The following is a 72089-nucleotide window of genomic DNA, read 5'->3' as shown; positions in this document are numbered from 1 at the left end:
GTACCTTATCTAACTTTCCAAATAACCAAAATTATTAGACCAAACTTCATTATAATACTATAACACCCTCATAAATATTAACACCCTCATAATACTAGTCACCATTGAACTTTGGGTCATTACAAAATTATCTCTATTTTTTGGCAAAGTAACAGTATCTTAAAGTTGTGTTAATGGCTCCACGGGTGCCATCTATTTATAGGAAGAGAAAGTAGAATCCTTGTTCAATTGTAGAAGTTTATTTCAACTAGAAAAACAACTTACTACTTAAAGTAGGAGTAAGGTGGATGGCATCCCCTAGAATTCCATTAGTGTTGCCCCCTTCATATTCCATGAGGGGTTTTTTAGTCTCTCTCACATCAGATTTAATTACGAGTACTTCCCAGACTTTTCGACCCAATACTTTGTAATTTTCTCCAACCTAATTCTATTTCCCAAAATAAACTTTAATATTTTATATTAAATAAATTTTTATCCTAATTTTACCCCCGATAAAATTATAACGATTTTAACCTTGGTAAAATTTCCAATAAAATATGTTTAATATTTCACCACTCAACGTGTTTACTATGATCGAATGGTTTATTTTCATTATCGGCCTTTAAAATAGCTCAGAAACATAAACTCATTCTTTCAATCATTTTTTAGTAATTCATGTACATTTGCAAATGTATCATTTTTTATTTTCATTTTCATTTCCATTTCCATTTTGAGAAACCTACATTTATTTCCAAATGATTCCATTTCTCCATTTCAGAGAAAACCATAATCATTCCTGAATGTTTCTCATTTCTCTATTTTCTATTCATTCTGTTCATTTCGATTCAGAAACACAATTCATTTCTAGTTTCAACAAGCTAGCGAAGTGACCAATTGGACATATGCAATTAGGGCTCAAAATGACTTAAAATGAAGTTCTGGCTTTTCGCCTATTAATTATAAACTCATTTAGTCATGAAGTCATTCCACTATAGTAACATGACTGAGTTCTCCCTAAAGTTATACCACTACGAAAGCATCTACTCAATGCTCATCCAATGACCTTGTCTTAAGTGTGTTACCCTTATAGGATACCATTAATCTCTTTGGGATAATATCTACTCTCCCAATATGATCCTATTTTATCTCATAGTAACCATTACATCTTCCTTCATGAAAAGTCAATTATTATCAAATAGTAATCAAGTCATTCATCACAAAGACGAATGACCTGTGGCCACGTTTACTTTTTATCAACTATGTAATGCCAATGAGAGGATATCATTTACCCATGTATCGGGCTATGAATTCTACTATTCTGAATGAGCTACATACTACAAAAGTCGTAGTGGGTGTAAGAAGAAAAAGATTGCAAAGGTTTTACCTTAACCTTGAAAGATATTAATTATATAGAGAGAATTTGAAAAGCCTTAGTGATGGAAAATTAAGGTAGTGGATGTAGATAGTTGGGGCTGAACCATTATCAACTCATTGTGTCAATTTTTTTTCCTTTAGTCCTTTAAAAAATTTTACAAAATCTTAAAATTTCAATTCACCCCCTCTTGGTGTTTTGGGCCTGACTATTTTTGTGCTAGGAGCTATTCCTCTAATATTTTTCATTATTTTCTCGAATTTCTATGAATTGATGTGAGTTGGTATTGAGGTAGTGAGAAGATTGCACCCTATTAGAATTGTGTGACCTAAATTCTTGTGAAAATAAAATATAAGTGGCAAGATAGGGGGATTTACAAGTGACATCCGTATAGAAGTTTACTTCCTCTATTTGATGTTAATTAGAATAATGTATTTTAACCTTACTGTATTACTTCTATTTGAATTTGATTAGAATATGATTTTACAAACCTATAAATAGACGTAGTCGTCTCTCCTCTTGTATTATTCGAATTCGACATAGTGAATTATCTTCTCCTCTACCCGTGGTTTTTACCCGAAAAGGTTTCCACGTAAAATTTTTTGTGTTCTTCTTCTTCTCTTTTCGATTCTTAGCCATTATCAACGGTCTATTTTTACAAACTGGTACCAGAGCTTCCAGATTGTTCATCTCGATCACGATAATGACGTCTTTGAAGTATGAAATTTCGCTATTGGATCGCGACACCAGATTCGCGTTGTGGTAGATAATGATGCAGGCAGTTCTTATGCAAATGGACTTGGAGGATGCCCTGTTAGGGGCAGATAAGATGCCTTCAATATTAATAGAGGAAGAGAAAAGGCGTAAAGATCAAAAGGCATTAACACAGTTACATCTGCATTTGTCTAACGAAATTTTGCAAGATGTGATGAAGGAGAAGACCATTGTTGCATTATGGAAGAGGTTGGAGCAGCTATGTATGTCGAAAACTCCAAGTACCAGGTTGCATTTGAAGCAGCGTCTTTATGCTAATCGTTTGGAGGAAAGTGCTTTTATGCATGAACACTTAACAGTGTTTAAAGAAATTCTCTTAGATATTGAGGCCATAGAGGTTTAGTATGATAAAGAAGATTTGGGGTTAATTCTACTTTGTTCGTTGCCCCCGTCTTATTCAACCTTTAGAGACACAATTTTGTATAGCCGCGAGTCTATCACAGTTCATGAGGTTTATGATTCTTTAACCTCGTATGACAAGATGAAACATATTATGGTTAAACTCGACTCTCAAGCAGAGGGTCTCTTTATTCGTTGAAGACAAGATCAGAATACTGATGATGATCGTGGAAGGACACAGAAACAGATCCTCACAGTAAATCTAAGGGAAGATCGAAGTCTTCAAATAGAGGTAAAACTTGTAACTTCTGTAAGAAAAAGGGGCACATTAAATCTGAGTGTTTTAAACTGCAGAATAAGATCAGAAGAGAGGCTGTGAATCAAAAGGGAAAATAACCGAAAGAATCTGATGAAGCTGATGTTGTAGAAGACTACAGTGATGGTTAACTCCTAGCCACTTCTGTCAACAATTCTAAAGTGAGCAAGGATTGGATGCTTGACTCGGGCTGCACCTTCCACATGAGTCCCAATCGGGATTGGTTTACAACTTACAAAACAATGTCTGAAAGTGTTATTTTGATGGGAAATAATGCTTCATGTAAAATCACAGGTGTTGGAATGATTAAAGTTAAGATGTTTGATGGAGTTTTCAAAACACTTAGTGACGTGCGACATGTTCCAGAATTGAAGAGAAAATTGATTTTGTTAAGTACTCTTGATTCAAAAGGGTACAAATATACAGCTGAAAGTGGGGTTTTGAATTTTTCCAAAGGTTCTCTCGTTCTGATTAAAGGGCAAAGAAAGATTACTAAGTTATATGTTTTACAGGGTTTTACTGTTACTAGTGATACAGCTGTCTCTTCCTTATCCTTGTCAGGTGATGATGTTACTAGACTTTGGCATATGCGTCTAAGACATATGAGTGAAAATGGCATGGCAGAATTGCAAAATAGGACTTCTTGATGGGCAAAGAATTTGAAAACTAAAGTTCTATGAGCACTGATTTTTGGGAAGCAAAAGAGAGTTCGATTCACTAGAAGAATCCATAACATGAAGGGAATATTGGAGTATATTCATTCTGATCTATAGAGGCCATCCAGAGTGCCTTCGAGAGGTGGAGCTAATTACATGCTAACACTTAGTGATGATTTTTTCAGAAAAGTATGGGCATTTTTCTTAAAGTAGAAAAGCGATGTGTTTTCCACATTTAAGTCTTGGAAAATTATGATTGAAAAACATACAGAAAAATAAATAAAACACCTTCACACAGACAATGGCTTAGAGTTTTGTTCTAATAAGTTTAATGAACTATGCAAGTCAGAAATGATCGTGAGACACTTGACAGTTCGTTATACTCCTCAATACAATGGCGTTGCAAAACGAATGAACAGAACGATCATGGAGAAAGTACGATGTATGTTGTCAAATACCAACTTACCGAAGTCATTTTGGGTCGAAGCAGCCTCTACTGCATATTTTTTACCAACCGATCTCCATTTGTTGCCATTGAGGAAAAGACTCCACAAGAGGTATGGTCTAGTAATCCTACTGATTATTCTGATTAGTCGTTATGGAAATGGTGGTTTGAGGTCACCATTTTCAATGAGTAAGCTTATAAATTTTATTATTTAGTATTTACGAGTCAAACATGGTTTTAGAAAGATTTTTTAATTAGTAATTTGTGTTTTATAAGGATTTATTAGGTCAACTGGTTTAGAAAATGAGGTATCAAGACCTCAATTTTATAAACCAAGCTGAAAATATTTTTATAAATATTTACGAAGTTTCATTAAAGTAGTATTAAAGTTTTGTTAGAAAATTTTAACATTTCGATAGTTAATTAATTAAAAAAGACTAAATTAAAAAAATGTAAAACTTGTTAATTATAGGAAAAAAGTGATTAAATGGCTTAATTAGAAAATAAAGGAGGACTTAAAGGGCAAATAAACCTAAATGAGAAGGGTGAGGCGACATAAGCAAAGAAATAATAAAATAAAATGGATGAATGGTAAAATGGTAAATTAGTGGAAATTAAAAAAAATAAAACAAATAGGTAATTAAAAGATTTTCTAGACATTTCTTCTCCAAAATTTCAGCCAAAACAGCCATAGGAGAGCTCCTTAAGCTGGTTTTTCATATTTTTTACTTCAAGTGAGTTCAATTCTTATCTATTTCTTGAAATTTTTATGTTTTTGAGACTTTTACAATTAGGCCCAACTAAATATTACCTTAGTTTTTTATTCTATTAGAAATTTTGAAGGTTACCATTGATGAATACTAGATGTTTTTTATTAATAACATAGATTTAAAGCTTTAATTTTGTTGTATAATGATTTTATAAAGTGATTTTGTTAAATATAGATTTTAAGATCAAATTATGAAAAGGTTAAAATATTAGGGTTTGATATTAAATTTCTATTTTATTAATGGCTGTGTGATAGCCTAAAATATTTAGATAAATTATTAATTGAGAAAAATTAGTTAATTTGATAGATTAATTAGCTAATGGACTAAATTGCAAAAGTTGTAAAAGTTTGGGGTAATTGTGTAAATTTGAAAAATTAAAGGGTATTAATTGTGAAATGAATTGGAACTGAAACATATGCTAATGAATGAGTAATTTTATATTTTAGATTAAGATCCTGTAGATATTCGTGAAAAAGGAAAGTTAGCAGAATAGTCCCTGAACTTATACAATTATTGTAAATCAATCCAAGTAAGTTCGTACGGTTATACTTTAATTATATTGATTTGATGATTGGTATTATGTATTTATTCTATTTTTGAAAATAAATTATTGTTGAAGTTTTAATCTTGAATTGAATATTTGGGAACGCGGAATTTGAGTACATTCGGGAATTGGCGCATTGATGACATTGGAGGAAGATATTGGAAATTACCCAAGTAAATCAGGGTTCAGCATTTGTTGCGAACTCTCGTGTTTACTTTCTGTTCAACTCTTTTGAGCTTCTGTTCGTGTTTACTTTCTGTTCAGCTCTTTTGAGCTTTTGTTTAACCCTTATGGGTTTCTATTCAACTCTTTTGAGCTTCTGTTTAACCCTTATAGGTTTCTGTTCAACTCTTTTCAGCTTCTATTTAACTATTATGGGTTTTCGTTCAACTCTTACGAGCTTCTATTCAACCCTTATGGGTTTCTATTTAGCTCTCATGAGCTTTTGTTCAGCTTTCGGGCTTCTGAAAATGATGTACTCTTATCTTTAAGCCGTCCTTCGATTTGGAAAAGATTCGGTAAGATGATTTATGTATTGAAATTGAAAGACATATTATTTATTATTGATATTGATCTAAAACAAGTGTTTTCATCGATTGAAGTTATGATTGACAGAGAGATTGCATGAATCATTTGTTTAACTAATTTGTTATAGTAGATTTGGTAAGATTTATGTTTAACCCATCAAACTTACTAAGTTTTATTAAGCTTACTCATGTTTTTTAACGTCTTTGTAGATTTTTGAGAGGTCAAAAGATCGGATCAACACTCCAGTCACACTATCCAGCTTATTCCGGTAGTTTTTGAAACATTCAATATGGTTTATATGGCATGTATAGAGTTTGTGTGGATTTAATCAAAGTTTGTCTTGTGTAAATTTTAATAATTGTAATTTTGCATATATATATGTGTTAGGTTGGAAATGAGATATATTGATGATGTTGGTGTGAATGATATATGTGTTTATGTATATTTCAATTATGGTGAACTTAGGTAGAGTTGTTGGATAAATTAAATAGGTAAGTTTGAGTAATTAGGTATATATGATGATATACTATGTTTAAAACATGTATTTGGCTTGTTATGATTGTTTTGTTGTGGTTCATTGATGTGTTTAAATGTTGTGTATAGGTTGATACTAAAATGGGTGAGAAATGTGGACTTGAAATGGCCTATTTTAGTCCACACGGGCGTGTGTCTCAGCCGTGTGTGACACACGGCCAAGTGACACGGCCATGTGTCCCCTATAACTTAGAAATTTTACAAGTCAGTATACTCAAAATTGTCCACACGGCCTGTCACACGGGCGTGTGGTTTGGCCGTGTGTCCCCTACATCTATTAAATTGCAAAATAGAATACATAGGATTTTTCACATGGCCTAGCACACTGGCGTATGGCTTGGCTGTTTGACTCCTACACCTTAATAATACAAGTCAGTATGCTCACATGACCTACCACATAGGCGTGTGTCTTGGTCGTGTGACCTAAGTCAGAGAGCACCCAAGTTTGGACATGGGCTGGGACACGACCGTGTGCCCCTATTCCGAATACTCACACGACCTGAGACACGGGCGTGTCTCTTGACCATGTGAGCCACACCGCCTGGCCACACGAGCGTGTGTCCTCTGCTCATTTGAAATTTTTTGATATTTTTTAAAAAATTCTTTGAGTACCCCGTTTAGTCTCGACTTATTTCTAATTTATATGTTGGGCCTCGAGGGCTCATATAAAGGACAATATGATTGTTTATGATTAGTTTCTAAAATGTATATTATATGATATGAAATGTCTATTTTTTATTTGAGAAGTCTGGTAATACTCTGCAACCCTGTTCCAGCGACGGATAAGGGTTAGGGTGTTACATTGGGTGTCTTGTGTATGCTCATGTTGATAACGGAAAATTAGAATCGAGATTAGTTAAATGTGTTTTTCTTGGTTATAAAGTTTGTGTAAAAGGGTATAAGCTATGGTGTCCTGAAAATAAAAAAGTTGTGATTAGCAGAGATGTAGTTTTTTTATGAAACTGTTATGCTGCCTAATTTATCTCTTAAAGACTCTTCCAATAAAGAACAATAAAGCAAGTGGAGCATCAAATTGATCCAGAATCTACAATAGAGTCGACTCCTCAAGCCAGTACAGAAAGTTAAAATAGAGTTGTTTCTTCACCACAATACTTTATCGCTAAAAGTAGAATTAGAAGATAGATTAAACCTCCAAAGAGGTATGCTGAGGCCGATCTAGTTGCTTATGCTTTAAATGTGGCTGAAGACATAAATGCGAACCAAGAGCCATCTACTTATTCCAAGCCAGTTAGCTATGAAGACTCAGAAAAGTGGATGATTGTCATGCAAGAGGAGATGGAATCACTCCACAAAAACATAACATGGAATCTTGTGAAGCTCCCTAATGGCAAAAAGGTTATTCGTTGTAAATGGATGTGTAAAAAGAAAGAAGGGACTCTAAGAGTTGAAGAACCCAGATATAAATTAAGGCTTGTTTCAAAGGGTTATTGTCAAATTCCAGGTGTGGACTTCACAGATGTGTTCTCCCCATTTGTGAAGCATAGTTCGATTCGAGCTTTACTTGGTATTGTGGCTATGCATGATTTGGAGCTTGTGTAGTTAGATGTAAAAACTACATTTTTGCATGGAGAACTTGAGGATGATATTTACATATAACAACCAGAAGGATTTATAGCCTCAGAAAAATAGGACTATTTTTGCTTGTTGAAAAAGTCCCTTTACGGTTTGAAACAATCAATCAAGATAGTGGTACAAGAGGTTTGATTCCTTTATTATGACTTTTCATGATTTCAAAAGAAGTAGCTTTGACAGTTGTGTTTATTTTAAGAAAAACAGTGATGGTTGTTTTGTGTATCTACTCCTCTATGTTGATGACATGTTGATGACATGTTGATAGCAACAAAAGATAAATGAGAGATAAGAAAGGTCAAAGCCCAGCTTAGTGAAGAATTTGAGATGAAAGATTTGGACTAGCAAAGAAGATACTTGGTATGGAGATTCTCAAAGATAGAATAGCAAGTAAATTGTACCTAAGTCAAAAAGTGTACGTTGAGAAAGTTTTTTGCAAGTTCAATATGCAAAATGCTAAGTCTGTTAGTACTCCTTTAGTAGCCAATTTCAAACTTTCATCGGCTTTGTCTCCACAATAAGATAATGAGATTGAGTACATGTCACATGTTCTATATTCTAGTGCAGTGGGATCCCTCATGTATGCTTTGGTTTGTTCACATCCAGATTTATCATATGCAGTCCGTGAAGTTAGCATATACATGGCGAATCCCGATAAAGAACATTGGAAAGCAGTTCAGTGGATTTTGAGATACTTACGAGGAACTACTGATGTTTGCTTACAGTTTGGAAGAACTAGAGATGGAGTCATTGGGTATGTAGATGCTGATTTTGCTGAAGAACTTGATAGAATAAGATCTCTAACAGGTTATGTCTTTACAATTGGGGGTTGTGCAATCAGTTGGAAAGCCATTTTGCAAACAATTGTTGCTTTGTCTACCACTGAAGCTCAGTACATGGCGATTATTGAGGCTTGTAAAGAAGTTATTTGGTTAAAGGGGCTCTTTAGTGAACTTAATGAAGACTTTCAAATCAATACAGTATTTTTTGACAATCAGAGTGCCATCTTCCTTACAAAGGACGAAATGTATCATTAGAGAACAAAGCACATTGATGTTCGGCATCATTTTGTTGATGATATTATTGCTCGAGTGATATTTTTGTGAGCAAAATTAGTACTCATGATAATCCTGCAGATATGATGACTAAGTCACTTCCTATAACCAAGTTTGAGCATTGCTTAGACTTGGTTGGTGTTCATTGTTGAATATAAACCCTTAAGGGGTTTCATGGAAGAGGTGGAGAACTTGTGTGTTAAGAGTTCATGATGAAGAACTTGTTCGTTAAGAATTCGTGTCAATGTGGAGATTGTTAGAATTGTGTGTCCCAAATTCTTGTGAAAATAAAACATAAGTGGGAAAATAGGGGGATTTACAAGTGGCATGCGTATAGAAGTTTACTTCCTCTATTTGATGTTAATTAGAATAAGGTGTTTTAACCTTACTGTATTACTTATATTTGACTTTGATTAGAATATGGTTTACAAACCTATAAATAGACATAGTCGTCTTTCCTCTTGTATTATTCGAATTCGACATAGTGAATTATCTTGTCCTCTACCCGTGGTTTTTTCCATAAAGGGTTTCCACGTAAAATATCGTGTATTCTTCTTCTCTTTTTGATTCCTAGCCATTATCGACGGTCTATTTTTTACACACTCCCTAAAAGGAGTAAGGGTAGTTCTAGGGAGAAGGATGGTAGGGAATATCTAAGGTGGAGTGACTCATGTTGTTCCCTTTCATTGCACAGATTGTTGATGGATAAAAGTGAGAGGAGGTTGATGTGGTAATTTACTAGAAGGTTGAAAGCTACAAGTGGTGTTTGAGGTGGAAGAATATGATATTGTGGAGAGTTGGAGAGGAGAGGAGACTACATAGAGTGGGAATGTCAGTTGGTGATGTTTAATTTTTGTCTTGTCATAGAGTTCCGAAAGGTATTTATGGGAGACGCTCATAGGCTACTTGTCTTTTCTTAATTTGTGGGCTACCATTCAGCATCAATCTCTCCTTAGGTCAACTATGTGACTAGATATGATAGAATTTCAAGGTATATGAATGATAAGCAACAATAATCTTGTTAGATTGGTTAAGCTTGGCACCACCATATCCTACGGAAGGCATGGTGCTCCACGAAGTAGTCTCCATAGAGGCCTAATGGGGTATATGGAACAAATATAAAGCTAAACACGTCAAAATAAACTAGAACAAAATAACTTTTCCCTTTTCTTCTCTCCTTCCTTCCGGCCTTTATTTCCTTTATTTTATTTTCTTCTTTTTCTTTCATTTTTTTCTTTTCCATTTCTTTTCTTATAGATGGAGTGACTTAACCTCAAGCAACAACAAAATTCAATTATCTAGCTGATTCTTAATCAACGGTTCTAATTTCTCAATTGAAGACAATCCGGGATAGTTTTTATAGTAGTGTATAGATCTGTCAACAATTTATCAAAGGAAAACACAAGATGGTAATTTGCTGCATAAAAAGTTCCACTCAATACATAACTATATCAAGCAGAGAATACGGAGTCTTAAATGTTAAAAAGCATCTTTATAATCCACGTAAGGAAATGCTCATTCCCTTGTTAAATAGATTTGGACAAAGTTAGTATTTCACGAGCTGATATCTCCAAGCTTACTAGGAATTTAAGTGGCTAAATAGATCAAAGCTAAAATTTTGAAATGGCCAACAGCCTCCCGCAGTATACCCTCCATCCACTGAAATAACTTGTCCAGTTATGTATGAAGCAGCAGGAAGGCAAAGGAATGCTACTAATGATGATATCTCCTCCGGTTCTGCCATTCTCGGCATTGCTGTCCCTCCTATTAGCCTAAAAAGTTCCCCAGCTAATGGTGCGTTTATATTCTGAAAATAGTAGTACAAAGAAACTTAGCCCAAACTTGCGTGAAAATTCGATGCAATTCTATTCCGTTCAACAGTCCAAACTAGCTCAATTTAAACTCCAAAATTACCCCAACCATAAATGACTTAATTCAGATGATCTAAGCCTAAAAGCACTCAAATAAATAACTTAAAATTATCCGGCCTGAGTGTCAAAATGACCAACTCGGAAATTTTTATTGGAAAACCTAATAGCCTAAAAATAGAATAAATCGAACCCAAGCTCTAACATGAACTCGAAATGATCTAAACTTAAATTCACATGAAAATTTTAAAAGTTAAAATAAATCAAACCCAAAATGGTTGAATCTCAAAATAACTTGAAATTTTCAATACTTAAATTTGACTCGAGTTCAGAATATCTTTAACCCATGATGGATTGAATTGTAAATGACCCAACTAAAAAAAATTGATTGGCAAACTCGAAAAGTTTGAACTTGAAATATTTACTCATCTCAAATATGAAGTGATCCCAACTCAAAATAGATAATTAAAAATTGATCTTAAAAATTTAAAACTTGAAAATTACTTAAATCTAAAATGATTAGAACTTGAGTCTCAACCCGAAATGATAATATTTGAAATGGTTGAAACTCAAAATAGCTTAACTCAAAAAGCTCTATTGACAAATTCAAATGACCAAAACTCAAAATGATCTTAATTTAAACTCGAAAAAAATAAACCGTACTTGAAATAATTCAAACTCGAAATAAGTCGAAAATGTCTAATCCAAAAGCGCTTAATTGACGCATCTCTCTATAATTCTTCAATAAGATATTGTTAGTGGGTAATTTACTTGTTCTGCCATCTTGGTTTTCACACCCCAGGGTGAAACATTGTTGGTACGAATGTTATCCTTTGCCCACTCGCATGCCAAATTCTTTGTAATTTGGTTGATTTCTCCTGGAAGTGCAGCAACCATGGTTATTTTTGCAGCATTCTGGCTAACATCTACACCCAATATGCAATAGACAAACCTTTAGATGCTGAATAGGCAGATAATCCAGGTAGAGCCATTGAACCAGCTACAGAAGAGATAAACACAATGCTTCCATTTCCTGATGCTTTTAGGAAGGGATATGACAGTTGAGAAAGATGATAAGGAGCCTCAACATTAGTACTCATCACGGTTTTGTAGTCTTCCAGACTTTGTTCCACGCAAGGTTTAATCCTCGTGATTCCTGCATTATTGACCTAAGGAGAAGCAAACTGCTTTCAATCTATTCTTAGCCGAATATGAAAACTAATCAAACTAACTCGATCCAATGTGATTTCATCATAAAATTCAATAACTCAAAATAATCCGAACCCAAGTGATAAAACATGAAATGAATAGATATGTACTATCCTAACTTAAAAAACATGAATTGTCCAACTTGAACTAATTCGAACCTAAAATGATTTAAACTTGAAATGACTTAAAAATCTTAGAACACGAATTGATATAACTTAGTTTGACCAAATATGAATTCAGTCCAATTTGTCCAATTCGAAGGTCTAAATTAAATCCAATCATTTTAAGTTAGGTTAGGTTTAGATTGTTTCAAATTCAAGTCATTTTGAGCTTTTACTTTAGGTTCAAGTCATTAGGGTTTTTTTAAGTTCAGCTCATTTTGAGTTTTTCATTTAAGTTTCGCTTTTGAATCGAAGTCATTTTAGGGTTTGAATTATTTCATGTTCAAGTTAGCTCAAATTTAAATTGAGTAAGTTTAAACAATTGATTTTTTATTATCAAATTGAAATGAATTAAATTTAGATTTAGATTAATCAAAAGAAAATAATCTAGTATAATTCTAGTGCTTCTATTTCCCAAAAAAAAAAGTTACTCAAATTCTAATTGTATTTGACAAATTTAATCAAACCATAATTGACATTAATTCAAGAGAAATAATTTATTCCCAGAATCGGAAAACAAATTTGTTAGAATTAAAACTACTTACAAGGATGTTGAGCTTTCCGTTGAAAACTGAGGAGACGGTCTCCATAAGCTTCTCTCTTTGCTCTCTAGAAGAGAGATCACACATAGAACCACTCAATTTAAACCCCTTACTCTGCCATTCTTTCAACCTTTCAGTAAGCTCGCTTTGGTTCCTGGAACATGTATGAACTGCTGCCCCAAGTGCAGCTAGTTCTTCCACCACAGCAAATCTGACATTTTACAGTTAAACCATTGAACTCGATAATCTAAAAAAAGAACAAAAAAAAATTTTGCCGACAGTGTTTGTATTTTTACAAAATTTGATATTTAATCATTATATTTTGAAATTATATTTTTTTATTTAATAATTTTAGTTCTATCTCTGAAATCTTTAGTTCTTTTTGGGACAGAAATTACTTATTATGGTGCTTAATTACTATATTTATAATGATTTACTTTTAAAATGGGTATGATTGCATGAATGTAAGTATAAAGTCAACTTCATTTAAGGGCAATGACTGACGATAGAATTTGATCAAGAATAAAATATTAGTACCAAAATGAAATAAAGTTGCGTATAATTTTCGTAAACATTTAAAAGAAGAAGAAAAAAAGGAGAGAAAGATGAAGAGTTCGAACCCTATGCCTCTTGTCCCACCAGTTACAAGTGCTGTCATACCCCGACGAGACCATCTTTGATTCTTACAACCAGGTTCAGCTCCGGCCATCTTAGAACTGCAACTTTTATTATTTTTCCTCCGTTTCTGAACGAATATAAAAGCTAACTACCGCCGGCTAGAGGTGCTCATGGGCCGGGCGGCCCGGCCCGGCCCGACGGCCCGCCCAAAATATGGGAGGGTTTGGATAAAAATATAGGCCCGAAATATGGGCTTGGGCAAAAAAACGAGGCCCGATTAAAATATGGGTCGGGCCTCAGGCACCACTTTTTTGGCCCGGGCCCGGCCCGGCCCAGCCCGAATACAATAATTTTTTTATTTTTTTATTTTTTTAAATTTTAAAATACTTTTAAAATACTTTTTTTAAAATTTTTTTAATTTTAAAATATTTTTAAAATACTTTTAATTTTTTTAAAATTTTAAAATATTTTTAAAATAGAATTTTTTATTTTTATTTTAATTTTTAAAATAAATTTTTGGTATTTATTTAAAAAACGGGCCGGGCCGGGCCGGGCCGGGCCCGGGCTTATGAATTTTTTTCCCGGGCCGGGCCTGGGTAAAATTCTAGGCCCATATTTCAGACCGGGCCCGGGCCTAGGACTCGGGCTGAAATTTTTTCCGGACCCGGCCCGGCCCATGAGCACCTCTACCGCCGGCTTTAAAATGTTTAACATAAAACGTGGATAAATAGTTTCTTATATTAAAATATTCATTGGCCGTTGTTAATCCATTGTCACCACAACAAAGAAACCTTGAATCCAGAATAAAGACAGACGAGAAACGTCGAAAACGTCAAGCTGCAAACATTTTTAAATGGCTATTTAACCGCATGTCCTAATATTTTTAATCCACAATATATTAATAATATATCAATTTGGTGATTGCATTAGCCTCAACTCTAGCTTTAAATGTAGCTTGATTATTAAAACAAGTGTTTCATATTTAATACCCATGCTAATGATTAAACTACTACAAATATTTAATTATAATATATTAATATTTTGAAGACTCAATTAATATCTATACTTTTAACATATATGATGAAATTAATCATTTTTAATATTTTTATTAAGTTATTATATTTATTATTCATTTAAAATATGTATACAAAAGTTATTTCTTAGAATATTTTTTTTTGAGAGATACTTTTTTACTCACAAGTAAGGTTGAGCATTCGATCAAATCAAATGCAAAAATTTCGAGTTAATCAAGTTGATGAATCTTATTTTATCATCCTAACTCGATTTAAAATTTTCTCGAATCAAGCCGAGTTAGATGTAATTCAAATCATATCAAATTGAATATATTTATTCGGGTTAAATTGAAAAAATGACCTTGAGTCTTTATAGCCACTACCACCTACCGTAATCAAATTTGTTATTAACTTCCATCCCCTTATAATTTATTTATTAATATTTTATATTTTATATACGGGTTATCTTCTTTGCTTGCTTAATTGTTTCAATTATCTTATGATTCTTGTCATCATGTATTTTGAAATTAAAAAGATATATTAAATGTAAAAATGTTATTTTTTTTAATAAAAATTACTTTAAAGATAAAATATGAAATTGATACAAATAGAAAATTTTAACATGAATATTTTATGGCATTATCAATAATTCAATTTTAACAGAAATTGATAAAGATTCAATATGATTAAACAATTCAAATAAATAAATATTATAAAATGTGAAATTTAATTCAATAATATAAATAGTATACATAAATTTGTAAAAAAAAAGTTTTTCCAATTTAGGAGGAAGTAAAAGTTTTAAAGTGTTTTGGATCTAAAAGGAAATAAAAGTTTTAAGGGAAAGCAAAAGGAAAAAGGTTTTTTTTTAGGCAGGTTTGAGGGAAGTAAAAATTTGTAAGGGGAAAGTAAAGGAAAAAAATTTGGGGGCTTGGGGTGAAGTAATTTTTTTAAGAGGAAGTAAAAGTTTTGAAGGTCTGAAAAGTAAAATTGTTTGGTGAAAAGTAAAAGGGTTTGGGGGTTCGGGGGAAGGAATGTAAAAGAGTTTGATATTTAGTTTATTTGAATTATTCGAGTTAATCGAATTCGAAATTTTAACTCAATTCGAACTCAAAATTCGAAAAAAAATTGATTTGATTTGATTAACTTGATTAATTCCATTCGAATAATTCAAAATTCAAATTTTTTCGATGTTTTTGAGCCGAATCAAATTTTGCACCCGTACTCACAAGTATCAAGTTTAGTGAGAATGTCTTCATCGTCAAGTTATGCAAATCTTGTTAGAATCAGGGTAGTTATTATAAAATGATTACCACACCTTGGCACTTATAGGTGTCAAGTTCCTTGTGACATTTTTAAATTTAAATGGTAACAATATAATTTAATTTTTTAATGGCAGAGAAAAACATTTAATTCTAATACATTAGTGTATAGAATAAATTTTATCGAAGATTTAAATAAACCTAAACATTGTTGGTGTTTGAGTTTCATTTGAAAATCTTAGCATAACCTTAATTTTAAAATCTACAAATATGCAATTTACTTGTTAGTTTTTCACAAAAAACCTCGAGAAAATCAATATTCTACATTATATTGTAGCCTACATACCTAAGGATCTCAAAATTATAATTTCCAAGCTTACCGTAATGGTTGCTTGCTTATTGAGATTCGAACAAAGAAACGCTGTCGAGAACGCAACAACACTATAATATTCTATTGTGGCTCGACTTCGCGATAATATGATCTAGATTTGTCTGGCGACAAACTTATTCCTTAGTCAACGGAAGTTCATTCATGCTAACCGAATCAAGAAAGTGACTTTCATTATGTCATTCATATTCGCTCTAATTGAATGATAGAGACCTAATACTTATATATTTCATCTCACATGCAACAAAGCGGTAATAACATTAGAAGATGTAGCATTAGTGATGAGACTTCCAATAGACAAGCATTCTATAACGATAAATTTTGATTTTAATTTAGCACAAGTCCTTGTTACAGCATTTGAAACCTATATAGACTTTGCATCTGATTTCAAAGGGCTTTGGGGTAGGTTATATTGGTTGAAGAGGTAATTCAGGCATCTCCCACTAAATCCAACACCGAATGATATTGAACGTCAGTATGCATTCTTCACTTTATTGGAGGTGTATTGTGTTGGAAAAACGGATTTAGAAAACGCAAGGGAAAATAGATTTAAGGAAAATTTAGAATTTTAATTTTTTTTCAAAAACAATAACTTAGTTGTAATATCTAAAATAATAAACACTTCATCAAAATTATATCTTTTCGATTTGTTAAGGATGAACACTTTGACCTAGTAGTCTTCTTTGTTATCCTCAAGCTAACATCTGCCTAGTGTGGGCTCGTTTTGAATCAGAAAATTTTTCACAAAAATTACCTGTAAGGCAATTTTGCAATTTCTCTAGACTTTGGGGTTAAGTTGTAAATATGAAAAATATCTCTAGAAATTTTCTGAAATAATGACCATGGCCCTCTTTATATAGGGAGAGTTTAGAGAGTTCAACTATGATTACACTTAATCACTTTAATATTAAATTTAATATTAAATCTATTAAATTAATAGAATACTTATCTACAAGATAAACATTAAATTAAATTTAATATGAAGATAATCACTTTAGTATTAAATTTAATTTAACACTTATCTTAATAGTATTTTATTAATTTAATATTAAAACTATTAAAATAATATTATTTTTAAAAAGTTAATTTGAAATCAAATTATCTGGTAGAGTCCTAGTAGGCGTGTAATTCTTCCACTGCTCAACCACTGAAGAACCACCCGTTGGCCACCAAAATGTCATCATTGCCGCCTTCGGCACCGTTCTGTCTTGTGGTGACATCACATGTGCAACACCCTCATGGCACCCCAAACTAATTCAGCTATTGTCGATTCTGTCCAGGCCTAGTGACAGCCCGACCAATCCAGTCCAGCCACTGATTAGACCCCCGACCTTGTTGTACATACTAGGCTACATTCGACCAATTTTTGGGACACAGTCTTGGTTTTGGGTTCACAGGCCTAATTTTTTTTTATCTCAGGTTCAATTTTAACTTCAATTACCCATAAGACTAATTGTCTGATTTGAAAATTAATTTCCAAAAATATCGTATTCATTTCACTTGATCAAAATTAATTTTCCCAAAAATCACTTAGATTTTCCAATTTAATTTTTCAAGAAAATTCTTTAACCAAATTCTCTAGTTGAACAATTCTCACGACTGCCTAACTTAATTCCACATCGAATAAATCGACTCAATTAAATTATTTCTAAAGTCATAGAATTTCCTTCTGATACAAATGCAGTCCGATCGAGCTTTTGTTGAGCTAGTGGAGGACCAATCAGACGTATAAAATTAGGCTTAAGTAATTGCAATGGTATCCAGAAGCATCGTTCCGATAATTCGCAATTTCTTTAATCATGGAGTCAGTCCACAAGAAATACCATGATTGAAAACTCTATACCATATACTCTTTACGAAAGCAATTCATCCAACTGCTTTGTCCAATGACATCGTCATGTGTGTGTTACCATCATATGATATCATTGTTTCCTTTGAGTTAAATCCATTCACTCAATACAATCATATTTTATCTCATTGTCACCATTGTGTCTTCTTAATGATTAATATGATCACTGTCAACAAATGATTGTAATAAATTGTTTGTTTAAGAACAAGCAACTCGTGGTCACGTTCCATATTTATCAACCCACACAATGCCAATGAGAGAATATCGTTAACTCTTTAATCGAGTTATGAATTTCATTTTTGCTAGCAAAGTCATGCCATACACAAGTAATATACCCAACATACTGGCTATGGGCTCGATCATCTTTAGAGCATAAGCCTCCACTTATATCAAAGCACATAAGTTACATACTTACGGTCAGTGACTAATCAGGATTTAGGTAAATCACACCATGAATGTCATAAATGAATTAATTCACAAACAGATCCACTCCGATGTATCATTTTTCCAATTATTACATCTATGTCTCTACCTGTGAAGTCAACTACTCTAATAGCTAAGACTAGTCATCTCCCCAATTGGAATTGTAGACGACATAATAATCCTTCAAGTATTTGAATCAAATGCTAACTTTGATTCTTTTAGAGGATTACAGGCTCATTTAGATTATCTATTGAAGTAAGGTATCTTTCTCACAATGTAAACGTTCTTACAATGTCACTTATCATCAATTTGAACTTAGACAACCAATGAACTAATATTTGTTTGTCACAATTTTGCTATGTATGCAAAACATGAAAAACAAACACAAAAGATATAACAGTGAAATGTGAAATTAACTTTATTTATTTATTCATCGTTCAAATACATAGAAAATAGTTACATGTTTACTACAATATGAACACATTTCTCAACAATCTCCCACTTGCCTTAGTGAAGTAAAAGTGTCATGTTTCACATTCTCATATCCTTGACGTGTTTGTTAAAACTCCTAGTCACAAGAGTCTTAGTAAAAGGATCCGTAAGGTTATCTTCAGAAGCTACTTTCACCACATCTACAATTTCTTTAGCTACTGCCTCTCGTATCAAGTGATATTTTCGATCAATGTGTTTCTTCCTCTTATGACTTCTCATTTCCTTAGTATTAGCTATTGCAGCACTATTATCACAATACTGTGTTATAGCTTTTTTTATACCAAGAATGACTTTAAGATTAGTTAAGAACTTTCAAAGGCAAATCTCTTCTTTCATTGCCCTAGAAGTACCCACATACTCGGCCTCCATATTAGAGTCAGTAGTGCAAGTTTATTTTACACTTCTCCATACTATGGCTCCACCGCCTAAGACGAATACACTTCTCGATATCAATTTCCTCGAATCTTTACAAGTTTGGAAGTCTGAGTTTGTGTATCCAATAAGAGTAAGGTTCTCCCCAGAATATACAAGCATATAATCCCTGGTTCTTTTAAGATACCTTAATTTATGTTTTACAGCTTGCCAATACCTAAGACCAGGATTTGTCTAATATCGACTAACCATTCCCACTACGACATAGATATCTAGACGTGTGTAAAGCATCACATACATAAGGCTCTAAACTGCCAAAACATATGGAACCTTACTCATATGCTCTTTTTCTTCCTCTATTTGACAGAACCATCCAAAGAAAGATAAAACCCGATGCAATCGGCTAAGCATCTGGCTCAAATTCTTCTTCAATTTTTTTTAATTTTCTTTTCTTGCTCAAATTCTTTTTCGATTTTTTTCCCTTTCATTCTTTTTTTTCATAACTTCTTTTCTCACACACTCTCTTTTTATTTCCTTTTCTTTTTTTTTCTCTCTCAATCTCTTTTATTTTTATTTTTCTTTTATTTTCTTTCATCAATAACTTTTATTTTTATTTTCCCTTATTCTCTCTAATTCTTAAATCTCTCACCAATTGAATTTGATTTTCACAAAATGAAGTTAAGATGTAAGACTTCACATGGTTGGACTTCCTTTGGAATCGAAAGGGGAGATCATCATAGATGACAAATTAACATTTCCCCGTTGACGTGAATGAATATTTCAACACACTCGAGACAGCATTTGTGTAATTAATGTGTGTACCTTTATGTTTGTCACCTTGGGAGGTTTCATACTTGCGATCCACTTTACTTTGGCTTGAATTCCATGATAAATAGGAATCAAGACGTGGCTCTCTCCTAAATGAATCTTTTTGCTCTTTTTGCACAAAGGACTCATTCAATGATCTTCCTTCCACACGATCAATTCTTTTATGCAACTGTTCAAATCCATATCGTACGATTCTATGCATTTCTTTCATCAAATCTTGATGTTCTAAATCTGAAAGCTGTTCTTGAAACATGATTTATTGAAAAGATTGGAAAAAAAAAGAATTTAAAATAGAAGATAAATACCTTACCAATACAAACCTCGTGAATCCACTCAAAAAGAAAAATCACTCTTCTCGTGTTTGTGCACAATTCAGGCTTTTACCACTCAGTTGATCTCACATGCTCTTGCCTTTTTTCGCTCAAAATTCCTCTTAAGCTCTTCAAGAACGTTGGAAATGAACCTAACAAAACATGTAACCTTATTGACGTTGATAGGATGTGACAACTTGAAGGAAATAGAAACAAACAGATGAAAATGACACAAATGACTCAAATACGAAAAATAAAAAAATATATCAAAGGATTTCTTTGTCACAAGAATTCAACTATATATTTTCTTCATTTTCAATCATGACCCTCTATTATAATTTCATTTCAATTTGAATCATTCAAAGCTTTAAAATCATAACACCATTAATTCAATCATAAGCATACACAAATTATATTATACTACATAAACAACAATTAACTCAATTTATATGCTATACAAACTTAACTAAATTGATTCTGCAGCAAATATGACTCTAAGGACTAATCAATAATTTTTCCTTTTTCGCATTTGTCTATCGATTGATTTGTTTCTTGATCTATATAATAATTTAATTTCGTTATCCAATTCAAATCATTTTAAATACTAAAATTCATATAATTGACCCTTTAATCAACATTTTATACTTTTACTCTAAACTTTTACCTTTTATTCAATTTAGTCCCTAAACCCAAAACTTTCAAATCTATGACAATTTCACCAATTTCATGCTAGTCGAATTTTCCCTTATGCCATTAAAGCGGATAATTATTAAAATATCACAATAATTTCATGCCAAGTTTATTATTTTAACAATTTAGTCATTAAACTTAAAACTAACCCAAATCACTATAAAAAATAGTCCTATTTAACTATCAAGCTTAATAATCTATTATCAAACTTTAAAAACATCACAAACTCATCAATGGCATAACTCAAGGCATTTGATAGTTTCACAAACCAGTCCTTGGGTTAGCTAGAATAAGTTACAATGATATTAAAAACATAAAATTTACGAGAAACGAAAAGGAAAATCACTTACATGCATCAATCTAAGCTTGGCTGAATGTTAAGCTTGTCCATGGTGTTTCTATTTCTAAGTTTCAGCGGAAAAATAAGCTAAGGAAGATGATGATACATTTGTTTTTATTTTGTTTATAGATTATTTATTTATTTACAATTTTACCCTTTTATTATTAACATAAAATTTAACTAGATAACTAACCTTAATCGTCCACTAATATTTATAATGGTCTAAATATCATATAATTCCTCCCACATATACCAATTAAGCCATTTAGTTAATAAAATTCAATAGCGATTAAGTTTTTTGTATTTTACGATTTAGTCTTTTTTTTAATTAACAAGCAATTCATTAGAATTACCAGACCAAACTTCAATTCACCTATATAATAGCTCCATACATATCAATAATAGTATTTTTGAGCTCGGTTTATGAAAACGAGGTCTCAATACCTCATTTTTTAAAATCACTTGACTTTAGGGACAAACCACTTATATTTAACTAATCGATCAATTAGCAAAAATTATCAAATCAAAATTTAATAAAACACTATAATTAACTCGTAAATATTAATAAATAATATTTGTAGACCCACTTGTCAGATTTGTAATCCCGAAACCATTGTTCCCGACATCATTAAAAAATGGGTTGTTACATCGTAAGTCTTGTTTAAAGACCTTCTCCTATTCAATATTTTAAAAATATGGAAGCTTTTTATCCCAGATTTCAAGAATGATCATACAATAGTCCTAGTGGTGTTCTTACCTAATCTATATGACATGCTTCCAATATATGCATGACATGCTATGACAATTTTATAATATTCACAAGAATCAATCAATCATAAAAACAAACAATTTTGATTCTCCACATTTTTTCTTTAAAGGAAAAAATAAAAGAAGTGAATGTGAACCATACACCAAGTAGGGTCCCAGGAAAGGGAGGTGAGTTATATTTGATCGCTTAAAAATCAAGCCTTTCCTTTTTAGAGTCAATCCTAGACATGCAACTTTGTCTGTCAGCGCGCGTTCGCGTCAAAACGAATTCTTTTGGAAAAACTATTTTGAAGAGCTGTTTTTAATTGCAAGTGTACAATGTCAGTTGTAATATTTATAGGTCTGATGGAACACAAAGTATTCCAATGGGTCTAACCCAAAGGATTGACAAGTGGGTAAATGTGTTTATCAAGTTAATTACAAGTTAAACAATTATTAATCTAATCGAGTCAGAAACTATTAGTGCAAGTCCAAATAAAATTATTTATAAACTAAAATTAAACTAACTAAGCTAAACTTTGTTCCTACTGTTTTAGATAATGTAATAATTAAACGACAGTCAATTGATTAGTTGAATGCTAATTAGACTAATGAACCTATATCGATTATATTGGTTGTCACTCTTATTTAGGAATCTTCTCTCGGTCTCATCCTAGACTAAAAGATGCCAACTAGGATTACCTCTCTTAATTAGAAAACTCGTACAAGCGTGCGTTCTAACCCTATTAGTATGAAAATCGTATCCTAATTGTTTACTATATTCAAATGGGCATTTTAACTAAATTTGTAACACCCCTAACCCGTATCCAACGCCGGAACAGGATTACGGAGCATTACCGGACTTATGACTTAAACAATCATACATTTCATAATCAAGTATCATACAAATAAAAATCCATTCAAATACATTCATATAGTCCCTGTTACGAGCCTCGAGGCCCCAAATAGACATTAAAAGTGGTTCGAGACTAAACCGAGTATTCAAGAAATTTTTAGAAAAACATTGAATTTTTTTTTCAAAGTGTAAAGGACACACGCCCATGTGGCTAGGCCATGTGTCTCACACGGCCAAAAGACACGTCCGTGTCTCAAGCCGTGTGGGAAATCGAAAAGGGATCACATGGCCGTGTCCTAGCTCGTGTCTGACCCCATGTAACTCACTGACTTGGGTCACACAGCCAGACCACACGCCCGTGTGCCAGGCCGTGTAGCCTTCAAAATGGCCTCACACACCCGTGTGCTAGGCCGTGTGTTAGGCCGTGTGAAAACTGGAGGGTATACTAACTTGTGCTACACGGCCAAACCACATGCCCGTGTGCTAGGCCATGTGAAGCTACTGACTTACTTTCTAAGGAAATTACAGGGGACACACGGTCATGTCACCTAGCCGTATCTCACAACGGCTGAGACATACGCTCGTGTGGACAAAAATAGGCCATTTTCCTAGTCATATTTCTCACCCAAATTGGTGTCAACCTATACACATCAAAATACATAAAACCATGGTATAAATATGCACTCAAGTCCAACCAATATCAAGTTTATAACATGTACATTCACACCATAACATGATATCCATAAACACATTCATTTGACCACATTAAAACATACCAAACATACTTTAAAGGTTACCTAAATGGTCAATTACATATATGAGACATTATGCCTAAAACTTAGCATACATGATCATTTCCATTTCAACCAATTAATGCCAAACACAATTTCACAAGCAAGGCATTCATATAGCAACCATACACCACATATCAAAGGGCCATTTGAACATATATACATATCAAAATATGTGACCGCCTTACAAGCCATCTCAAATGGCCAAAACACAATAAGACATATAGGTCACATTAGCCAAAACACCTATACATGCCATTTAACCAAAATATACAAAGTCCAAAATACCAAAATGAGAGTTTGATAGTGTGACACAATCTCTGACAACTTCCAAACCGAGCGAGCTTCCGAATCACTATAAAACACGAAAATTAAAACAGAGTAAGTAATTAAGCTTAGTAAGTTCGTACGGCTAATAAATACAACTTACCATTCATCCACAATTTAGATAAGCATAATTAAAACATAGGTAAATTTCAATTGGACCAAAGCCTAACACATAATCACAATCATGTTGTCAAGTATGAATACATCAACTATGAATTACTTTCCGTATTTCACACGAATACCTGTACTGGTTCGTATCAACTCTTATAACCTCGTATCATCATCTATGCCCGTTGAACCATTTGGAATACTATCAGATACTCGAGTATCTCGCACACTAAATGCCAATACGTGGTCAAAACCACATCTATCTCATATCTCATATAGATGCTCACTCTCGAGTCATCACTGGGTCTGCTCACACAAGCTGTCAATCAAGATGTAGCTAAACGGTGCTGCTCACACAAGCTGTAAAGTAACTGCAACACATGCCAAAAACTCAGCCACCGGTAGGACGTATGAAACCAGTACCCAAAACATGATAACCCCTAATGGCATGTCATTTGTATCATGTCTATTCTTAAGGTTCAACCGGGATTCATACATTGTTGATACCTCGTCGGGAATTTTCGTGGTGTCGTATCATCACAATTATATCAATTAAGCATTTAAACACATATAATTTAATGCTTATTAAACATACGAACTTACCTCGAATTTGTACGGACTAAATCGACTGATCAATTAACTACTTTATCTTTGCTTCGATCTAATTCCGAACGTGGTTTTTCTTGATCTAAATAATCAAATTTAACTAATTTAATTCTCAATCCATTTAATTTAATCCAAAATTCATATTATGGCAAAATTACCATTTTACCTTTATACATTTGACCTTTTTACAATTTAGTCCCTAAGCTCGTAAAAATGAAATTCATGAAATTTCACTACATCCAAGCCTAGCCAAAAATTATATATGCTCATATCAGCCCATATATTCTATAAATTCACACATCTAACACACAATTTTCACATTTCTCAATTTAGCCCCTATTTGACAATTTCATTACAAATCTCTTAACAAAAGTTATTTAACTAACAACAAAGATTCATTTTCTTTCATTAAACATCAAAAACCTATTATATTCATCAATGTAAAATATCAAACTATTCAATAGTTTTGCAAATTAGTCCTCCATTTAGCTAGATTAAGCTACAACAGTCCCAAAAACATAAAAATCAACAAAAACGGGACAAGAAATCACTTACATGCAAGGAAAAAGGCTTGAACAAAATTTCTCTTCTCTTTTAATGGTTAATTTCGGCTGAAGCATGAATAAGGGAGGAAGATGACATCTTTTCTTTTATTAATTTAGCCTTTATTTACCTAATTACCGTTTTACCCTTACCTAACTTTAAAAATTACTCAATTACCAAGCCATGCACATCCAATATCACATTTAATAGTCTAATACCACATAAGGACCTCCAATTTAAATTTCTATAGCTATTTAACACCTTTAGCTAATAGAACATAACTTTTGCACTTTACGCGATTTAGTCCTTTTTCACAAATTGAGCCTACAAACGATAAAATTTCTTAACGAAATTTTTATACTATCATATATGCTGTAGACCTTAAGATAATATTAAAATAAATTTTACGACCACGGATTTGTGGTCCTGAAACTACTATTCTGATTTCACTAAAAACGGGCCGTTACAGAATTCATCACATAAACAAATCAAAGGAAATTCTATAATACCCATACACATACTGTAAATCCATTAAATTCATTCTGAGATCATATAATTTATTTTTTTCACAACCACTTCACAACTTTCAAATAAGTCGTCATTCACTTTATACTTAATTATAGACAATTTATAAAAAAAAATTCAATACCAAATATTCAACCACATTTCAATATTCGGTCCTAAATTCAACAAGGTAAAGAACTTGTTCTTCATAATTTTTATGGATTCTTGATCACTTAAGCTTGATTTAGATTTTCCAATTGACAAGTCTAATTCAAGTTTCCATGGTTGAATTCTTGGTGGAATGGAAGCTTATATGTCATCTATGATGAGAACTATGTTTAGATTATGTTAAGAATATGTTAGAACATAATGCGAAGTGGTGAATTAAGTTTGAATTTAAGTGAAACTATGTAGTTAATTTTATGGCATTAGGGACCAAAATGAATACAATGAAAGTTATTGCCAAATTCTGTTATAGATTAAAAGCATGAGGTCCTAGTGAATAAATTTGAATTTGAATTTTGATTCGAATGGGAATATCAAAAGATAATAGTATTTCAGACATTAGAGTTTTAATAGACAAAAATGAATGGATTGTTGGATCTAATGCCAAATGTGTAGTATTTTTGTCTATGTACACTTGTATTTTTTTCGAAAAGATTGGTTCAATAAAATTATTCATAGATTACATTAATACCATTTTTATATTGTTCTCAATGGTCTTTGCATGCTATGCAAAATTGAAGCATAATTTAGCTCACTGATTGTCTAATATTTAATTAATTCTAAGAGGTATTACGTGGTCGAATTGTAATACAAAAAGACAACTTATATTAGTAGAAGAACCTAAACATGTCCTTAATCTAATTGAAAATAAAAAAATCGATTGAAAGACTAATATGTCGTCTATCAAGTCCAATTGGGGAGATGTTTTGTCTTGAGCATCAGAATGGGTAACTCCCAGAAGATAAAGGCATAATGTGATTAACTGGACTAACAGTACATCGGAGATGACCCAAGTAAAATAAATCCTGAATTTGTTTATGGATTTATTCACTTGTGACATTTATGTAAGCCTGAAAAATTGGCTTGGGCAAAAATACGGCTAGTTTTTAAAACAGGTCGGGCCCTCGAGTAAGAAATTTTTTAACTAAGCCTGAATTTGCCTATTTTTTCATTGTTGTTTTGTTGTTATTTGTTTCCATTTGATGTTGTTTTGGTGTTATTTTTCTATTATATTACTATTATTTTGTTGTTATTGTTTGGATATTGTATAACTTTTATTTTATTGTTAATTTTACTACTATTTTAGAAGATTTACTTGTTAAGTTGTAACTATTTAATGTTATTTAAGTATAAAGATTTTTTAAATATATTTTTAATTTATTGGAAACATTTATTTTAATGTTTTTAGTATATTTGATTTATTATATTTTTTAAATTTATTTTTATATAAAAATAATATAAAAAATTAATACGGGCAAATCGAGCTAAGCTCGGGTTTAACATTTTTTTATTTAGGTCAAATTTAAACAAAATTTTAAATTTATTTTTTAGGTCAAGCCCGAATCTAGAAAAACAACTGAACCGGCCAAGTATGATTAATGTAGCTGTCCCTAGCAATGCTACGTGGCAACCATTGGGTGGAGGACATTACGGATCATAAGTTATCACCTGCGACGGATACGGCATCTGATTTTTTGCAATTGGACATTTGTCACGGGCGGAGTGAGATTGAATATTGATGTGTGGTGGGATTCGATTTGGAGGAGCAATTCGTATAATATATAATTTTTCCGAACATGTTCCGCGCCTATTAAATATTTAAAAGCAATAATTTATTGAATTATAAATACGTTATTCATGTTCTTTTAGGCGAAATTTGTAGTCAATTTAGGACAAAATTTACAATAGATATTATAACGAACTTTATGCGTTTTCCTTTCTTCTAGTTTTTATTATTTTAATATAATTAAAAGATTTATGATAATATTATAAATTTTATTGTGAAATTCTTTTATTTCATTATCATGATATCAAATAATAATCTTCATTTTATTTGTTCAGAAATAATGAGTGATTTGACCTTTGCCTAAATTCCTTGCATTAAGAAGACGAGGTGGCAAACAGGCATATTGGGCGGGTTTGGATGTGGGTAGTTGCGAGTTAGAGAGGTCCGTTAAAGTATTAGTTAGGCTTGTTCATGGATTAGGTCGGATTCGGTTTAAACCTCAATAAAATTTTAGGCTTAATTGATAAATTTAAGTTTGGCTTAACTCGAAAAATAAACTTTAATTTTTGTCTAAACTCGACTCAAATTATAAGTATTAAATTTGAGTTCAGACCGACTCAACTCTTATTAAAACCTATAGTATGATACTATAATAAATGTATCCATACTTAGCATTCTTTTATCTCATATTGTATATGTTATACATATACATAACTGCAAAAAGAAAGAGGGGAACAAAAGAAGTGTTCTACACTATAAAAATTTCAACTCGATGCAATCTAACCCAAAATAAACAATTATTGAGCAAACCATTGTTGTTGTTAATAGGAGATCAGGGAATTGAGTAAACCAGTGGTGAAATTTGATTATGAAACTTAAATTTTTATGCTTTTTTTAGTCTTTCTATTAAAGAGTGAGCTGCAAAAATATAGTGTCTAACTGCCTATGGAACGATGATGGTGATGGTCGGTGGAGAAATTGGCGGGACAACGACGGCTGAAGACTAGAGCGGGGAAGGCGACGGCAGTGGTGAACGCCAACAATAGATGAAGCAGTGAGACAACGATAGTGTTATGAATCTTGATGGAAGAACGAGCGACCGGTGATAGAGGAAGCAACAGGACGACGACAGTGTCTTGAATCTTGATGGAAGAACAAGCAATCGACGACAGAGGAAGCGGGAGACTGGTGAGTGGACAGGTGGAGGTGGTGACTAGTGAGTGGTGAGTGACGCTGGACAGCGGTGGTGGTGATTGGTGAGCGACGCTGGATAGCGGTGGTGGTGATTGGTGAGCAGCAGGCGACACTGGGAATTTTGTTTTTAGGAACTGATTTGGGATTGAGAATTAGTGGAGGGGAGGGTAACTCGGTGAGGCCGTGAGCTATAGAGTATTAGAATTTTGAATAGACTTGTGTTAATAAAAATTAGGTAAAAAATTTTGGGCTAGGACAAGTCGGGCCTGAGCTGAAAAATGCATGCTTGCCTGAAGAACAACTCATTTAGAAAATAGATCACATTTTTTATATAAATTTATTTTTTGAGTTTATATTTTTGCGTCAAACTTTTAGATAATTTTTAACACCTTCCTAAGTTTTAAGGGTTAAATCGTGAAATAACATCAACTAAAACTTTCAATTCTCTTTAAATCATTTCAAAAATAAAATAGTTAATAAATTCATTTTTAAATTTATTTCATAAATTTTAAATTGACTTGCGAGCCACCATATAAATTAATTACTTTAAATACAATACTCAAACATTAAAAAAATAACATCAAGTCTATTAGTTGAATTAAAAATAAAAAATATGTATATAAAGAAATAAAAATATCATTAATTAAAAATACGTTAATATGCTTATAAAAATAATGAAACCTCATATTTAAGGATATAATCACAATTTTCTAACTATCTAACAAATTGAGCTAATATATTAAAAATATTAATTAAAAAAAACTTGAGGAAGTAAGATGAAATAAAAAAAAATACAAATGTGAATAGTAGAGGAATTAAACTCAAGACTCAAGGATGAAATTGTAAGTATCTAACTATCTAATGAAAGAACTAATATGTTAAAAAAATTAATTAAAAATTTAAAAAGCTTGAAGCAACTTGAAATAAAAAAAATACAATTATGAGTAGGAGAAGAATCAAACCCGAGACTCAAGAATAAAAGCACTAACATTTAACCATCTAACCAAAGCTGAAAAGGCATCCAATTAGAAGTGTTTTCCTGTCCTATCCACTGAAAACGTGTCCAACTGGATGCATTTTTCCATTCTCTTTCCAAAATTGGCCTAATCCGGTAAATTTCGTAAAAAATCAGCCTAATTCAATAATTATAGGTAAAAATCAATATTTCTGAGTAATTTACCAATTTAGCAAACGTGACAAGCTAATAATCCTTAGGGGATTATTTTCAATATAGTGTGTGTATATATAATATAATACAGTATATATATGAAGAGAATTTGAGAAAAAATTTGAAAGTTATTTGTGGAATGGGTAGTTTAAATAGTTTAGTACAAAATCCTCGTACAATAGTATTGAAATTCGTCACAATAATTTTTTTTTATTGATGTTTGTCATTATAACTTGAGAATATAGATAAATTTATCACTCTATTTTATATGATTGAATATTTTTACTAAACATTTAATTTATTAAATATTACCTCTATTTTTTTAATTAATGTATCATTTAATAAATTAAAATATTAAATGCTAAAATATTAAGTATTTGTATTTTAGTACTAAAATTAGTAAGAATTGAATTTATATTTAATACTGTTTAGTGAAAAGTAATAACAATTTTTTTTGATAAATTTGAAGTACAAGTAAAGTAATTTTAAAAATTATAAAATTTTTAAATTATATAATTTCAAAAAATCAAAAATAATAAATTCAATGTCTTAAATAAGTAATTTTTTTTCTTTGAAAATTTTTTTAAATATATATGATTTTAAATTTATATGTTTTAACTTTAAATTTAATCATATTATCAATAAAATTTTTAAAAGATTTAATTTGAATAAATTTATTTTCCTCAACTTATACGGATGTCATGTAAGGAAGGCTTTAAAAACAATCTTTTATATATAATTTATAAATGAGTGTACTCATATGTTGGAATTCGTGATTTCAAAATGGTGATTTCTCAATTGATTTTACCATGTGTTTTATTGGATTTTGATTTAATCGTTGTGGGATGAAATTTTGAAAAGTATACTCTTTTTAGGGCTAATTCTTCCTTGCTTAAAAAAAATATTTTTGACTTCAAAAGTACTTTTGAAGGAAAAACTATGAGGAACAAACTGTTTTTGGCTGAAATTTTTAACTTTTCAAAAGTATTTCTGAAAAGGAGCTAAAAATGAGAAGCTAAAAATTTTAGCTTTTCCTCTCCCAAAAATACTTTTTGTGCTTAATTATTTTTTCACCCCTCCAATAACATGATATTTTTATTTTTTTTCTTGGTGCTTAATTACAATTGTGTTAAAATAATTAATTAAAAATAAAAAAATATTTTTTAAAATACTAATTACAAATATTTAATAGTTATATTTAAATATTTAAAATATAGTTTATATATTCTAATTAAATTTTATAAATAATTAATATTTATTGCTTAAAATATTTAAAATTTATATTTCATAAATTAAAATATTAACAACAAGTTATAATAATTTTTTTATATTCTTACTAAAATATAATAATATTAACTAATTTAAATATTATTTAAATGCATATTTGTTACTTGATAATAACATGTCTAAAATGGACATTTTATTTCTCAAAAGCACTTTTTGACAGTAATGCTAAACACTAAAATTTTAAATCAAACTTCTCAAAAGCACTTCTCAAAAGTACTTTTCCACAACACTTTTCAAAAGCACTTTTCAAAAGTAATGAAGAACTGGCCCTTAGTGCACTGATTTGTTGTTTGAGAAGCATTTTGGATTCATTTTATCGTATTGGTGATCTCAATTTTCCTTGTTCCCGTTGAAAAAAAAGCTCGTCAATAGAGGATTTTTTTTACTATTAATTAGCTTGCCTTAAAGGACTGTTTGAACAGGCCTAGTTCTTAGGGAAGGAAGTGTCTTGGTTGGTGAAGATATGACTTGCAAAATTCGAGGGAGAGATGTTAATATGATACGTAGGCTTATATGCCTTAAGTTAGTGGTTTGAGTCTTCAAGCATGTAGGTAATTTTCATAATTAATTTTACGCACTATACTTACACTTGTAGGTCATATCTCCATCAATTTAGGTGATTGTCAAGTAGATAACACATTAGCCTGTTTGGTAGAATGGTTTCCACAAAGTTAAAGGAGAGTGACAATAGTTTTCTTAACGAGTCTATTTGTATTGGCAAGACAACGGAAAGCAATTTTGCTGACTTGAGACTGATCCATGACATCTGCAAGAGGAATTGGAACATTAGATTACAACATACCAATCGAGAAAATAACAAAGCAGTTGATCACATGGCTTGACTTGATCACAAGATTAAAGAGGATTGTAGTTCATTTCAATATGTATCTGTAACGACTCAAAAGTCAGTGTTGTCAGAAAGTGTGGTTTTGAAACCCTGTTTTTGTAAATCAGACTTATAAATATTTTTATTAAATATTTACGGGGTTACTTTTGAAGTGAATCGAATTTCGATTAAGTAATTTTTGCAAAATAATGTTTGTTCAGAGTACAAGGATTAATTTGTAAAAGGGTCGTTAAATAATTATAATTGGAATTGAATATGTAGGACTAAATAAATAAATAAACCATTACATATATATAGTCATAATGGTGACAAGTTATATTATATATTATACATATTGTAAAATTTAAGTTATAATTATAATAATATTAAATAATAAGGAAAGTGAGATTAAAAGAATGAAAAACACATTCTTTTCCCATTTTTGTTCATGCTTGTAGGGAGGGAGAAGAAACGAAAAAAACGAACCGCCTTAAGGGTTTTAAGCATTTAAGCTTCAATTGGTTAGTCAATTTAGTCCTCTTTCTTGTAATTTTTACGTTTTTGGAATTTTGATACTTAGAACTATTCAACCCATGTTATAATTTTTAGTATAGTTAAAGATTGTGAGTCTTCTCATTAGTGAATAATTAATGTTTGAGGTATTATTTGATAGATTTTTAAGTTAGAAGTGGAAGAAGATTAAATTGTAAAGTCAATTGTTGATTTTGGGTAATAGGAATTAAATTGTGAAAATTTTGAAAGTTAGTGGTAAAAATGAGAAATAGGGAATTAAATTTGGTTTAGAGTGAAATTGGTATTAAAAATTGGGGTTAAATGTGGAAGTTAAACTAATCCCGATTTTAGAGACTAAATTGAATAAAGTGCAAAAGTTACATAAATTAGCAATTGAATGTGAAATTAGTTGTGTGATGAAATGTGTTATTTGTTTTATTTCGTAGCTAACATTGACATGGATTCCTCGAAAAAGAAGGGAAAAAACAAGGTCGTTGATGAATAGCTCGGAGTTTACAATCTGTGTTTCAATAATTCGAACTAATTTATAAATTACTGCATTTTGATTTGTTTGCACATGGTAAGTATTTGAGGTGAGAATTCTTGTTCAATTGGGCTGATTTGAATAATTTGATAATGGAAATGATTCAATTATGTATATTTGAGAAATATATGTATCTTATGAATGTATGAATTGAATATATGTTTTGTGGAAATTGTGGTTGTTATCAAGTTGAATAAATGCACTCATGCTAATAAAATATATGAAATTGAGGCATTGTTCGTATTGAAATATAAAATGAAAACCCTATTAACTGTTCAGGCTAAGTCGGATATAGATGATATGCCATAGGATAGAAAGTGTTCAGGGTTACTTCGACTATGAGTTGATGAGGTACTGGGTGCCAATTTGCTTATGTTTAGCCGATAAGACACTGTGTGTCAACTTATTATAGCGCTGAGCGCAATTATTTGCTTCAGAATTATCCAATGAGACACTGGGTGCCAAACTGGTGTGTTGGTTTGATCCATGTATCTGTCCAAGTCTGAGTCTTGTTAATATGGATATAAACAATGAAATAACGTATATAAATTGATATAGTTCAAAGAAATATGAAAAGAAAAAGAAATAAGAAATGAAGTGAAAGTATGATATATGGATTGAAATGAGAACATTAATATGTTATGTTCTATGAGTTTTGAAATTAGACTTTGATATGGAAATGATTTTATATACATTTTGTTAATAGATTTGATAATCTTACATGTCATTTTTATTCCATAATTATATTTATTAATGCTTTATATTATACTTAATGTTTGGATTATAGAAATACAATTAAGATATGCTTAGTGTGTGGTTTTGTGTTTCGTGTGCAGGTTAGGCATATTTCAGTTTGTTGTCGACTCATCCTGCTACAATCTTGGTCTCAAGTGTGGTGATGCTTCTACTTTGTTATGGTATGTACCTAAGAGGTCTTTTGGTTGATAGTTTGTTTTGGTAATGTGATGACATTTTGAATACTAAGTGTATTTATTCATGTGGTTGATGTTTAAATTATATTTTGGTATTGTTAGTTTAACTTGAAGATTTACATGGGCTTAGTTTTATATTTGGTGACTTAGGTAGTTAGGTCATTAGTTCAATATGAAAATTTAGTATGAATGAATGGTTGAATGGTTTGTTGCATTAATTTGTTTGAATGGTTAATTGAGGTGCCATTTGAGCCATATTGGTTAGATATATAGATGATATTGTTGTGTTTTGTTTGGTTTGGTTTGTGAATTTGATATGAAATAAACTTATAAAGGGATGAGATTTTACCATTTTGATGTTAGGTATCGATACTTTGACATTTAGCATCGATACTTGACTATATGAATAGTTTAAAAACAAACAGAATGCTAAAATGGAATCTATTTTTATTTGAGTATCGATACTTTTTCATAAAATATCTATACCACATAATAAATATCGATACTTATGTTTTGAGGTAATAAATAGAATCATAACTTGGTATCGATTTTTCATAAGGTACCGATATAGTACTGATACCAACTATGAATTATCATACCAATTTTAAGATTTTGAAATTTTATTTTTCAAACCCATATCATGCTTAGACTATTTCAAATAGGTCTTTATTGAATTCAATTTGTTATGTTGCATAGTGTATAATTACAAGAATTATGTGTAAACACATTATCCATGAATTAATTATAATAAACTGATTTTTTAAAAAATTATATATTGTTCGTATTGGATTGTATTTATTTGTAACATTCTATTGTTCGGTTTCTGTGACCGGAACTGGTGAGGGGTGTTTCAATATCTAGGACTTAATTGGATGATTACTAGTTAAGCTTTATAAGTTATTTTATCACCCAATAAAAATATTTATTTAACAATTGGATCATAAATGAAAAAAAATATGTTAGAAATTGGTTAAATTTTATTATTAGTTTTTATAGTAAGTTGTGGATTTAGTATCTATTTGATTCACTAAAAACAGTTTTTGAAAAATGTATTTTAGAAAAAATAGTATGATACTGTGATAATTTTTTACATTTGAATGTTTTTATGTAAAATATTTTTCGTTATTTGATAAATTTCTTTAACTTATTTTTTGGAAGTTGTTTAATTGAAACAAACGCAACATAAATATTTTCATAATTGAAAAAATAATTCTTTTCATAGCTACTCTAGAATATAAAACTTATTTGCTAATTAAATCAATAAACAACGTTAATTCTAAATGCTTTTTTTTTCATAATTTAAATCTATAAATTTAATTAGTGATGAATGCATGGCTTTGGAAACAAAAACATTTTCGTAATGTCTAATAATAAAAATTTTTCTAATTTTTTTATTTAAGAATTTCATTGAAATGTATAAATATAAATTGCAATTTAAATAAATTTAACATTTTTTTCAATGAAGAAGTCTCACGCTAAAAAAATATGAAATTATAAATGCTACCTTAAATTGACTAAATTATCAATAAATGCCAACTTTTTTAAAATTTTACTAAATTAGGCCATTTTTTTAAAGAATTACAAGAATATGCCAATTTTATGAAAAAGCTTCTAGTTGGAAGGTTTTTAGGCTTTCAATTGGAAGCGTTTTTTGAGCTTCACATCAACACTAAAAGTTGCAGCAACAATCATTTTTTTTTAATTTTTTAGTACCACCTATTAATGTAAAAATAAAACTTACAAAACAAATCTTTATATAGACCCCAAGTCTCATTTACCTTTTTTTAAACGATGTGAGATATGGGTATATATAAATTTATAATCCATTTACAGCTTATTCCTAAGCAATGTGAAATTGCTTACTCTTTCAACTAATAAAAGACTACGCTCAATTTTTAAAAATTAAAGGCAATTTTATATAACATTAAATTCTAACAAAATAAAACACTATAAACTATTGTACAAATATTATCGTTATAAAAAAAGTCCAATAAAAAAATTGGTGCTTTCACTTTTAGTGCTGATATGGTAGAAAGCGCTTCTAGTTGAAAGCGTTTTTTGCAAATCACTTGACAACATTTCCACTTGGACTCGTTTTTCTGAATTTCACCTAAAAAGCTTCCAGCTAAAAGCGTTTCGTAAAATTAGCCTATTCTTGTAATTCTTCCAAAATAAGACATAATCTGATAAATTTTAAAAATTTTTGGCATTTATTGATAATTTAGCCCCTTAAATTTGTCAAATATCACCCAATAAATACTTGAATTAAGTTTAAAATAATTTCATTATATGGAGCAGGCAAGCTTAATTTAGTCCATACTTTCATATACATTTCAAGTCAATTATTCTCAATTCAATGAATGAACCATACGATTCAGAGAGAAAAAAATAGAAAACACTCATCGTAGATAGTGAATGACAAACTCTATCAACACAACAAAGATTTTAATATCAATAATAATAAAATATTATGATACGTTAACGATTAACACATTGATAATTCCTTTAAACTTTAAAAATTAATAATAATAATTCAGCAAAAGCAGATTTATATTAACAATCTTGCAAGTAATAACCTCAATAACTCTATGTAAAAAAATTAGGCATATTCTCAAAGCCAAAAATATAATAAATGTCTCCAACATTCTTCCCTCACAAGAATAGAAGTAACTCAACATGTGCATCACAAATAATGGCATATTATGCACTTCATTCTTATTGCTTCAAAACTTCAACAATAATTATTAAATTTATTAAGTTTTGTTACATTTATTTTTCAGTTTATTATTTTCACACATTGCTTATAGAAAGTAAGTTAATATATTAAAGGTTATCTTTTGTATTAAAATTAAAATTTTTAAATTCAAAAAATATAGAGACTAAGAATGATTTAATTGAAGAAAATGAACCAACTTTAAACATAGTATATCACTGATAACAAAATTTAACCAAATAAATTTGATTACTATCATTTAAGTCTGTATTAAAATTTCAAAATTTCAAAATACATAAATTAAAAATAATTAATTCAAAAAACCACAGAAACTAAAATTAATCAAAATAAAATAACTAAAATTTATCTAATTGAAGAATAAAAACTGTGAGTAGCAGAATTTGACCTTGGAAATTAACCTTTTTTAGTTTTTCTCTTTTCCTTTGCAAAATAACATTTTAATTGAAGAAAAGAAAGGAGAGGCATTTTTTGCTACGTCAGCAACAATATCCGGTAGTGGATCACTAATAACTACTGAAACAGAACATCGTTCATTTCGTTGAACTCGATAAGCTCCTCTCCTCTCTCTTTTGCCACCCTATCCTCTCTTTTCTTTTCTTTGAGCTTCTTTCAATGGATTCCAACTTAATCTTCTTGTCTCCAAAATTCCAAACCCCAAATTTCCTACCTTCTTACCCATTCTCCTCTTCCACTACCCGTCCTCTAATCAGCCGACAATTCCTTGGTTTCACTCACTCCCTCTGGCCTCCCGGAGGTGCTTCTTCCCTCCGAAAGAAACGCAAAAACTTGGCCTTTCTGCGCTTCCAACCTCCCCGCTTTGTTTCCAGAGCTTCTATCGACTCCAATTTGGTTTTCGTTGTCATCGGTGTAACCGCTTTATCTGCTTTATCTCTTGCTTTCTATAATCAATTTTTTAGAAAGAGTCAGACTTCAAAAAAGGTGAGTTTACTTAACTGATTGAATTGAAGTCTGGTTTAGCTAAAGTTCTGCTGAATTGTGTTCTTCTTTCAGTAGCTGGTTTTCATTATTCAAGTGTTGGGACTTGGGATTATGGTTATTATGGAAAGAACTATCCGAGAAGGCTTGAAAATTTTGAGTTGTGAATGCGCAGCTAAAAATGAGAAAGTTGGTTTAAACATTCAGAAGAAGTTTTTGAGAATGCACAGCTAAAAATGAGAAAGTTGGTTTAAACATTCAGAAGACGTTTTTGATCATAAATTAATATGCCTTGATGCTTATATTATAATTGTTGCAGAACTAACTTGGGTGCACTGTTTATTTCATGGTAATTCTGATGATTTTCCTTTCTATATTAGGATTCTCTAAATTCTGAAATTTGGGTTGCCTTTGGATTTAGTTGAGTTTTTTTAGACGTGACTAACTTTTTCGATTATGATGCCCATGCACAGGTATCTGGTTCGTCACGTTCTGCCTTACGTCAACAACGACAAGGAAAAGATGTGGTGATCCAGACTGCTGACCATCAGATTTTGGAAACGGGGGATCTTCAAAGGGATACTTTTGCAAAAGAAAATGGCGGTTTGACAGAGCACATGAAGGAAGTGAATGATGCTTCTGAAAGTAAAGAGGTGCTTTTGCAAGAAACTGCTGTGGTGAATGGTGATTCCATGTTGACTAAGGCATCAGAGTCGAATGGTGCTGATTTTCTTGCATTTAATGCTAATGATTCTGATGTTCTTGAAGAATCTGGAACTACTGTTCTACCTCTTCAACCTACTGTGCTGCTTGAATCAGGAGCAGGACAGCCATTTACCTTTGCAACACAAAGGTCAGGACTTCATTTGGAAGAACGAGTAAATGAATTTGAAGCTGATTACCCTAGACTAGCTGTGGAACCCAAGTCTAGTGCTTCTTCTGTACTAGTAGAAGATGCTGTTGTCCTTATCGGAGAAGATAAAGTTAGAAATTATGACATATTCAGAGAATCCGGCAGAGAAGAGCTTCACACCTTCTACGAGGCTGATCACTTGGGGGCAAAATCTTCATCAAACTTGACTCTAAAACCAGTGTCTTCTCATTTTCTCTCTTCAAATAGCAATAAGTTTTCTTCACTGAAGCTGAAGCTGAACAGTGAACTAAACAAAGATGCATTATCAGCGAAGAATTCTCTCCAAACAGCAGGTTATGCCAAAAAAAGACATCTGTCATTATGATCCCATTTTAATGTATGTTGTAGTTAGCATTAACATCTCTCTTTTCTTTATTTTAATCCATATTTCAGCAGTTAGTCCTGCTTTTTGACTTCTCTGGTTACTAACATTGTTTAAAGGGCACTTCTTATCCAGATATGGTTGAAGGAAAAGTAACTCAGGCAAATTTCCAAGGGGGCTTTTCTCACAAAAGAAAAGACTTGGGAAGGGGTAGGGAGTCTCCAAGAGACAAGGGAAAAAAACACTTGATTCAGGAGAAGGATACAAAGTTGGCCCAGTTTCCCTTCCCAAATGGGGAGCTTGCTAATGACAAGCACCATCCCGAAGAGTATTTGAGTTATTACAATCATTTACTAAGATGTGGAAGGTAACTTGCCATTGTCTTCATGTTCAGAAACCTTATTTGCTCCCTTTGGTAAAGACTAATTTAATATCATATCAAAAGCTTGTCTTTAAAATGAAGTAGAACTTAAGCGAAATTCATTATTTTTACTATTAGAGATCGAGAGATTTTAATTTCATGATGGCAGCTCTTGAAACCTTCTTTTATGTTTATTGGCACCTCTTGACATCATCTTTGATCCATATTAGGTTCAGTGACTCTGTTGATTTGCTTGAAGATATGGAACAAAAAGGTTTACTGGATATGGATAAGGTAGGGCCAGTGATTAGATATATTTCTTTGATTTTTCTATAGTAAGGAGGACTGGAATTAATGTTATTCTCTTTTATGAGAGTATCAAATTCTTTGGTTTCAGGTTTATCATGCAAAGTTTTTCAAAATCTGCAGTAAGCAAAAGGCTGTAAAAGAAGCTTTCCGCTTCACAAAGCTGATTGCAAATCCAACATTGAGTACATTTAATATGCTGATGTCTGTATGTGGATGTTCTAAAGATTCTGAGGGTGAGTCCATTATGTTTTGTCGAAGTGTTTGGTGCTTATAAACACTCAATTTGCACAGGATACTTTTGTTCCAATATGCTTTGAATATCTAATTTGTCTTTGCAAAATTTAGGAGCCTTCCAAGTTTTACGGCTTGTCCAGGAAGCTGGGTTCCAAGCTGATTGTATACTATACACTACATTAATATCTACATGTGCCAAAAGTGGAAAGGTTGATACAATGTTTGAGGTATGGCAACTTCTTGTAACTTTTCTTGGTACTGACAGGACTGTTTCTGTTTAGGTCTTGTTGCAACAGTTTGCATTCTCATTTTGCTTTCCCTCTCAAATTGATTTACATGTAACAAAAAGAAATTCATTGTATGATCTTTTTCTGTTTTGGAAATTTAAAATTGAAACTTCTGTACAAATAACTTCCTTTTCTATATTTCTACATGTTTCTTGGAGTGCAAACTGCTAGAAATGGTATCTTCAAATTTCCATTGCATATCACATGATGACCAAATATAACTGATAAACATTTGATGCTTATTGGTTTTTAAATTACATTTACTAGTATCCTGATTGTTAATCTGACACTTAGGTGTTTCATGAGATGGTTAATTCTGGAGTGGAACCTAATGTTAATACATATGGAGCTCTGATTGATGGTTGTGCCAGAGCTGGGCAAGTGCCCAAGGCATTTGGTGCTTATGGAATAATGAGATCTAAGGTATTATTATGAAAAAAGATTCTTTACTCTTATTTATTTATAAGTTATTTTATCACATGTATATTTTTTTTTTGCGCTGATTAAAGCAATATATGCAGTAGAATGTAAAGCCAGACCGGGTTGTATTCAATGCACTTATTACTGCATGTGGTCAATCTGGAGCAGTGGATCGTGCTTTTGATGTGTTGGCAGAAATGATGGCTGAAACACAGCCTATAGATCCTGATCACATAACTGTTGGTGCATTGATAAAGGCATGTTCAAATGCTGGTCAGGTGTGCATACTGATCTCGTCATATTTTCTCATCTTTCCTTTATTTCTGTAATGATTGTCTCAGCATAATGTATTGCTTACAGGTTGAGCGGGCACGGGAAGTATATAAGATGATGCATAAATTCAACATTAGGGGCACTCCCGAAGTTTATACAATTGCCGTTAATTGTTGCAGCCAGACTGGAGATTGGGAGTTTGCTTGCGGTGTCTATAATGACATGAAAAAGAAAGGTGTAGCTCCTGATGAGGTATGATGTGGTTTAAGGGAGAAAACAACAGCATAGTAAGAAAGAAGATGGAAGTCTATAAAACTTAGGGTTACAAAAAAACCTCTAGGTTTCTTTATTAACTTCAAAGATAATAATCAGAAAAGTTGTTTTTTGTAAATCTGCTACAGTTATATATATATAAATAGACTTTCTTGCAAGCAAAGTTATTAAAATTTCTTGCAAATAAAGTTTTATTATTAATCCTAGACTTAACCCCCGAAAAATAATAATACTAGCTGTGTCTAATACTTTGAACTAAATATTATAAAATAAAATTTATCATAAAATTAAGCTCCTGAATCTTCTTGCTTCTCTTCCTTTTGTTTTCTCCTTCTCCCCTTTTGCCCTTTTTTTATCTTTTGGGTCCCCTCTCCTTGTGAAAATGGGGAATAGTGTTTAAGGTTGGGAGGGGAGTGTTTACTGTTGAAATACTCATTCTGGTCCTAGTTTTGAGTTTGCAAGTCTCTTTGTTTGAGAGTTAAATCATGTGTAGCCTTTCAAGTCTAGAGCTTTTCATAATGCTTGTGACACATAAATGCAAATATGTCGCACTCCATAGGAATCGACTTTCTCTCAAAGCCTCTTTAATTCCAGATTTAGTATTTCAGTTATAATTTAAACTAGATTTTGGTCCGCAAAACTGAGCTACAGAATCTAATTGGTCATCACTTGCCTTTATGCATAAAGAAAATGATTGCAATGCCCTTGACTGTATTTGGCACATTTTTGTTCCAAGATAAACTAGCAGCTCCTATGACTAATGTTGTAAGACTTTTAAATGGTCTGAGGTTCACTAAAATTTTGCATGTAGGTTGCCATATCCTTGATTTCAGATCAGTTGTGATTATTGTTTTCTTTGGACATTAATTTTTGTTGTCAACTTTATCTTGATTGCATTCTTTCTTGTTTCTTTTGGTGATAATAAGTTTGCTTTAATGCAGGTATTTATCAGTGCATTAATAGATGTCGCTGGGCATGCGGGAAAGCTGGATGCTGCTTTCGAATTGCTACAGGAAGCAAAGAATCATGGGATAAATAGTGGAATTGTGTCATATAGTTCATTGATGGGGGCCTGCAGCAATGTAAGTCCAGTTAGGCAGTCTTGTCTTCAAAGTTGATTTTCATATTACTGTATGCAATGTACTAATAAGTACATTATTAATGGATGCATTTTTGGACTTGCATGATGTTTAAGGGCTTTTTCCTGTTCCAAAATAGGCACTTGCTGAATCATTTGAATTTTGTATTTCTTAGCTCAGGCATGCGCATGCTGCGTGGGGTTTGTCATTGAAATTGACTTGCATGCAAAATTTTTAATGCCATCTATACTGTCATGACAATAATAGTTTTTTTCTGATTTATTTCAGGCTAGAAACTGGCAAAAGGCGCTGGAGTTGTATGAGAATATAAAGGCTCTTAAACTGAAGTTAACGGTTTCTACGGTTAATGCTTTAATTACTTCCTTGTGTAAGACTCTATCTATTTCTTCTTCTTCTTCTTCTTCTTCTTATTATTATCATTATTTGCGAGCGTAATTTACTATTCAATAATCTGATTGCTTTTTGGATTCCAATGTGCTGTTTGGAAAATATAATTGCATTTCCTCGTCCTAGTGTTCCCTTAACTAGTTTTATGATAATGAAGAGATGCTTCCAGCTGTGAAGAGTACATGAGCTGTCCAGCCTTTTAGGTTCATATTACAGGCTTAAAAAGATGTTTGGAACTTTGGATTGATTATTATGTGTGATGACATGTTATCTGTAGGCGTATGTATCGAACTGACTCACCATCTTGATAACTTGATGAAATGCATCATTTTTATAGGATATTTGTGAGGTTGGGCATGGCTTTATGTGGTCATGTTATATATGTTTGAGACTCAAATATTTTTTAAACACACTTGCAGATATCTTAAAATCTTATTCCAAGTGCTTTTCTGTTTTAAGGTATCCTTAAGGCTGAAACAGAGCAAAAATGATGTAGAAGAATTTCTAGGATTAAACATAATGTTAGAATAAATTACTAGATGAGAGAAGGCAATTTCCATGGCCATCTAGCTGTGAAGGTTCCAATTTCTGTATCAATTGCTTAGATTATTGTGGACTTTTGGCTTTAAAGGTTTTGTACATTATATCCTGGAATGGAAGTCTGTAATGCTGAATTTTAATGAACCTTATAGTTTTAATTTAAAAAAAGTAGAATATGTGAGGAGTGGTGAAAGATGGGTATATACTTTTTGGTCTGTATGGAAAAATTTATATCCTTGTGGTGCAACATATATAATATGGGCACTCTGGTTTTGAGGTAATCCTTTATTTCTGTAACTGTGTACGATATGCCAATGACTTGATAGTTTTCATAACTAGATTATTTTGGTTCATGATTGATTGATTTATTGGTTGTGGGGCTTTTGGGGCTTTTCTCTCTTTGAAACAAATTAGTTGTTAAATTGTATTAGAGGTCAATGAAACTATCTAACCAAGTATAGGGTAAGTGAGTTTTTTAAATTAATAAATAGTGTATATATTATTTTATGCTCTTTTTCTTAAAAGATGCATCTCATTTAACCCTTTAAAGGGTTAGGTTAAAGGCTCAGGGCACTGATAATCTTAAATTATGATATAAACATGCTTTATCTAAACATAATAACTATTGATGATATTGGAGTACAGAATGATACTGTTAGTCTTACATACAGGTGAAGCAAATCAACTGCCTAAGGCCATGGAAGTTTTGTCAGAGATGGAGGAGTCGGGATTGAGCCCAAATATTATCACATACTCCATACTTTTGGTGGCAAGTGAAAGGTAAGTGCAAATTGGAGTCTGGTAGTATCGATGACACATCAACTGTATATCTATGCTTTCATCCTACAACCTCTTAAGTTTAGTGCATTAACTCCTGTTTTCTTTCGTCTTGTCCTCAACAGAAATGGTGATCTTGAAGTAGGCCTCATGCTTCTCTCTAAGGCAAGAGATGACGGGATTGCACCTAACCTTGTTATGTCCAGATGCATAATTGGTAAGCTTAAACTCTGTGCTGCAATAGTGCTATGATATTACTGTCGCAAATTTTTGTATGATGTGCAAATGTACACAATTGCTAGCAAGTAATATAGTAGTGAATACTAGAGGTATTGTCTCCACGGGTACTGATTTTAAAACATAAATTGCAAAATTAACAAATGACACTTGGAAAGGAAAATCAAATTTGATTAAAAACATAAAAAATTTCAAGGCAATTTAAGAACAGTAACACAAATTGAAAATGATGAAATGATAGGCTAGAATAATTAATTCCCCCTAATATGCAACTATTGGTAACGATGCTGCAGTGATGCTATGGCAATATGACAATTTGTTAATCCAGAATCCAACAGTTGATAGGTTTCTCTCGAAATCACTATGTCTCAATCCTTTAATTAAACTAACATATGTTTATGCTAATTTAATGTCAATAGTATATTCTCAACCACCATGCTTACAAGATTATGCAATGTAACAATATGTCTATACCATTACAAATTTAAAATCAAAGAAATTAAACATGCACCATTCAAATTTTAAGTCCATTAATTACAATCTTTTCAGAATTAGTAATAAACTCAATTACCCACTAATGTTGATCAGGCAATAGCTAGCAATAAACATGAAGAACATTTGAATGGATAAACATCATATTGCGTTAAACAGCCCTATCAAAGTACCAATAATCTCATATTAAGATTCCATAATTATCCTAGTTAAATAACTTTTAGCCCATAAATATCAAATTAAAAACAATTAAAATAAATCCAGCCATGGCTCAAGATACAAATAAGAAAAAAACAAAATATAAAGTGAATAGTAAAGAGATTTCAAGTCAAATAATGTGATTCCCCTCAATTGGTTCGTCTCTTTCTTCCTCTTCTTATCTTCTTATTTTCTAGCTTCTATTCTTCTAAAAATGGGTGTTCTCAGCTTGTACCAAGCTGTTCTTTTTTCTTTTTGTTCTGAAATGAGATAGGAGCTAGGTCACCTCCCCTTGGATCTTTTCCTCCTTTACCTTTTCTATTCTTTTGTTTTGTTCTCTTGAGAGTACTTGGGCCATTCAAATTTTACAATGCCTAATTTTTTCTAACTCTCAGTCATCATTAGCTATTGACTAAGAAATGGGTTAAGTCCAAGAGTTGATGTGGTGTTCTTTAAATGTGGGATCTCCAATCTGTTCCTGTCAGACTTGATGCCACGGCTTTGCTACAGCATTGGTGTTTCAGATGTTAAAATTTAACATTTTCTTTTCTCCACATTTTCAATGTTCTACTAGCCACCTTAAAGGACAAAAATTCACATTTTCAGTATCTCATTTGGCAGAAATACATTATTAAAATAAAAGCTTCAAAAATTAACTATTTAACATAAACATAATTAAAATAACTACAAAAACACTTTAAACCACTATTATCTTGGTTGAAATATAAGCTTAAAAAGTAATAAAACAACTCTATATCCTAAAGTTATCAATTACCTTCCATATGACTCTTACCTCTCTATTATGCTTTCCAATACAAGTAGGTCTTATGCTCTTTTTCCTCTCCATCCCCTCTAAGATTAATTTGACTGTCTCCTATAGTAAGTTCATATTTTGGGACTAATACAATCTGGTGGTTTTATTATGAAAAAAATATATTTACCATTCAAATACTGGATTTTAGCTTCATGTCCATGCCATATTATTTGAAAAAGAATTGATTTTATAGATATTTATGCTTTTTGTATTTGAAGATAATTTTATAATGTATACACAGGCACAAGCACATGCGCGCAGTCTTCAATGAGTTTATAGTAACCCTTAAAATATTATCTCTTTGTAGGCATGTGCTTGCGAAGGTTTGTGAAAGCTTGCGCAGTTGGTGAGCCTGTTCTGTCTTTTAATTCAGGACGACCACATATTGAAAACAAATGGTACATGATTCCTTTGACAAGTGAAAGAATTTGTTAATTAAACCCGTCGTGATTGATCTTAATAGAGATTCTGAAGAATTGCCAATTTTTTTTCTTTGTTTGGGAGGGCTTTAGTACTTCTCTTTATCATACATTTAAGGGGATATTATACTTACTACTTTTGCTTGTGTTGGCTTTGAGTTATTTTGTAAGTGATACCTGAATGGTGGAGTTGGGCTAATTTTCCAACTTCATGCTCAATAAGTAAAAAAATTGTTTTGATTGAAAAAGACTGATTTCCTCTTTCTATATTTACTTGAAAGCTACTAAAAACTTTGGTGAAAACTAAAGTTGGTTTCTCACTTGTTTTTTAGGACGTCAGTAGCCCTGACAGTCTACCGTGAAACTATTGATGCTGGTACAGTACCAACCATGGAAGTTGTTTCAAAAATTTTAGGATGTTTGCAGCTCCCTCGTGATGATTCTTTGAGAAGTAGACTTGTCGAGAACCTTGAAGTTATTGCTGATCCATCAAGGAGCTCTAGCCTTGGTTCATTGATAGATGGATTTGGTGAATATGATCCTCGTGCTTTTTCGTTACTTGAGGTAAATAATGCTCAAACTGTAATTTGCCTGTTCTTTGTGCTCAATATTTGGAAATTGTGTTATCCAATGCTTTGTATTACCCTTTTGTAGGAGGCTGCTTCTTTTGGGATTGTTCCATGTGTATCCTTCAAAGAAAGTCCTATTGTCGTAGATGCAAGAGAGTTGCAAATTAATACAGCGGAGGTATGTGAATCTCTCTCCTATGATGCAATGTTATAAAAAATTCCGTGTCATTAAGAAGTTTATCTTTAACTACATTGAGGCTAACTGCTTCCTTTTGAGAGTGCACTGGCAATTGGAAGCATTATATTCCTGTAGTTCATTGAGAATATGAATGCTTGAACTGCTTGGTCTGTATAATTTCCTTTGGTGGTCTATATAGAATTTTGACTTCATAACAACTAGAATTTGATTAACCTAAGTTCCTCTTTTTCTCCCCTTCCTTGCTTATTTTCTCTCTCTTGAATTTTATCATTTTTGTTCCAAATTCCCACATGGTATGTTACCATATAATCATAAAGATGTATTTATTAGTTGCAATGTACAAAAACATGAATAAAATGTGAAAATTTTGTAAAGCTCAACAATTTTTATATCATTTTTGGTTAATTTGAGCAAAGTACATTATGCTTTAGTTAAGAATTTCATATTACTAATTCTTGTGGACAATTTGGTCAGGTTTATCTCTTAACTATATTGAAAGGACTCAAGCATCGGCTTGCTGCTGGTAATATGATCTCCTTTCCTTTTCTTTTATCGTATACTCTGGGATTTGCCTTGACTGAAATAAATCCCTAGTTCATGAGGTTGCCGGAACTCTGAGTCTTTTAGTAGAAGACTGTTAAGTGTTAATATACATGTCTGTTTTAAGATTAGGATGGATTGTTACTTGTGATACTGATAATCAAATGACAGAACAACCTATTTAATTGGATAATTTTTGTATGTAATAGGGTTAATTGCATAGTTGCATTACTAACTTTTGTTGGTATTCTTGGTACACTGATCTTTGTGTAGGTGCAAAATTACCTAGCATATCCATCTTATTGCCCTTGGAGAAGGCACAAATCTTGACATCTGGAGGAGAGAAATCAATTAATGTTGCCGGAAGGTTAGAGGATCTTTTACTTGAATAAACCCTCACACACTCGTACCACATCCCCCAAGTATTTAATAGGAGGCATTACTACAATCAGCGGTAGACATGTTTAGTACTTTATCATTTGTTAATAATTTAATGGTTTAGAAATAGATTTTTGTTAAAATTAAAGAACACAAAAGAATTTCCCAACAGAACAAAAGATATAGACCATTTAATAGTTATTTTTGCAGCAGAAATTAAGGTTATCAGTATATTTCATGCGATGAGAATATATTTGGAAAAATCTCTCTTATTTTAGTCAATTTTGGTTCATGAATGAATGGTGATTTCTTATGTCGATTAATTTTGTTGGACAGGATGGGCCAGGCAATTGCAGCGCTATTGAGAAGGATTAAACTACCATACCAAGGGAATGAATCCTATGGAAAAATCAGAATCAATGGCCTTGCACTAAGAAAATGGTTTCAACCAAAACTCGCTTCTCCGTTCACTGGAAAACCAGGTGAGTGGAACGCTTCCCAAATGAGACTGGGAAAAGGAATCTCCCACCAGCAACGCAACATTCGAACTGGCAATCTGTCTTTGCATTAAGAGTAGAATCTTCAGAACTGATGCCCTTTCAGCAATTTAATCAAGGACTTCTACTTCATGCCCCTGAATTTCTTCTGCTTGCTACTTTGGAATTCAAGAAAAAGTCAGAAAGCTCCCTTCTTCCACTAATTAGAATAGCTGAGTAGTGGATGGGAAGAAATATAGAGAATTTGATCTCATAGTCATTTTGTGTAAAGAGGATGGTAGGTGGGGTTGTATTTTAATTTCCTTTTTGTGAAGCATAACAAGTGATTGGGTGATAAATGCTAGTTGATTCTGAGCCAGCCTTCTCTGTCTATACTGATTTTTGGTTCATAAGAATCTGTATGAGGGTTATTACATTAGGTTATGTATGGCATCGTATACTACTTAAATACTCTACAACATATAATGGGGAAAAACAGAAATACAAAGGGGTGAATATATTTTGAGTAAGTGTGCCCTAATAATAATAGAAATAAAATAAACATTTAGTTCTTGAACTTACAAATTTTTGAGTAAGTGCGCCCTAATTAAAGGGGCGAATATATTGTTGAATTTCTTTTGACTGATCCACCTTAAAACTTTGTAACCTACTCAATCACCTCCCACGCCCATAGGCTTAGTGCTATCTGATTGGTAGCTCTAGCCTTAATCCCTTCACCCACAACTTCACAGAGCCACTTTTTGTTAGATTTGGCAGCCTAAGATTAGTAGTCTAAACTCCAAGCATTTGGAACAGTATTCTTTCCCATAAGCAAAAGTCTAAAGCCGTAAGGGTCTTGCACCTCAACGACAACAACCCCATTGACACTTGTAAACGCCAGTCCTTCATGTGTATCATTGCAATCATTCACCATCGTCAACAAGAAAGGTTTAATCATGTTTTTAGGAGCAAGACTACACCTCAAATCTATTAAATATTTTCCACTAGTTAGTTTATCAATTTCACCTTTGCCATTTTCTTCATAGGTTGGAGAGCATGCCAACTTACATAAATGAATGACATCACCATGAGGTGCCCAACAAGTGTTCTATGATTATTCAACATGAAAGTTGTTGTCAATTGCGGCTAACATACCTAGCTAATAATGGAAAAGTTAGTGTACTTTTGGATGATTTTGAACCATTGGATTAAGTGAAAAAGAGAAATTAAATGTGGACCATTAGATCTAAGTAGATATTTTCATTTGTGTTAGATTAATTTTTAAAAAAAAAAAGAAGAAAGATGTAGAATTTTTTTACTCTTCTTCTCTAACCCACGGCAACAAAGAAGAAAGAAAGAAAAAATTACTCTTTTTCATCTTATTTCATCTTACCCAATCAACCAAACATCCATTTCTTTTTCATGAAATTGTAAGTGAAATTTAGCTTCCAACACAACTATAAGCTTAGTTACATGTTAGAATTCAAAAACCCATGGTTGGAAGTGAGAGAAGGTTGAGCTAGTGAGAGAACTTTAAGGAGACAATACGAGAAATTCATGTTTTCATCATGAATTTATGTTTATTTTAAGTAGAAAGATATGTAATTGTTATTAGATATGTATTTTGATTTTTTTTCTTTATGTCAACATTAGAATTAGATAGTATAGAAATATTATCTAATCGGATCTGATCAACAACTTTAGTCGGAACAGCATGAAACAAAAGCGGCCGAAGCGAAAACTCTTTCATTAGACCTGCCAAAATGTGTGTAATACCCCTAACTCGTCTTCGTCGCTGGAGTAGAGTTACGAAGTATTGCCATACAAATGGAAACATTTAATTACAAATAAAAACAATTAAACAAATTAAATAAACATTCAATAATTCATTTTAGTTAAAGTAAAAAAATAATTTACAGGTCTTAAATCGAGCCTACGGGGCCCTACAAATAGTTTGGGAACATTTAGGGACCATTTTGAAACAAAACAAAAAATTTTGAAAAAACTGTAAAATTTTGAAAACAGCGGTCACACGGCCGTGTGACATAGCCCAAGTTGTGTGGGTATTCGATATATGGGACACACGACTATGTCCCAGCCCGTATGTCCGCCTGTGTGGGTATTTGAAATAAGGTCACATGATTGTGTCGTAGGCCATGTGTGCATTCGAAGTTTAGTCACACGGTCGTGCCACTAGGCCGTGTAACTCTTTGAGACCATGTGGTTCATCCTGCACCTAAAATTTAAAAGACACACAGCTGTGTGGTATGACCGTGTGTGACACATGGTCGTGCGACAGCCCGTGTCTTAGGCCGTGTGCTTCACAAATTACCCATAATGCAAGCCAATTCAAACCCAATTGCTTAGGCACCAAACCAACCCAATTCAAGATACTTTTATATGGTTTAAACACATTGAAAGACATCCTAACATACCAAAAATCAATCAACCTAGGTGCCTAACCAATGTGCCCTCATGGACACCACAATGTATAAACCAAAATGAACCAACTCAACCACTTATAAAGCACCAAACTCATTTGTACCTAGATTCATCATAAGTAAACTAATCACATAGCCAATTTGCCAATCAATCACACCAATTATGTTTACTTTCAAGAATTCATAATTCCAAATCAAACTAAAACCTTAAATATATATACTTAGAACTACACAAACTTCCATTTCATTCCATACACATTTAAACAACTTATACATACATCATCACAAACATTAAGTAAGAGACTTAAAGTATTCACAACTAGTTCACTAGAACAAGGTAACATACAGATCAACATGACCACAAAATGCTACCAAATTAAGTACCTAACACAAACAACATGGAAAATGTCAACCAAAATTCCTAATACACGCCATTCATAACCAACTTCCGAAAAAACTCAAAACATCTACCGAAAGAGATGGATAGTGTGTATGCTCTGACTTGAACTTTTAATTTACTAGGCTTTACAAAATCTACAATAAAAACACATGTAAGCACGATATGCTTAGTAAGTTCAAATACATGTAAACACAAGTTAATTAATAAATTTTCTTTACATAAAACATACATAATCCCAAAACACACTTATGTATTAAAAAATTCTTATTCACATAACAAACCTTAAAACCTTTACATAATGGTCCTTCAATTGGTATCCTTTTCAACATTTCCTTTGTTTCGAGGATGCCATGGTATCTTTCAACCAAGGTCTTACACAATCCTGAAACGTTGTCATAGTGTCTTTCAACCATGATCTTTTCTTTTTCAAATATAATGTCATGATATCTTTCAATCATGGTCTTTTCCTTTTCTCAATTCAAAGAAATTCAATCACCAATTTATAGATAAGTATTAAGAGGTATCAATTTATATCTTGAAATAAAATGAATTATTTTTAATAGAAATAAAAACTTACCACGATTGAAACGGTTACTAAAACCGAGTCGACAACTAGACTGAAACTTTGGCTTTTCCTCGGTTTAAATTTGATTGTGGTGTTTCTTGATCTAATTAATAATTTCATTCAAGTAATACCATTTTAGCACTTAAATAAACAATTTATATGATTAAGCCCTTACAACATTATTTTACATAATTACACCAACATTTTAACTTTTGTACAATTTAGTTCAAACCTGAAACTTGCAAATTCACCATTTTTAAAGAAAAAACTCTACTAGCCGATTTCCTAGGGATTCATTACAGCCCATATCTTTCAACAATTCATCCTAATTTTCATTAAATTTTACTAATTTTCAAATAGGTCCTTAAACATCAAAATCATCAACAAGCACTTAACAAAATACTTATTTTTAACTACCAACCTTAAGAATCTATCAATTACATTCACAAAAACCTCCACTTCATTCATAGCAAGTCCCTAAACATTTAAAATTTTTACAAATTGACCTCTGGGCTAGTTAGATTAAGCTAATACGAGCTCAAAAATATAAAAATAATTAAAAACGAACCAAAATTTCATACCATGCAATTGGATTTTCTATGGTCGAAAATTGCTTCTCCCTTGGCAATGGCTATTTGGTTTCAAAACAAAAGAAAAAGGTAAGAAGATGATGATATTTCTTTTATCATCTTTTGTTTAATTTCTAATTTACCTAATTACAAAATTAATCTTTAAAAACCATTAAAATTACACCAAAACCAAACCAATATCATCCACTAACTAAGAATATGACATTTTTACCCAATAAGTCCATTAAATTACATTTCCATAGCTATTTAACTCACTTAACTAATAGAAACCAAATTTTGCATCTTTTACAATTTAGTCTTTTTATTTAATTAACTATCTAAACATTAATATTTCTTAAGTAAATTTTAATACTACTCAAATAAATACCCATAATTATTAAATAAATAATAAAAAACTAACTCACTCGTCAGAATCGTGGTCCTAAAACACTGTATTGGAAACGTGTTATTACAATGTGGGGGGAAAAATTCACCAAAAATTGTATAGAATGAATTAGTTTTACATCTTAATTTTTTATTATAAGTTAATAATATTTTATTGAAGGCAACTCAAAATTCTTGGCAGTAGCTCTTATTTCAACTTTAGAAAGTTGCCAAAAATTGTAGAAATTTATTTAGAAGAAGAGTTTTGTATAAAAAACGCCCCTTACTCGGTAAGGTTATTAGACCCGAGATACGGGATGCTACTACAGTTACCAAAACATGATCATGTAAGTCACATCATTTAATTCAATTTGAACGCATCATTTTGAACCTATCTATATACATAATAACAATTACAAACAATAAGTGGATTAAATTGAACATATATTCATAGCTTAATTGATTTGAGCATGAATATAGACCAATCTGTAAAACAATAAAACTTTGGACAAGGTATCGATACGAGGAAATAAGTATCGATATTTTTGTGTCAGGTATCAATACTAAATTAAGTATCGATATCATTTTAGCATTATGCCAATGAAAACTGTTCATTCGGTAAAGTACCGATACCTTAGTCCCGAGTATCGATACTTTTACGAGAAAGCTAAAATTTCAAGTTTGAAAACACATTTCATGCTCAATTCAAATTCTAATATAATGACATATATTGGTACTCAACCATCAAACATACCAAAACATGTAATTAGCCATTCACAAGATCATTCATTCATATCAATTATAATTTCTTCTTAAACAAATTAGTAACTTATACATCAAATAACTAAACAAACTAGTCACATTCTTGAATTTAACATTCTCAACTATACTCCAACCATGCCATATATCCATTACCTAATCTTCTAAGCATTATGCCTCAATGGCATCATTTGACAACAATATGATATACATATAACATATTCTATCCTATCAATACATTATCGATGTCCATAAATTTCAAATCATTCATTTCAACCTCAATAAAACATACTAAGTCCCAAAATTCCACTTAACACAAGTGGTCAAAAGAGTTCTCCATCCACCTATGTTTATACATGTCTAAAGTACACATAAACACATATACAAAACCTTAAAAACTAAACAAGAAATCATATGGCTCAAATCACTTCTTTCAAAGACAACACTTATACGTTTAACCTATATAGATTCCATATAACCATTAAAGAACATATCAAAATAGCTACCGAGTCAAATGCTAGATAGTGTGAACTTTAGGGAGATCCGATAGTTGTGTTCTGAAAAATGTCAACTACAAGAAATAGGAAACAAAACTGAGTAAGCTTTACAAAAGTTTAGTAAGTTCATATAATAACATATACATTAACTTACCTTATCAGCCAAAAATATAGTTATATAACTAGATAATCATGGCATTTTCAATCATGAAATTTCATAACACAAGAAACATGTGAGACTTTTATATAATCATGTAACAAGATCATCAATGTATATTTCAATCATTTCAATTCCAATATTCAATACACATTCAAGTCATTAAGTCATTCACTTCTTTTATTTAATCAAGACAACCCGATGAACAATAGTAAAAGAGTTCGGTTACAATATCGAGAAACACATAGGTGTTAAACGGGGCACGAATCGTAATGCAAACAAGAACATGAATATGTTATTAGAAGCACCATAGTGCTAACAAGAGCACGAATGTGCTGTCAAGGGCAGCGTAGTGCTATCTGGAGTACAAAAGTACTATAAGGAGCACCGTAGTGCTATCAAGAGTAGTTATTTAGGATTCAATACATTCATGTTATCAAAACACTTCCAATAACTAAAGCATGTATCAAATTCATCTCAATATCATGCAATACTCTACACAGAGTTTAATTCTCACATACACATCTAATTACCTTTCAATTGAGTCCAAACTCAACTTTTATATCAATGCCTTTTCATTCAAGACTCATTAAGTTTATATAAGTATTTATAACACAATTACTCAACATTTATAAAGATTATAAGCTGTATGAACTTACGTAAGATAATCAACTAACGAACTGAAATGTAAGGACTATTCTGCAGTTTTTCTTTTCCTTGATTTTCAACAACTTGATTCGATCATTGATCTATATAGTATTTAAATTCAATTTATTAATTCCAAACACATTATAACACTCCAATGTATGCATATGACTTTTTAATTTCATTTTACACTTTTTCTTTGAACTTTTACATTTCATTCAATTTAGTCCCTAAAACTGAGATTATCATATCTTTCACAATTGAGCTTCATTTTTCATTCCAATTCCAATGATATCCTTCTAAAGCTCTCTTAACTCTAAATTTACATAAATTTCATGTCAATTTTAACATATTTATAAATTAGTCCTTAAATGCAAAATTAACAAAAAATCACTTAACAAAATAGTCCAAAAATATTTCCAAGCTTCAAAATCTATCATTAATCATTCAAAAAGCTTCAAAAATAACAATGAAAACTTTTAAAATCTTTAGTAGTTTTGTAAACAGAGGTATGAGATAGTTAGATTAAACTGCAATGATTACAAAAACAAAAAAAATATGAAAAATAAACGTAAATTAATCCTCCATAGAAGAATAATTCGACCAAACTTTCAATCTTCTTCAATGGTGTTTTGTTTCAACATTCTGTGGTGAAGTGGGAACGACGATGATTCTTTATTTTTGTTTTGTTTTAACCATTTATTATTATTACTTCAACTTTTATTTAACAAGTAAAACATCATTAATATGAACTAATCGTACCACTATCTTTAAAGTGGTTAATTTGCTGCTTAAACTCTCCAAATTAATTAAACACTTTAACTAATTAGAATCAATACCGATTAACCTTTACAGTTTTTACAATTTAGTCTTTTTACCTTTATTAACTATCCAAATAATAAAATTTTTAGTACAAACTTTAATTCAGTTATACAACAACTCTGTACATATTTAATAGCTGTTTACAGAAACGAGGTCCCGATACCTAATTTTAAAAAAACCATTGACTATCGGCACTAATCACTTGTACTATAATAAATTGTTCTATTAGTAAACTTTGCTAAATTCAGATTTACTATAACATCATATTTGACTCATAAATATTAAAGAATAATATTTATAGACTCAATCGTCAGAATTATGGTCTCAAAATCACTATTTTCGATATGAAAATCATGTCATTAAATTATATTTCTAAAATATTTTTGAACATAGTTTCTGAATAAATTAATGATAAATGCATACAAACTTTACATTAGGAGAAAAATATTTTTAAGTGAAGAAAAGTAGTAAATTTAAAATTTTGTTAGGTTTAAATGATAAGGAATTAAATTTTGGAATTTTTAGCTGAAGGATTATTAAGTCTAGTTTCTAAAGCATTTAGCGGATCTTGATTTTGAATTTTGTGGATTGAGATATAAATATTTTAGTAACTAGTACTCAAGTAGACAACCCTATTTTGAAAGTTGAATTGTTTAAATTGATTCAATTATTGTGAATATGAGAATTTGAAATGGTAATATGATTTGAAACTCTGAAAATTTGTCTATATTTAATTATGATATTGAATGGCCCTAGTAAACAAGGTTTGAACTAGTTAGGTATAGCTGGCATTTCATTAGAAATTCTATTTGCGTGCATCTGAATTAAAGAATATGTATATTGCACTTAATGTGCATATCACACTTGTGTTTCTGGTATATATGAGATATTTCACCTTTGGTACAATTCTATTTATACATTCATTATTTATACAATTTCTTATGTGACTGAATTATTATTTTGCATAGTTCACTAAAATTTACTAGGGGCTAAATTAAAATAGAAATTGGTAAGTTGTTTATAAACTATAATATAAATGTGTGTTATGATTAAATATACTTTTAATGTTAATTTGATTTAGTTAGTTTATAATTATATACTAAATGAAAAGGTAATGAATGAGTTCATATGAATGCGTACTAAGCAACTCAATTGCTTAACAATTTGTTGTTTTCTATGTGTGGGTTGAAGGTTAAGTTCGAAAAAATTAGATTCAGATTTTGTTCGTTTCAGCTCACATCTCATCACCTTGGTGAAGAGTATGATTACCTTTTTTTGTGTTTTTGCATGTTTAAATTATGGTTTTTAGTATGGCATGTACATATGAACTAAAGTTAGGTCTAATGTATTTTAAATAGTTTCTTAGTGTAACACCCCTCACCCGGTTCGATCACCGAACCTGAGCTATATGATGCTACAACTATTAGCGAAACAATAATAAGCAAATCTAAAACCAAAAGTTCAATTAAACATCAAATAGCTACATGCATTCATACAAATATGCTTTGCAAACAAAATTGGGTTTAAATTTAGCTTACAAAAGCTTTAGAATTGACATGGAATAAAAAGTGGATCAAATTTTAACATTTTCAATAGATAAAGGTAATTATACAAAATAGGGGTCACATAGCCGTGTGTCCAAGCCATGTAACTCTCTGAAGTCATGTGGACCAAACTGCAAAATTTCATCAGAAGTTACATGGTCGTGTAACAGACTACGACCGTGTCAAAAAATAAATGACCAAATATACAGTACTCACATGGGTGTGCGGCTAGCCCGTGTGACAATCGAGAACCATGGAAAACCCCAAACCCGGTCTAAACGTTATGATTGAATCTGGCGATGTCACATTGTAACACTCCTTTCCCGTATTCGACGCCGGAATAGGGTATGAGGCATTACTAGAAGGCATACATTTGCATACGTATTAAACCGAGTTACAAAATTTCATCCGAATTAAAACTTTTAAATTATTAACGTGCTTTTATTATTCTTTACAACATATCCTTGAAATATTATATTCATAACAAATAGGTCCTACGAGACCCAATATTTACTCATGTAATTCAAAGTTTCATTTCCATTTCATTCAATTCACAATTTCTCATGTTCACAATTCAAATCAATTTCTCAATCCAATATATATTTCAATAATCTAAGAATATAATTCAAGTTACACGAACTTATCAGGCTAAATTGCAGAAATACCAAAATTTAGGGACATTTTGGTAATTTTCTATTTTCCTCGAATTTTCACCCAATCTTGATATAAATTAATATTTCATTCAATTTATTAATATAAATAATAAAAAATTCATTTCATGCAATTTGGTCACTTTTTGACATCTTTACCAATTTACCTTTAAAATATTACTTTTATTCAATTTAGTCCTTGAACCTAAAACATGCAAATTGGCCATTTTTAATGAGAACTCATGCTAGTTGAAATCATTTATTTTCCTCCTCGTCCTCTCCATTCCACATCCTTAATGTATAATATGCTTATATGTAACATTATCTATAATTCCACCATTTATTTATATATTAATTCAAAGCTGTCCACTTGGGTCATAGTCACTAAATTATTTATATATTGAGCTACGAAACTCAAAATTAAGATCCATTAAATTCATATGAAACTAGACTCACATATATTCTTACCATAATATTTTCAGAATTTTTCGTTTAGCCAATAAGTACAGTTTATTCTTTAAAGATTCCCCTGTTTCACTGTTTGACAGTTCCGACCCCTCTTCACTAAAAATTAATTATCCCTTTGTTCAAAATTTGGATGATATTTACATTTATTTATATTGAAAATATACTCATTAATTATTTTAAACATATAAATTTAAGCCTATAATTATTTTTATTCAATTTTTTATGATTTTCCAAAGTCAGAACAGGGGAACCCGAATTAATTCTGACCTTGTCTCACAAAATTTATTATATCTCATGATTTACAATTTCATTACTTACACCGTTTCTTCTATGAGAAACTAGACTTAATAAGATTTAATTCCATATTTTATTCATACTATAATTTGATTTCCACAATTTATGGTGATTTTTCAAATTTAACCTACTATTGCTATCCAAAACTGTTTTAGTGCAAAATGTTGATTACTTGGTGTATAACTCCCTTATTCCCTTTCTCTATAATATTTCCCATCACTTTCACTTATTTCTCTTCACTAATATATCAAGAACTTAAGACCTTATATTAGAAAACTCTACTATAACATTATTTCCATGCTTTTTCAATAATATCAAACTTAAAAATATATTGAAATCTTGATGTTCTTACCTTGTGCTATTGATTTCAATCTTTAACTTGATTTTCTCTCTCCTCCAGCTTCTATTTCTTGAATTTAACTTGATATTCTAGCTCCTCATTGTCTCCTTATCAATTTCCTCTCTTGGTGGCTATGGAAATTTCTTTGATTTCTAAGTGAAAATGGTAAATTTTTTGTGGGAGGACCAAATTGTAAAGAAAGGAAAACTTCTTTCTTTTCCTCTCTTCTCACGTTGGTTGCATGGAAAGATGATAATTTTTTCATCATCTTTCCTCCCTTTTATATTAATCATTTAATAATAAAATAATACTAAAAATCTTAATAAAATATTAATTAAATAACATTTATCTATTTAATTAATTAAAACTATCACAAACATCATCATTACCTTCTAGAATTCTCTCTCTCTATTAGACCATTTTGCCCTTTATAATCTTGTCAAATTCCATCCTTGAGTCATCACTTAATTTGGTAAAATTGCAACTTAGTCCCTCAAAATTCTTAACTTTTCAATTTGGTCCTAATTCATCCATTTTTCTTAGTTTTTAGATTATTCCACTCTTAAAATATTTACACTATTAGTCCTTCAACTTTTTTGTATTTACACTTTAACCCTTCAAATTTTGAGTATTTACTCTTCGGCAATAAAACTTTTCTCACTTTTGCAATTTAATCCTTTCTTAAATTAATATGTCATAATATACTTCCCAATGTTGACATAACTCAATATTAACCTTTTTATCACTTTATTTCCTTATTTTACTATATCAAGGATATTATCTTACTTTCTTACTATAGTAATTTTCGGGGTATTACAAATCATGTGCTACAATTCTCCCTATTTCTCAGTAGACATTCAGTTATGTGGACAGGCCGTGTGGTAAAAATTATGCCATTTGATGCTTACTTCAAATCAAACCTTAAAAATGTAACCTCAAAATACATTTTAATAACTTAAAAACTTGTTCAAAACATACCAAATCATCCCAGAACATATCATATAACAATCCCTAATCATCTAACCAATATGCCTCAATGGCACCATTTCACAACAAAGTTATATAAGCATTACCAACCATTCAAGTCAATTGATACAATTCTATACCAAGTATAACACACTACTCCAACCTTTTTCACAATAAAATATGACCATTTGAGAGCATCAACTATTGTGAACCATAATACCATTGATAAGTGCTAAAAGTAACATGTTTTAACCTCATTCTTAATGCATTTTTGGTGATTATATGATGTTAATTTTGAATTTTATGCTCATAATCCTTTAAATTCATGTTTTAATGCTTAATAGAGCACTTGGGAGCAAAATGAGCGAAAAATGAGTGAAAATCGAAGTGTCAGAGCAAGTTGTAGGAGCCATATGGGTTGAATCATTCCATACAGCCAGACCACATGGTCGTGTGACCCATATAGACGAGTGATAGGCCATGTCATTTTTACGGGATTGTGCATTGAACTGCAGAAAATAAGAATTTTTAGGTTGTTTGAACATTTTTAGACGTATATATGACAAAAATAAAAAGATGTGTGTAACATCCCAAAAATAGGGGGTTAGTAGAATCAGGTTTGGGAATCGAGAGAGAGTAGTCATGCCTTAATTTTTAAGATTATCTATGCATTTTTAGGAAATATATGAGGTATTTATTTGTTGGTTAAGTGTTAGTGAAACATTCCTTGAAACCCAAGTTCAAATCCTTTCTCTCTCACCATTTTTATTATTTTGCAAATTTTGCCTTAAACCCTAGTATGCGACATGCCTTGTTTTTAAAATAAATATTGCAAAATCATTTCAAGAATGAGGAAAAAGCTTAATGGTTAAAAGAAATATGAGAAACCATGGAAATTAAATGAGGTCCCAAGTTTGAATCCCTTCTCTTGCGAAATAATTAAATTTTGCAAAATCCATTGTTTTTTTAATGTGTGTGCCATCCATACCCTTGAACCTTAAGTATAAATATATCTTTCTATTGTATTTTTTAGCCTTTAATTCATCTTTTACCTACCCAAGCCATTCACCCTCTTCCTCTCCTCTTTTCTCTTCAATTTTCTTTCCTTTCTCCATTGTTGTCGTCGCCTACACCTAGTTTTACCATCTCTTTCTTTTCTTTATGTTTTTCTTTTTGCCACAAGATTTTTTAACATATTCTCCACCATATTGCTATCATTTTCCTCATTAAAATCAGCCCCAAATATGAAATCTTAAACTCCAAGATCGATCTCGAACATTGCCAAGAAAGTGCCATTGTCGTTTCTCTCAACTAGCTTGGGTAAGATCTCTTCTCTCTTCAATTTCTTAATTAATCTTGTACATTCAAAAAATAAATATCTAGATATGGAATTTTGGGGATTTTAAATGATTTCAAACGTATTTTCCAGAATTTAATGAGATCTCAAACCGTTTTAAAATTTAGCACCAATTTTGGCCACCATGGGTGGTGGTGCGTGTGCCTATGTACAAGAAAGGGAGTTGTTTTGTTTCTTGGTTCTTGACTATATTTTTCTAGCACTAATTTGATTTCTTGAACCCTTCTAATCAGATTTTAAACCTATTTCAATTAGGAAAAAATGTTCTTGATCGATTAGCCATTCGGATCCCACAAATCGTGAAGCGTAAGTGCAATTATGGGTAATTAGTTTGTTATTTCGACATAGTTGTTGGGTAAAGGTTATGATTTGATTAAATGAAGGAATTTAATCATTAATTAGCTATTGATTTTCCAATATATTATTGAATTAGGTTCTGACCCAAATGCCCCAAACCATCCGTAAAGGCGAAGAACGATTGTACGTACGGTTTGCATTGATACAGTGTAAGGAATCTAACTAGTTTGGATTCATAAAATAGTTATAATTTCAACGATTGGTTTGAACTCATAAGTGGGTGTTTGGGGGGATGGTTTAGTGGTAAATTGATTGAATTTATACTAAATTTTAGTTTAGGTTCATTTAAGGAATTATTAAGGAAAACTGGAAGATTCGCTAGTGTGCTGTAAGGAAGCGAAAAATAAGGTGTGGGTCCTAAACTCATAAAATTGTTTGAAAATGTTAAATATTATATTTTATTTGATAAATTAGCTTGATAATTTGATTGACATAATTTTGAAATTATTTATTTTATGAGTGGCCAAACTAGGTATGTTTCGAGCCTTAAAAGATTGACATGTTGGCAAAATTCTTAGTTTGATAGTATGAATGTTTGATTGAGTTTGTAATTGCACAATTGAGTTATGAGATATGAGAATGTTTGACTGAATGATATAATGTGTTGAGATACTAAATTTATGTATGATTGAAACGCATGAGATATTTGTTATATTGTGTATTGAAAAGGGTGCTATTTATGCACAATGAAAATCCGTAAAGTATGTGAAATTGAACAATATTGATTGATACCAACATAGTGGTAATTTGAAATATTGGAACACTGTTTCCATTTATTGAGGACATGCTGAGCATGTCAAATGAATGTGAAATGTATTGAGATATGATTATGTGTGAGATTGTGTGACATATTGCATATGCATTGGGCTGGGATTTTGTGGTTGACGGAGGAGTTCCGTGGAGTACCGGTGGCATATTAAGTCTGCATTATTAGTAGTCAGTGTACTGCACCTGGAGTACCAAGTTGATTGGTGATTTTATCGCATATTATATGTTATTGGCGATTGTATCGCACTATTTGATATCCGACAGATTTTCTGCATTATTGATTATTCGGTGGTTTTACCACATCGAGCTATGCTCATAATGTTTTGAGTTTGGCAGGCGGGTTCTGGGGAACTCATGGTATGTAGCGGATGGTATGGGTAGGAACCTTTTTGCATTGCATCATGTGCACGACATATTCTAATGCTATTGATTTATGCTACGTTTTTTTTTTGTATTGAATGGTATCGAAATTAATGATTGTTACTCGAATGAGTGATGACCTATGCTCGTACACCATTTGACATCAAATTGATAATGACTATGTAATGACATGAAATTCCTACGATGGTTCTATTTTCTTTTGTTGATGCTAATATGTTTCATTGTATTTGATATTTTTGCCCATTTAAATAATTATTTGACTCACACTGAGCTTTTCATAAGCTCACCCCAATAGTGTTTAACTTTTCAGGTAAACCTCAAAATTAGGATCAGACTCGGCATTCGGAGAATCACCTTAGACCTTGGATTATTTTTTTAATTAAGTATTATTAAGTCTTTATTGGTTTTGCCTGTAATTTTTAATTATTTCTAGTTTGTGGCTTGATAACTTTTCTTTTGGGGATTTTTGCATGCATGGATTACTCAAGCATAATAACCGGATAATGCATGATATCGGGCTTAATTAAAATTTTATGGTGTTCCCTAGTTTCCACTACATTGCAAAGAAACTATTTTTGAAAAACAAATCGATAAGGCAACTAATTTTCCAAAATGACTTGGAAAATGGTTTTTTCGCTGCATTAGTTTAACTTCGAGTTTTTTTTAAAAGAAGAGTGACAAGCAAATGATTTTTCCAAAACAATGCTGTCAACAATAAAATGAATCCTAAGCATACACGACTTAATGAATGAATTCTTTTAAGCTAACTCAAAGTACAACTACGGTTTTCTCTAAAATGAGTTTATTTAAAGTCTTAAAAAGTAACGCAAGTTAGCTTAGCCATTTCGGTGGCTAATGTAGCCTTCGCAATCTAGCCATAATGTCTAGGCCGAGTTTGGGAGGTTACAATGTGAGTGAGTCGTTAGAGAATATTTAAGAAAACAACTTGAAAAATCCCATTGAAGCAGATACTGAAGTAGATTTCTGTCAAGATTGAAGATTCTCATTTTATTTCTTAGGAATTATCATATGTTTCTTTATTTCTTTTGGTTATAATGTGTCTTTGATGTTTTCATTTTCAAGCATAAACTAAATTTTTAAATACCTAGGGGAGATGAACCCTAGGATGGATTATGTCGTTTCATTTTTATTTTATGCAATAAATACTTATTTTCTCATTCTCAATTATTTTTGCTTAAGCATTGGTTTGATATTTCTAGATTATTAATCAATATTTGATGTACTTAAATCGATGGTTGAATAGACCCTGTTTAAAAGTATATCTTGCTTAATGAGTGGAGTTGTATGCAATCCTAGAAATATGACGACATAAATCTACTAGATTAGAGTCAAATCTAATAGGGGAATCCATAGCATGAGTTAATGTGATAATAGGAGTTTTAATTAGAAAGAAATTTCAATTAATCAACTTAGAGTCAATTGCTCTTATATGTGAAATAGATACTAGCAGAATTTAGGGATTGCTATGGATCATGGTAGACCTATTCATGGGCCGGGCCACCCAGCCTGACCCGAAGGCCTACCCGAAAAGTGGGAGAGTTTGGAATAAAATATAGGCCCAAAAAATGGGCTTGGGCAAAAAAATAAGGCCTCAGGTAAGACATTTTTGGCCCGAGCCCAGCCAGCCTAAATTCACTAAATGCCAAAAAATATGCTATTTTTTGTTATTTTAATGATATTTTCTTGTTGTTTTCTCCCTATTTTGCTACCATTTCACTATTATATTGCTACTATTTTGTTGTTATTGTTTGAATATTGTGTAACACTTGTTTTATTGTTAATTTTGTTATTATTTTAGAGATATTTTCTTGTTAAGTTGCATCCATATTAGTATTATTTAAGTAGACATATTTTTTAAAATTTATTTACAATTTTTTCAGAAATATTTATTTTAATTTTTTGGTAAAGTGATTTTAGTTAATTTTAACGTTTAAGGACTAAATTGTTAAAAAAATAAAATTTTATGAAATTATTATGAAAATGTTATAAATATGGGTTGTATAGACACCATGGAATATTTGGGTAGCATGGTTTGTGATTAAATGTGTTTAATATAAAAGTTTCGAGTGTAGGGACTAAATTCAATAAAAAGTAAAAGTTTAGGGTAAAATTATAAAATAACGATTAAGGGTCAAATATATGAATTCCAATATTTTATGATATTTTAATTGGATAATTGAATAAAATTATTATATTTAGATCAAGAAATGAATCAATTGGTTGATAAGTGCTGGAAAAGAAAAGTCGTCGAGTAATTGCCGTTGAAGTGTTCATAGCCGTTGGGATTAGGTAAGTTTGTATTTCATTTTAAAATATTACATATGAATTTAAAATATTTATTGATGTCTTTATATATATGTATTGATGTTTAAGATTTTCTTGATTTAAGAAAAGGATTGGGATTTAAATACCTCATGGTATTATACTTGTAACAACCCATTTCTCTGTGGTGTTGAAATAGTGGTTTTGGGGCCAAACATCTGACGTGCGAGTCCATAAATATTATTATTTAATATTTACGAGTCAAATATAGTGTAATAATAAAATTTGATTTGTTAAATGAAAGAATAATCAGGTTCAAGTGGTATGCCCCTAAAGTCAAGTGGTTTTAGAAAATAAGATATCGGGACCTCGTTTCTATAAATCAAGCCGTAAATATCTTATTAAATATTTACAGAGTGCTATTAAGGTCATATTAAAATTTGGTTAAGAAATTTTATTGTTTAGATAGTTAATTAAGGAAAAAGGATTAAATCGTAAAGGATGCAAAAGTCAATCGTTATTAGCTTAATTGTACTAAATGGCTAAAGAACCATGAATTAAGTGTTTTAAAAGGTAAATATACCTTATTTATTATTAATGGGTGGTTTAAAGGTGAAAAGTTGAGAAATTTTAGTTAAATTACAAGGGTATAATAGTAAATTAAATAAATAATTAAATAAAACATAAAAAGAAAAGTATCATGTTGTTCATTTGGTTTTCTCTCCAACTGAATGTCCATGGCTATTAACCTCCAAGGTTCGGACAAACTAATTTCAATGCATATAAGTCCATTTTGCACCCATTTTTAATGTTTTCTTATGTTTTGTTATCATTTTAGCTTATTGTAGCTAACTCGGGGGTTAATTTGTTAAATTTTTAAATGTTTAGAATTTTACCATAGATGAATTTGTGATGTTCTTGAAATTTTTTGATAAATTATTAAGCTTGGTTGTTAAATATAAGTATTTTCTTAAGTAATTTTTGATGATTTTCAAGTTTAGGGAATATTTATGAAAGTGGCAAAATTCAAGGAAAATATTGTAAATTATGGTTTAAAATGGGCTAATAATGATTGTCTTTTGCATCCTTTACGATTTAGTCCTTTTTCCTTAATTAACTATCTAAATATTGGGTAAAAATAGTCTAGCATGAATTATGGTTTAAAATGTGAAATTGCAAGTTTTGAGTTTAGGGACTAAATTGCATAAATTTTAAAATGTTAGGGGTAATTTTGTAAATTCACCTTAAAATGAATTATATGATTGAATTAATTATGTTAAGTTATTTGAATGGTTTAATTGAATAAAAATTATTATTTAGATCAAGAAACGAGCCAAACGGATTAAAATCGAGGAAAAACTAAGTGTTGGATTAGTCGTCAACTTCGTTTTTACAACTGTATTGATCGAGGTAAGCTCATATAGGGATTAAAAATTGTTATTATTGTTTTGGATGGAATGTTAATTTATAATTTACAACTGTATTTAGTTTTTGGTTACTTTGGAAAATGTTTATAAATGACATGTAATAGGGTTTAAATGTTATTTGCTAACTTGGTTTGTTTTGAGTTATGCCAAATTTGTGTGTGCCTTAATGTTTCTAAGTGATGGTTTTTGAATAATGGTATTAATATGTGTTTCTTGGACATTTATACGTGTCCATGTGATTATAGATAAATTATGGATGAAAGATATGCTTATTAAATAGTTTGGTATGTTTGGTATATACTTAATGAATAAAATGGAAATGTTGAATGGGATAGATTTTGGTGTATGGTTGTGGTGCCTTTTGATGGCACATTGGTTAGACTTAGGATGGTTGAATGTTTGACATGTGTTTTTGGTGTTTGGAATGTGCTATTAACGATGTGAAATAGGTTATGTATGGTATGTCTTGGTGTGCAAGAATTTAGGCTTAATTTAACTTGTTTTAAGGGCAACTTATTATGCACATGGCCTGGGACATGGGCTGTCGCATGACCGTGTGCCACACGCGACCACCATACACAGTCGTCTATCATTAATTTTTTATGTGCAAGTTTTACACGTTCTGAGACACAGCTAGTGAGACGGCCGTGTGACCCTATTTCGGATACCCACACAGGCAGACACACAGGCTGGGACACGACCGTGTGTTCAGACTTCAAATGTCCACACGGTCTGGGCTATGTCACACGGCCTGGCCACACGGCCGCGTGATCCTTGTTAACAAAAATTTCAAGTTATTTTCAAAACTTTCTATTTTGTTTCAAATTGACCCTTGAATGTTCCCAAACTATTTTTAGGGCCCCGTAGGCTCAATTTAAAGCTCGTAAGTGTATATTTTCCATGGTTAGATCCAATTTTTATATATATTAGATTCAATTTTTATATATATTAACATTGATTTTGCTGCTGGTTTAATATTCCCCGTAGGCTTGACTTAATTTTGTTGTTGTTGTTATGAACATGTCTATTAATATTTTGTATATTAAATTAATCATATCAACATCACAAATATTAATAGACATGTTCATAAAAACAACAACAAAATTAAAAGGATAAGGAACAAGAATCAAATCATGTGTTTCTCCGAAGCTTGACTAGTTTGCTCTGCTCCTCATTCTCCACTTGTTCTTGTTCAATTGACGCTTCCGGAAAAACTTGAATGCTGCTCCAAATAGAGGTTAAAGGACTCTTTTTCAAGAGGTGAAATCGACAAGGGAATGGGGAAGAAAATGAAGAACAATGAAGAGAGAAAAGTAAGAGAGAAGATAAAAATGAATGGTTTTTAGATGTGTTTGAAGTGAGTAACCAAGGGGGATATTTATAGGTTGAGGAGGCTGCTAAAAATAGCCAAAACCAGCACCCAAAGACTACCCCTATGGCCGGCCACACATGTGGCATGTTTGAAGATTTCAAACATGCTATTTTTCAGTAGGGGCAAATCTTGAAAGGCATGAATAGTGAGGGGTTTGAATGCAAATTGAATGAGTTTTCAAGGGTTGTATTGCAAGACAAATAATCACCCAAAAAAGCTTATTGGGTCAATATGAGTCTTCAAGGATAGTTTTGGGCTGCCCGATACTCGGTTGGATCGATTTTCTCGGTTCAGCTCAACTGGGCCCCTTTTCATAGTTAATTAACAATAATTTACTTAACCCAAATTAAATTGGATTAAAAGTAAAATTAGTTATATTATGAATTAATACACATAATTTGGACCGTCTTAGGTTGAAAAACTAATTTGCCTTGATGCGTCAAAATTACTTATCGAATTTGTGTTTCTAGCAGCGTCTTTGTGCGAATCTGTCGAAAATGATCAAAATTAATCAAAATTTATTATAAAATTAAGTAACATTAAAAATTTTAATAATTTAAGTATAATTTAATTATTTTATTATAATTAAATATTTTTCGACAAGAATTTTACTGAAATTACATGAAATTGAGTTAAAAAGGGCATGAAAAAATGTGTATATTTTCGTGTTTCCAATGCTGATGAGTGTCGTCGAGTTGTTTCTAATTTTCTTGTGTGTGGCAAGCATTCATTTAGGAAAATCGAAGAACCGATGTTTGGATACATGATGAGTGCTGCTAGTCCTAATTTTAGGAATAAAAGTAAACAAACAACTACTAGGGTTGTCCAAATGTATTATGTAAAAGAGAGAGATTATGTTAAAGAAGAGTTGGCTACCTGGTTTAATTTTTCTAACTTTTGATAATTGGAAATCTAAGCATACGTATGATGAATACCATTTGCATTATTGCTCATTGGGTTGACAAAGGTTGGAAGTTACAAAAGAGAATCACAAGGTTTAGATCTTTATCTGCTTCGTATTATTGTTTGAACATAGCAGATGAACTTATTTTATGTTTATCTCAGTGGGGTATAGATAAGAAAATTTTTGCATCACTCTAGATAATGCTTCTTATAACGATGTTATGGTTTCTTATTTAAAAAACTGTTTCGAGCTCTTTTATGTGATAGTGTTTTTTTTCAAGTTAGATGTTGTGCACATATATTGAATCTTATAGTTAAATCTAGTTTGGAACTTGTTGATGATGTTGTTGGTAAGATTTAGAATGGAATCAAGTACATAAAAAAGTGGGGAATTTGTAGGAAAAAAATTATGATGTGGCCAACAAAAGCTTTCATTTGAATGTGACCAAAAGGTTACGTCAAGATGTGTGTGTGAGATGGAATTCTACTTATTTGATGCTTGAATATGCTCTTTAATATAAAGATGTGTTAGATTATTGGGGCCAACGGGATAAATATTATCTAATATTTGCATTTTCTGATGAGGAGTGGAGAAATGTTGCTATTCTTTGTAAATTTTATAAAGTCTTTTATGATGTGACTTGTGTTTTTTCTAGTTCTAAGTATCCAATGACTAATATTTATTTTAGAGGGGTTTGGAAGGTTCACAAGGTTTTAATTGATAGAATTAAAGGTCTTCATTCATTTTAAACTCCAATGGTTATGCAAATGCAAGAGAAATTTAATAAATATTGGGTTGGGTATTCTTTGATATTGTCATGTGCTGCAATTTTAGGTCCTAGTTACAAGTTAAATTATGCGTAGTATTGCTTTACTAAAATCTACGATGCTCATGCTTCAGACATTGTGCAAACCATTCTTAACAATCTTAAACTCTTGTTTGATGAGTACGTTAAAAACTCCAAATCCACATCTTCCTCTTTGGCTAGGAGTTCCAATATTTTGGATAATGATCCTGTTGATTCTAGTTTGCATCAACTCAATGTTAATAGGGTTGATTTGGGAGGAGATTATGATGAGAGTGATGATTATAAACAATACTTAAGTGAATCCAGTACTAAGAGTGAAAGGTCACAGTTGGAAATTTATTTGGAAGAATTAGAGCTTGAGTTGAATAGCCAAATAGATGTATTGGATTATTGGCGCAAAAGTTCAATTCGATATCGTGAGCTTTCATTTCTGGCTCATGATCTTTTGGCAATTCCAATATCGACTATAGCTTCCGAGTGGGCTTTTAGCATGGTGAAGGAAGTTATCACATCTTTGAGGAGTTTCCTTAAATAAAAAATGGTTCAAGTCGTTGTTTATAAAAAATGGATGCGAGCTAAGAGATTTTCAATAGGTAATTATTATTCTCGTTTTCTTGTTATAATTTTATAACATTTTATTGATTTGATTATCTAACTAATTATTCTTATTTTATATTAGAAGTTGATTGCAATGATGAGAATGACGATAAGGATGAGGATGATGATTCTTCGGTTCCTTTTTAGGTATATAATTTACCTTAGAATTTATAGCTTGTTATAAAATCAAATATGTTGCTTGCTTGATATATAGATATTTTGAATGGTTGATTACATTATACAAGTTTTTTTTGGTGCTATTTTAGGTGTTGTTTCACTATTGTTCTATTTTTGTTTTCAATGTTCTGTTGCTGCTGTTGGGTGCTAATTTCTGTTGCTATTTTTGGTGCTATTTTGCTTAATATATAGATATTGTAGAACTTTTTAGTTTTGTCAAGTTCCCAACATCAATTGTATGAGAATATAACCTTGTTGTGGTTGGTTTTAGTTACCAAGTTGTTTCACTAATTATCAAATTTCATGTATTGTCCTTTAGCTTTAATGTACTTCAATAAAACAACATTGATGTCATCCTTTATTTTGTTGTTTTTCATTCTTTTAATTCTTGTACTTTGTCATTTTTCATTCTGTGTAAAATTTATTATTCCTTTGAAAAGATAATCATTACATTAGCAATGATTAATTGACTTTTTTAAAATAGCAACGATTAATTATTATGAACGTTAATGAGATGTACATCCAACAAATGGCAATAACTTTTCATCAAATTTATAATATTTGTTAATGCAATTTGATGATTTTAGGGAATTATTTGTTTTAATTTTTTAATGTATTTAATATACTATATTTTTAAAATTTATTTTATGTAAAATATATATTAAAAAAATGGGTCGGGCTTGGGTTTAGCATATATAATATGGGTCGGGCTTGGATAACAATATCAACCCATTTTTTGGGCTACGCCGGTTCTACTAATCGGGCTTAAAATTTCAGTTGGGCCTGGCCCAACCCATGAACATCTCTAATACTAACATTTTTATGAAATTTAAATAAATTCATGTAGCATATTATTCACATGTTTATGCGTCCATCTCACATCGTATTACCACAACAAATAAGATGACATTTAAACAATAATTTGCATAACAACCACATACTCATTTAGGCATACATTACATTACACATATATACATTTGAAGATAATTTGGCATTTGAGGCTATGAAACATAAAAGTGGGCTCTATCACCACACATTGGATACACGAATCTCTAACACACCAAATGACTCATAGAGTCGAACATATCCCAAAAGTGAAGCATAAAGCTAACATTCTCTAACACACCAAACAAGTCCCGTTTAATGGAGCTTAGCTCACATTCCCTTATCTCTCCAACATGTCCCAAGGCCTCAACACCCAAATCACAATACACATATAGGTGAGTACTTACAATCCTATTGCATGTCAACTATATCCAACGGTCTCATAAGGTCACAAGGCCAAAATATCCGTAATTACACAAATTTAATTACTGATTTAATGCACATCATCTCTGTTCATATTCATCAATTCACATCACAAACTTGTACATAATACATGCTTATCGAATTCACATTTAATTGTACTTAAAGTTCCATAATAATGCTCATTGAGCCATCACATATCCAACCACATATGAGTTCATTAAAATCAATTTATCACATACATAACCTGTTATATTAGCATTACACTCCATAGTTCAACACATACATACTTAACGATTTTTGACACTTTCACTACATATTTGTAATTCTAACACAACATCATCACTATTATTCAGCATATTTAATGTGCCCACAATACAATACGATTCACAATAGTCATCACACATGTCTCATATCACAATATCGCATCTTAATAATCAATCCATAAATATTATTATAAATACATAATTTAGTAAAAATAAAAAAAAGGGAAATAAAAAGCTTACACTCGAAACTTAGGATAGGGATTTAGGCAATTCCAAAGCTCCCAATTAATACTATGAATCGTGTCTACTAGCAGCAATTCCAAAAACTCACCGATTATTCTTTCACCGAAAAGTCGAAAGCTTCAACTGGCTTTTCCTTACCTTTCACCTTGCTAGTAGAAGGTTTCAATGGTTCCAGCACTTTAGACATAATAACCACACAATATACACAATCAATATTCAGCCAAAGACTCATTTAAACCAACAAAAAAAAAAGAAAATTTAAGCTATAT

At 31.3% G+C, this 72089-nt stretch overlaps 2 protein-coding genes across 2 annotated transcripts; one reads left to right on the top strand and one right to left on the bottom strand.

Annotated features, from left to right (window-relative positions):
• Positions 1 to 10261: 10261 nt before the first annotated feature.
• LOC107919569 (tropinone reductase homolog At5g06060) lies at positions 10262 to 13414 on the bottom strand. The gene is made up of 5 exons (XM_016849008.2): positions 13303 to 13414; positions 12686 to 12893; positions 11723 to 11939; positions 11542 to 11648; positions 10262 to 10709 (listed from the first exon to the last, which is right to left on the bottom strand). The coding sequence occupies exons 1-5, from the start codon at positions 13389 to 13391 to the stop codon at positions 10482 to 10484; spliced, it is 849 nt and encodes a 282-aa protein (XP_016704497.1). The 5' UTR covers positions 13392 to 13414; the 3' UTR covers positions 10262 to 10481.
• A 23771-nt stretch (positions 13415 to 37185) lies between these two features.
• LOC107920542 (pentatricopeptide repeat-containing protein MRL1, chloroplastic) lies at positions 37186 to 48573 on the top strand. The gene is made up of 19 exons (XM_016850295.2): positions 37186 to 37619; positions 38090 to 38822; positions 38987 to 39218; positions 39443 to 39506; positions 39610 to 39754; positions 39867 to 39982; positions 40337 to 40465; positions 40567 to 40740; positions 40823 to 40987; positions 41950 to 42090; positions 42376 to 42475; positions 43707 to 43815; positions 43938 to 44029; positions 45861 to 45951; positions 46305 to 46536; positions 46627 to 46719; positions 47215 to 47263; positions 47554 to 47647; positions 47995 to 48573. The coding sequence occupies exons 1-19, from the start codon at positions 37293 to 37295 to the stop codon at positions 48227 to 48229; spliced, it is 3321 nt and encodes a 1106-aa protein (XP_016705784.2). The 5' UTR covers positions 37186 to 37292; the 3' UTR covers positions 48230 to 48573.
• Positions 48574 to 72089: the final 23516 nt, after the last annotated feature.

Source organism: Gossypium hirsutum, chromosome D13 (genome assembly GCF_007990345.1).
Source record: "Gossypium hirsutum isolate 1008001.06 chromosome D13, Gossypium_hirsutum_v2.1, whole genome shotgun sequence".
Taxonomy (NCBI): domain Eukaryota; kingdom Viridiplantae; phylum Streptophyta; class Magnoliopsida; order Malvales; family Malvaceae; genus Gossypium; species Gossypium hirsutum.
This window is presented reverse-complemented; position numbering and strand designations above follow the sequence as displayed.

What these genes read in the sequence shown, in the direction of transcription:
- LOC107919569 (XM_016849008.2), bottom strand. Translation starts at nt 13,391, where the DNA reads ATGGCCGGAGCTGAACCTGGTTGTAAGAATCAAAGATGGTCTCGTCGG. An exon ending in GGTGGGACAAGAGGCATAGG is followed by an intron (nt 12,894 to 13,302) that starts GTTCGAACTCTT and finishes GTAAAATGTCAG; the next exon opens with ATTTGCTGTGGTGGAAGAAC. An exon ending in AAACCAAGATGGCAGAACAA is followed by an intron (nt 10,710 to 11,541) that starts GTAAATTACCCA and finishes TACTATTTTCAG; the next exon opens with AATATAAACGCACCATTAGC.
- LOC107920542 (XM_016850295.2), top strand. Translation starts at nt 37,293, where the DNA reads ATGGATTCCAACTTAATCTTCTTGTCTCCAAAATTCCAAACCCCAAAT. An exon ending in GAATTCTCTCCAAACAGCAG is followed by an intron (nt 38,823 to 38,986) that starts GTTATGCCAAAA and finishes CTTCTTATCCAG; the next exon opens with ATATGGTTGAAGGAAAAGTA. An exon ending in ATGGAATAATGAGATCTAAG is followed by an intron (nt 40,466 to 40,566) that starts GTATTATTATGA and finishes TATATGCAGTAG; the next exon opens with AATGTAAAGCCAGACCGGGT.